At 43.3% G+C, this 72,089-nt stretch overlaps 3 protein-coding genes across 4 annotated transcripts in view; all 3 read right to left on the minus strand.

Moving 5' to 3' along the window:
- LOC120022045 (sorting nexin-10B-like) overlaps nucleotides 1–3,284 on the minus strand; it is a 5,050-nt gene extending 1,766 nt beyond the window's left edge. Inside the window, exons 1-4 of the mRNA XM_038965840.1 lie at nucleotides 3,258–3,284; nucleotides 2,436–2,522; nucleotides 2,157–2,257; nucleotides 1,001–1,099 (exon numbers count right to left, since the gene is read on the minus strand). Of these exons, the coding sequence (XP_038821768.1) occupies nucleotides 1,001–1,099; nucleotides 2,157–2,257; nucleotides 2,436–2,522; nucleotides 3,258–3,284 (314 nt within the window). The remainder of the gene's footprint in view (nucleotides 1–1,000; nucleotides 1,100–2,156; nucleotides 2,258–2,435; nucleotides 2,523–3,257) is intronic.
- A 16,529-nt stretch (nucleotides 3,285–19,813) lies between these two features.
- On the minus strand, nucleotides 19,814–24,202 carry LOC120022655 (chromobox protein homolog 3-like). 2 transcript variants are annotated; one of them, XM_038966640.1, is made up of 5 exons: nucleotides 24,095–24,202; nucleotides 22,011–22,159; nucleotides 21,606–21,774; nucleotides 21,337–21,431; nucleotides 19,814–21,082 (listed from the first exon to the last, which is right to left on the minus strand). In XM_038966640.1, the coding sequence occupies exons 2-5, from the start codon at nucleotides 22,151–22,153 to the stop codon at nucleotides 20,956–20,958; spliced, it is 534 nt and encodes a 177-aa protein (XP_038822568.1). In that variant the 5' UTR covers nucleotides 22,154–22,159; nucleotides 24,095–24,202; the 3' UTR covers nucleotides 19,814–20,955. The 2 variants fall into 2 exon arrangements, with proteins under 2 accessions (XP_038822568.1, XP_038822567.1); XM_038966639.1 differs by having other exon boundaries at nucleotides 22,011–22,189; nucleotides 24,095–24,198.
- A 9,148-nt stretch (nucleotides 24,203–33,350) lies between these two features.
- LOC120022666 (endoplasmic reticulum membrane sensor NFE2L1-like) lies at nucleotides 33,351–45,367 on the minus strand. Its single transcript, XM_038966650.1, has 5 exons — nucleotides 44,522–45,367; nucleotides 41,575–41,679; nucleotides 41,230–41,337; nucleotides 40,552–41,032; nucleotides 33,351–35,626 (listed from the first exon to the last, which is right to left on the minus strand). Exons 1-5 carry the CDS (start codon nucleotides 45,032–45,034, stop codon nucleotides 34,854–34,856), a joined length of 1,980 nt encoding a protein of 659 aa, XP_038822578.1. The 5' UTR covers nucleotides 45,035–45,367; the 3' UTR covers nucleotides 33,351–34,853.
- Between the last annotated feature and the right edge of the window lie 26,722 nt (nucleotides 45,368–72,089).

Below are 72,089 nucleotides of genomic sequence, written 5' to 3' on the forward strand. Positions count from 1 at the left end.
GAGAGAGAGAGAGAGAGAGAGAGAGAGAGAGAGAGAGATATCAAGTCAGGGGCTATGTGGGACGCACGCCTGAAGGGAGTTGTAGTTTTCATTAAGGAAATATTCAACCTAATTCAGCGTAGAAACATGGTAATTAACTACAATGACCATAATCCATTTGAACCTGATCTAACATCTCTGGAGACCTGAAAATAGCTGTGCAGCGACACTCCCCATCCAAGCTGAAAGCTTGAGGGGATCTGCAGAATAGAATGGGAGAAACTCACCAAACACAGGTGTGCCAAACTTGTAGCGTCATACCCAAGAAGATGAGGCTGTAGTCGCTGCCAAAGATGCGTCATCAAAGTACTGATTAAAGGGTTTGAATACTTATGCAAATGTGATTTCCATTTATTTTTAATACATTTGCAAAAGTTTTAAAACCTGTTTTTGCTTTGTCATTATGGGGTATTGTGTGTAGATTGATGAGGGAAAACATTTAATTAATTTTAGAGTAAGGCTGTAAAGTAACAAAATCTGGATAAAGTCAAGGCTCTGAATACTTTCAGAATGCACTGTATAGATGTTATCTTGTCTGGCTGGCTGCTACTGCCTGAGATGGATGGTGACTTTAAGGAATGAAAAGTAATAAAGAATTCAAATAAAAACTAAGTCATAATATTTTATGTCATATAAGTTAATGTTCACCATTTTTGGCTCCATTTCCATTAGAAAGCTCAAATCATTGTAATGTCATAATGCATTTTTTTTATTTTTTAATCGAACCTTAAATCAAAAGCCGTGACTTTTTCAAATCTAACCCAAACGACTTCCAAAAGCACTCATTGTTCATCACTATTGACCGGACAACCACTTGAGGTAGGAAAACATCTGACAAACTGACTTTGGTTGCATCAGACCCATAGATGGGCTGTCTGGATCATCCCTTCAAGCCTTTTGAACATGCAAAACCTGGCAGCCATTCATAAGGCTGAGGAAAGGAATAAACAAGGACACTCACATCTCTAGAAACTCCCGCAGGCCATTCATCCTCTGGTTGACCTTGTAGGGGTTTTTCAGACTGAAGAAAGGGTTCCAGGGAGGCAGTTTGGGCAACTCTCTGGAAAGGGACAACAGTGGCTTTCAATGTGGCAGTGTCATATGATGCCACCTTTCCAACAAGTCTGCCCTGCTAGAGCTGCACCTGTCAACATTAAGTGCTGTTATTGTGAAGCGGAAACGTCTAGGAGCAACAACAGCTCAGCTGCAAAGTGGTAGGCCACAAACTCACAGAACAGGAATGCCGAGTGCTGAAGAGCATCTATCCTCGGTTGCAACACTCACTACAGAGTTTCAAACTGCCTCTGGACGCAACGTCAGCACAATAACTGTTCGCTGGGAGCTTCATGAAATGGGTTTCCATGGCCGAGCAGCAGCACACAAGCCTAAGATCACCATGCATAATACCGAGCGTCGGTTGGAGTGGTGTAAAGCTTGCCATCATTGGATTTTGGAAATGCGTTCTCTGGAGTGATGAATCAGGAGAATGCTACCTGCCCCAATGCAGTGCAAACTAAGGTTTGGTGGAGGAATAATGTTCTGGGGCTGTTTTTCATGGTTGGGGCAAGGCCCCTTAGTTCCATTGAAGGGAAATCTTAACGCTACAGCATACAATGACATTCTAGACAATTCTGTGCCTCCAACTTTGTGGCAGCATGACAATGCCCCCGTGCACAAAGCGAGGTCCATTCAGAAATCGTTTGTCAAGATCAGTGTGGAAGAACTTCACTGGCCTGCACAGAGCCCTGACATCAACCCCATTGAACACCTTTCGAATGAATTGGAACACCGACTGCGAGCCAGGCCTAATCACTCAACATCAGTGACAGACCTCACTAACGCTTGTGGCCGAATGGAAGCAAGTCCCGCAGCAATGTTTCTACACTAATGAAAAGCCTTCCCAGAAGAGTGGAGTATGTTATAGCAGCGACCAACTGCATATTCATGCTCATGATTTTGGAAAGAGATGTTCGACGAGCAGGTATCCACATACACCACATGACCAAAAGTATGAATAGTCCACCCCTGGAAAGACAAGTGCATACATCATTGCAGGAGTGATCAAATGATGCAGTGAAGAGGGCCTACAGTGAACTATCACTATGGATTATACGTACATGAACATAGTGTTGTCCTGCAGACGCTGCCGGAGCCAAACAAACTCACTGTATCGCCTCCGCACACAGGAAGTCTTCTTCCTAAAACACATGCTATTGGTCTTAACACAGGAAGAAGGTAAATCATATTAGCAGAGGTTTTATAGCCAATATTACCCCACTTCAGATTGTCATGAAGTTAGAGGTTGCCAATAAATACACAGCTTCCTCAATCTCTCAGAAGCTGAAGATGTTCATGTTTAATGATGTTCATCAAGTGAAGCGTGCAGTAGTACTCACATGTAAACAGATCTCATAGTCAACGTGCGTGTGCCAGAAGTCATCTTTGTGGAATTGTGGCTCCTGGACCCAGACACTGACAAACTCCTGCAAAAGAAAGAACAGTGTTCAGAGGGGAAGTGTGTGGCTTGAGTGTGGTAATTTTTTGGCTCAAGAGCAATGAAGCCACAGGAGAAGAAACATTTCAGCAGAAATGTTACCCAACCTCTGTCATCCAAGTGTGATTATTTTAATTTTATTTGTGCTTTTCTATAAACCCATTTCTGTGTTCATGCAAGTGACTGAACGAATCGTCACTATCAGTATCTGCAATATGGCAGTACGCCCAGAACCTCGTTTAGAGAAAGGAATCTGTTTCAACGTCCCAGCTTAAAGAAACCTTGAGGTATTGGTCGGTCACATGAGTATAGCAAACGAATGATAAGCTAAATCATGCAAATATAACTTGTCAGTATTTAAGGGAACTAACGGGACTGCCATGTTAGAGCTCACTTCAGACCGGTACTTTATACATTGAAGTTTGACTGACCTCCAGCTTGCTGACAAAGAGACTTTAAGACTGACTTAGTGTGCGGTGTAATAATTCACAACAAGGGAAAAACTACACAGTATAGGCAAAAATACACAAAATTAGATTGAGGTTTAATAGAGAATTAATGTTCACCAGCTCTGCCTTCGTCCTTGACAACTACAGCGTGTGCAGGCTTTCCAGACCAGCACTAAAACCCAATAAGGTGTATTAGCTCTGGGCCAACAAAAGGCAGCACATCCTATAGCTCTCCATGAGCAGGATTAGGGAGTCATGACAGGTCTATCACTCGCCTGTTTCATTAGACTGTCAATCTCCATCGTAGACTGGAATCTGGGGGAGATGGGACAGAACCTCATTCAGTCAATTGGCAAACTGAGGCAAGAATGAGGTTAGATGCTTCTCTAGTAACAGTTTTTCTACAGTTATTTTACTGACAGTCAGTTATATTACGTAAAATCATCAGAAAAATTGGCAATGTTTAGTCAAACACCTTCTCTGGCACACAGAAAGCCTACCCGACCCATTCAAGTTCTCCTCTAAACTAGGGCTGGGAATTGCCAGGTATCTCGTGATACAATATCGGGACACTTAGGTGGCGATTCAATTGCAATTTGAAGTACCAAACATATAGCTCAATACATGTCTACTGCAGAGAGACAATAGAAATGAGTTGATCAGTCAGGGAAATAAAAAGCTGAATTATTGGCTCACTATTTTAAAAAGATTGAGAACAAGCTACAGGATGAAAAATACCAGAGTTTTAGAGCAGGTACAGCCCACTAGCACTAGCTAACACTAACAGAAAATATATTGTTACTTGTTGTCAAAGTATCGATATACTGTCCAAAATAATATCGCAATATGCAAGAGATTTTTCACCCATCCCTACTATAAAGCAGGCCACAGAGTCAGCGACTGTTGATTCTCCTTAAAATCTACATGCACCTGGATAAACCACATTCATTTGTCAACTTTCTGTATTCAACAAAATACATCCTGATATTCTGTTGCAAACTTGCAACCATGGACACCAATGTGCGTCTCAAGTGAGTGGGTTCAGAAGAGTGCTGTTCAATGCGAACACATCAGACCCACAAACCAGCAATACAGGTGTACCCCATGGCAGTGTCCTTTTGCCAGTTCTGTTCACCCTCTACACCAACAATTGTACCCCTATAAGAATCAGGATGTGCACAGTAAAATATACTGATGATACAGCAATCGTTGATTTAATAGGTGACAATAAGGGATCATAGCTTTCACCTGATCAGTCTACGGCACAGTTTCCCAAAGTCTGTCCTTGGGCCAGCCCTGGGTGCACGTTTTGGTTTTTGCTGTAGCACTACACAGCTATTCAAATAACCAACTCATTGTCAAGCTTTGATAATGTGAATCAGCTGTGTAGTGCTAGGGCAAAAAACTAAAACGTTCACCAATGGAGGCCCCAGGACCGAGTTTGGGAAACCTTGGTCTATGGCACAGAAAGAGCATGTTTTGCAAAAATGTAATGTTCAGTCAATTGAGTTATATTCGCAGGCTACAGTCAAATGTTTAACGTGTGCAATGATGTGCCAAAGGAATCTGTGATTGTAGTGCCTTATAGGGTAAATCAGAATAAGCAAAATTATGTGGATATATTGAAGCAACATCTCAAGGCATCAGTCAGGAAATTTAAGCTTGGTCGCAAATAGGTCTTCCAAATGGACAATGAGCCCAAGCATACTTCCAAAGTTGTGGCAAAATGGCTTAAGGACAACAAAGTCAAGGTATTGGAGTGGCCATCACAAAGCCCTGACCTCAATCCTATAGAAAATTTGTGGGCAGAACTGAAAAAGCGTGTGCAAGCAAGGAGGCCTGCAAACCTGACTCAGTTAAACCAGCTCTGTCAGGAGGAATGTGCCAGAATTCACCTAACTTATTGTGGGAAGCTTGTGGAAGGCTACCCGAAACATTTGACCCAAGTTAAATGTAAAGGCAATGCTACCAAATATTAATTGAGTGCATGTAAACTTCTGACCCACTGGGGATGTGATGAAATAAATAAATCATTCTCTACTATTATTCAGACATTTCACATTCTTAAAATAAAGTGGTGATCCTAACTGACCCAAGACAGGGCATTTTTACTGGGATTAAATGTCAGGAATGGTGAAAAACTGAGTTACTGCATTTGTAAACTTCCGACTTCAACTGTACATATTCTCATTCACCCCTTTAGATGCATGTATTAGGTAGTTGGGGAATTGTTAAATATTACTGCACTGTCAGAACTAGAAGAACAAGCATTTAGCTACACTCACATTAACATCTGCTAACCATGTGTGTGACAAGTTTTGATTTGAAGGGTTTCTTTATTTGTACTGTTAACATAAGAGTCAACAGACAAACTGAACAAGTTCCACAGACATGTGACTAACAGAAATGGAATAACATGTCCCTGGACAAAAGGGGGGGGGGGGGGGGGGGGTTTAAAAATAACAGTCAACGCAGCTGATGGCCACACCAGATACTAAGAACTGCAGTGCATCTCCTCATGGACTGCACCAGATTTGCCAGTTCTTGCTGTGAGATGTTAGCCCAATCTTCCACCAAGGCACCTGCAAGTTCTTGGACATTTCTGGGGGCCCTAGCCCTCACCCTCCGATCCAACTGGTCCCAGACGTGCTCAATGGGATTGAGATCCGGGCTCGTCGCTGGACATTGCAGAACACTGACATTCCTGTCTTGCAGGAAATCAGCCATACTGCTCGTTCTGTGCGTGGTGGCATTATCATGCTGGAGGGTTATGTCAGGATGAGCCTGCAGGAAGGGTACCACATGAGGATGTCTTCCCTGTAACGCATAGCATTGGGATTGCCTGCAATGACATTAAGCTCAGTCCGATGATGCTGTGACACCGCCCCAGACCATGACGGACCCTCCACCTCGATCCTGCGCCAGAGTACAGGCCTCGGTGTAAGGCTCATTCCGTCGACAAGCGCGAATCCGACCATCACCCCTGGTGAGACAAAACCGCGACTCGTCAGTGACAAGCACTTTTTGCCAGTCCTGTCTGGTCCAGCGACGGTGGGTTTGTGCCCATAGGAGACGTTGTTACCGGTGATGTCAGGTGAGGACCTGCCTTACAAGCCCTCAGTCCAGCCTCTCTCAGCCTATTGCGGACAGTCTGAGCACTGATGGAGAGATTGTGCGTTCCTGGTGTAACTCGGGCAGTTGTTGCCATCCTGTACCTGTCCCGCAGGTGTGATGTTCAGATGTTACACGTGGTCTGCCACTGCGAGGACGATCAGCTGTCCGTCCTGTCTCCCTGTAGCGCCGTCTTAGTTTATATTGTAGAATAGTGAAGACATCAAAACTAAGAAATAACATCTGGAATCATGTAGTAACCAAAAATTTGACTAATCAAAATATTTTCGATTCTTAGCCACCCTTTGCGAACTCTTGGCACTCTCAACCAGCTGAGTTCCCACATACGCTTAGCACTTGTTGGCTGCTTTCCCTTCAGTCTGTGGTCCAACTCATCCCAAACCATGTCAATTTGGTTGAGGTCGGGTGATTGTGGAGGCCAGATCGGATACAGCACTCCATCACTCTCCTTGGTCAAATAGCCCTTAAACAGCCTGGAGGTGTGTTTCAGGTCATTATCCTTTTGAAAAACAAAATGATAGTCCCACTAAGTTGAAACAAGACGGGATGGTGTATCGCTGCAGAATGCTGTGGTGTGCCTTGAATTCAATTTTTTTTTTTTTTATAAAATCACTGACAGTGTCACCAGCAAAGCACCATCACACCATGGTGGGAACCACACATGCGGAGCGCCGTTCACCTACTCTGCATCACAAAGACACGGCGGTTGGAACCAAAAATCGCAAATTTGGACAATAGACAGGAAAACAATGGGGTGAGCTCAGCGGTCCAAGGGTATTTCAGGGCTAGCGTTTGACAACGGAGTACACTGCCCAGCCTTACATAATTAGGAGATTGTCATGATTAAAATGGTGTCCAATTTAAAAAATATATATACACACTGCGAGATTTGGCAAAATACAGACATACTTATATTTTCCTATAGGAAACAATGGGACAACCTCAGCGTTCCATGAGTAATTGTTGTTTACATTTCAACTACCAGCAACGTGGGCAGGTCTCGTTTCCAACAATAGCAAAGCAGGCATTGCGACGTATTACAATAGGCTGGGAATAGAACGTTCAGAAGGCGAGATGGTGCCACGGTGATCAATAGCACTAATAGCTGGCAGGGGGGAAAATTCCCTAAGGCCTGTTTTTTCATGATTTCTTAAACTACATCAAGCAGCTGGGACATAATATAATATTATGAAACTGGGCTACATGCCAGATGAAATGAACTAGCTTTTATCATGAAATAAACATAGTTAAAAATGTCATGTGTTCAGCCTAGCTTAGGTTGACCCCAAAAGGCTAGGGCCAGCTCTGACTACATGTGTGGGTATGGATGTGAAGATCCTTGAGCCACTGCAGCCCCTCATGAGTTCCTTTTGAGGCCCATCCCTAGGCTGAAACGAAATTGAGGAAGCCGAGAGGTTAGACCGCCTGCAATAAACACATTTTGCAAACAGACAAAATGGTCACGCTCTTGAAATACAGAACAATACTGAGAAATTGTGATTGCAATTCCACAGGTTTGTTTGGCATTTGAACCGTTGCAAACGCACCAGAGTCAATACATAACTTTACTTTTCCACAACATTAAAAACATGTTTATCTCTAATAAAAGGCATAGTAAGCCTACGTATTTTACCTTTTGTATCGGATTATTTATCCTTTCAGCTGGCAATTCGTTAGTGCCGCAATAGCAGGCTATTCTTCGCTGAGTGCTCTGTTTCGCGGGTCTGCCGACTGCAGTTCGATTGAATATGATAATGAGGCGCGCGCTCTGTTTCCTTTGGTAAGTGCATGCCCCTGGTCTGAAATTGTGTGATTATTTTGGACCTGTTAAAACGGTGTACAACCACAATATGGGATGCATCTCAATAGTCACGCTTGCTTCCTCCCCTTGTATTATTTTCCATCATTAAGGACAACTTTTCTGTTAAAATAACGATTTATCAACGACCATATGCAGACAAAAATAAGAAAATGGATGAGAGCAAATCCCCCTCATATGCTTCTGTCATATCGCTTCAATCTATCTGTCCTGTATTTTCAGATCAGTGCAGCTGAAGAAAAAACATTAAAGGAAAGGAGCCAGGAAGAGGAAGCCATTTAGACTATTGAGGCCTCTTATGACAACCACAAGACTTGGATGTAGGCTATAGAAGAACATGTTGACTCTTATCCGTATAACTTAATCTATGGCTGTCCCATGGAGATCCTATTCAATTACTAGAGGGGCTACTCTCTTGCCGGACAGTCTTTATTTTACCGGAGGGCGGTGCCATACGTCGTAGTGGGCGTGGGATTCAAAGTGGAACTACTGTCCAATGCGCGTTCACGTTCAACCAAGAATCTCCGCCTGGGACATTTTCATAACTTCTTCGTCGATATCACTATGGTGGGTTTATACTTTATAGTTTACAATTTCAGCTTCATATTATTACATACATTTTCTTTAGGCTATTTGAACTAAGGATAGCTAGCTGGCAAGTGTCTGGAGCAGTTTTCCCAAAAGTAAACGATGTGTAACGTCAAGTTTTGCTTGCTAGCCAATCAACAAAGTCAATGCCGCTGTCAATCCAATCTACTAAATTTACATGATTAAAATATATGAAACTGATCATGACTATATTTAATCTAATTTCACTGCGATTGGTTAGTCAACATGCAATAATAGCTGTATACTTTGAATCACAGAGATACATTATTTGGGTTTAGATGAACAAAATCAAATTAACTGAGTTTACCCTTTCCCCGTGACTGTGATGCAAACCAACACTAAAGGTCAGTATGATCAGTGATTATGCCTATATACATTGATATTCATGTTATGTGTGTGAGTTGTACAGTAGTAGAAGTAGCTGCATAAGCTGTATGTGAGTGAGCATCTCTCTCAATCACACAGTCCTCTCAATTCAAGGGGCTTTATTGGCATGGGAAACATATGTTAACATTGCCAAAGCAAGTGAGGTAGATAATATACAAAAGTGAAATAGACAATAAATATGAACAGTAAACATTCCACTCACAGAAGTTCCAAAATAATAAAGACATTACAAATGTCATATTATGTATATATACAGTATTGTAATGATGTACAAATGGTTAAAGTACAAAAGGGAAAATAAATAAGCATAAATATGGGTTGTATTTACAATGGTGTTTGTTCTACACTGGTTGACCTTTTCATGTGGCAACAGGTCACAAATTTTGCTGCTGTGATGGCACACTGTGGTATTTCACCCAGTAGATATGGGAGTTTATCAAAATCGGGTTTCCTCTCTTTCTCTTTCACACGTCTCTCTCCCTCTCTCTTTCACACAGTCGCTCTCCCTCTCTCTCTTTAACACAGTCTCTCGCTCCCAATGTGCTAACATGACATTTTTTATGAATTTGGTATCAGCTTTAATTCAGCTTTATTCAGGTTTAATTAAAAATGGTTTATCTGATGGATTTTGGATGACCTTGGACTTATTTATTTGTTTGAGGGCTTATACTATCTTGTTGATAAACAAGGACAACTTTACCATATTATCCTGGAGGCATACTTACACACCCAGTCTCATTTCTTTGGGTAGATATCTCTCAACTTAAAAAAAAAAAAATGCAAAATTAGAATACGTTTATATTTGTTTAGCGAATAATTCAGCAGTGACATGTGTTTACTTAATCTTTGTGGCTCCCTGATGAAACATTAGGCCTAACATCCATTACTGTAGTTAAGCATAACCCGTCATTCAGGACACCTGTTTTGAGCCCTACATTTTTAGCAAAAATTGTTTTTTGAGGGAGGCTTGCCTGTTTTGCCTGTTTTGCATGTTATTTTGGCATTAATATGTGTCACATATCAGTTTGTAAACAATGTAAAAATATATACACTACCGGTCAAAAGTTTTAGAACACCTACTCATTCAAGGGTTTTTCTTTATTTTTACTATTTTCTACATTGTAGTATAATAGTGAATACATCAAAACTATGAAATAACACCTATGGAATCATGTAGTAACCAAAAAAGTGTTAAACAAATCAAAATATATTTTAGATTTGAGATTCTTCAAATAGCCACCCTTTGCCTTGATGACAGCTTTGCACACTCTAGGTGTTCTAAAACTTTTGACCGGTAGTGTATATCATTGAGTTAATAAAGCCACATATAAACATGGTCTCTTTTTTTGTTTTCTTGAGTAAGGCAGCTCCAAAATGCAGGTGTTTCTGCATAGCTCAGTGCTTTCTGTGGTGGTGGAGCAAGCCAGCAGAAAATACCGAGCGTTGCACCATGATTGGCTCAGTGTTCTGTCACTCATGGGGATTCTAGCTGCCATATATTTACATTAGAAGTGCACATCCAAGAAGGCTCAAGGTCATTGGCCACAGATAAAGTGATGTCAAATCACATTGTATGTACAGTAGCTTTGATTGGACTGATCATTTCAACATCATACTTTAACAAATTTAGCTAGCAGTCATCATCATGAATCAAGTCGACAATCTACTAGCAAATCCTTTTTAATCATTGTAGTATGAAGAGAAATTATAGATAAAACGTATCGGTGCTCATCAGCCATTGGACATAAACATTACAGAACAAGTTGGAAATCGCAAATTCAACAATGAGTGGTTTGGAAGGAATCAGTGACAGTGGCTGAGTGGTCCCAAATCTGCGATTAAGGGGCTCTTTTCCAAATGATAAACATTCAACATTGGCCATGTTGTCAATGAAGCATGATTTGTGCTGCGCTCAAAACAACTGTTAACTCGGAACTACGAAAACTTGACTTCAGTGAGTTCAAGGAAACTGGGAAGTCGTGAATAAACGAGCTCAGACTGGGAAAATACGTTTTGAACGGTCATCCAACTTGGAATTGTAAATCCGTCCTCTTTCTAGAGCTACGACCTGAAGATCAATGACGTCATCATGATTCAACCTTTTTTTTCTCCGAGCTCCCAGTTGTTTTGAAAGCACCATAAATCCAGAGAATGCCAGACTGATGACAAAATTTGCCCGCGAAGGACCGCCGCGCCACCTTCCTGTTCAAGTGAGCACAGCACAACAAGGTGAGTCCCAAAAAATTATTGTATGCTGCTGCATAAATCATACAATATGCCAGGGAGATATGTATACTGTAGCTAAGAAAGTAATACTAAGTGTATGTTGTGTCGTAAGATGTTAGTTGCCCATGTGCCTCAACCTAATAATTTGGTCTATTTATCCCTCTTAATTTCGCCTAAAGTTCTGGCTGTTCTACTGTAACGTTAGCCTATAACCTGTTTTAGAGAAATATAATCATCGAATATTGTAAGTGCTTTCATTGTTTCCTTATATGCCCCTTTATTTATCCTATGGTTCTGACTTGGTGTACAGGGAGAACACTGTAAGAACAGCCCATGTTCTGAATTCTGTCGCTGTACATTTCAAAAGTGCTAAACAAATAGTTATAATTACTACGTCCATCCTAGCTCGCTCATTAATGTCTTAATCGAAATTACGGATTGCCTCTTATCCGCTTGTCGTCCCCTTATGCCATAGTTTGTTCATCTCAATTGCCATTAGATACTACATTTGTTTAAGCAAGTCAGCCATATCAGCTTTTTTTTTTAAAGTAAATTAGTCCGAATGAACTGTTTCGCTACCAGACAAGGCTCCGTAGATAGCCAGGTGTAGCAGTGGTGATATGTTGGGACTGCTGTCGGGACAGCTTTATGTAGGCCCTAACAGTTTGTGCACCGTTTGTCATGTTATAGTGCAATTAATGTATTATTTCATGTTGTGTTGTGCAGTGGCTTTGCTGGCATGCATCCCACTTTTTATTTTCTTTTATTCGCACCAAGATTTACATGTTGAAATCGCCACTGGGTATACTAGATTTGCTCTAGGTAACCTATAGCAGGATCATCAACTAGATTCCATGATCTGGATTTGAGCAAGTGCTCGCTCGGCTCGTTCTCGACACTGTTGCCGCATTCAAAACAACTGGGAACTTGGAAATGGGAACTCGTAAATATACAACTTCCGACTTACAGTTGAAGTAGAAAGTTTACATACACTTAGGTTGGAGTCATTAACACTCGTTTTTCAACCACTCCACAAATTTCTTGTTAAGAAACTATAGTTTTGGCAAGTCGGTTAGGACATCTACTTTGTGCATGACACAAGTCATTTTTCCAACAATTGTTTACAGACAGATTATTTCACTTATAATTCACTGTATCACAATTCCAATGGGTCAGAATTTACATACACAAGTTGACTGTGCCTTTAAACAGCTTGGAAAATTCCAGAAAATGATGTCATGGCTTTAGAAGCTTCTGATAGGCTAATTGACACAATTTGAGTCAATTGGAGGTGTACCTGTGGATGTATTTCAAGGCCTACCTTCAAACCCAGTGCCTCTTTGCTTGACATCATGGGAAAATTAAAAGAAATCAGCCAAGACCTCAGAAAGACAATTGTAGACCTGGTTCATCCTTGGGAGCAATTTCCAAATGCCTGAAGGTATCACGTTCATCTGTACAAACAATAGTACGCAAGTATAAACACCATGGGACCACGCAGCCGTCATACCGCTCAGGAAGGAGATGCCTTCTGTCTCCTAGAGATGAATATACTTTGGTGCGAAGAGTGCAAATAAACCCCAGAACAACAGCAAAAGACCTTGTGAAGGTGCTGGAGGAAACAGGTACAAAGTATCTATATCCACAATAAAACGAGTCCTATATCAACATAACCTGAAAGGCCATTCAGCAAGGAAGAAGCCACTGCTCCAAAACCGCCATAAAAAGCCAGACTACGGTTTGCAACGGCACATGGGAACAAAGATCGTACCTTTTGGAGAAATGTCCTCTGGTCTGATGAAACAAAAATAGAACTGTTTGGGCATAATGACCATCGTTATGTTTGGAGGAAAAAGGGGGAGGCTTGCAAGCCGAAGAACACCATCCCAGCCGTGAAGCACGGGGGTGGCAGCATCATGTTGTGGGGAAGCTTTGCTGCAGGAGGGACTGATGCGCTTCACAAAATAGATGGCTTCATGAGGGAGGAAAATTATGTGGATATATTGAAGCAACATCTCAAGGCATCAGTCAGGAAGTTAAAGCTTGGTTGCAAATGGGTCTTCCAAATGGACAATGACCCCAAGCATACTTCCCAAGTTGTGGCAAAATGGCTTAAGGACAACAAAGTCAAGGTATTGGAGTGGCCATCACAAAGCCCTGACCTGAATCCTATTGAAAATCTGTGGGCAGAACTGAAAAAGCGTGTGCGAGCAAAGGAGGCCTGCAATCCTGACTCAGTTACATCAGTTCTGTCAGGAGGAATGTGCCAGAATTCACCCAACTTATTGTGGGAAGCTTGTGGAAGGCCACCCGAAACGTTTGACCCAAGTTAAACAATATAAAGGCAATGCTACCAAATACTAATTGAGTGTATGTAAACTTCTGACCCACTGGGAATGTGATGAAAGAAATAAAAGCTGAAATAAATTATTCTTTCTACTATTATTCTGACATTTCACATTCTTAAAATAAAGTGGTGATACTAAGTGACCTAAGACAAGGAATTCTTACTAGGATTAAATGTCAGGAATTGTGAAAAACTGAGTTTAAATGTATTTGGCTAAGGTGTATGTAAACTTCCGACTTCAACTGTAAGTGCGTTCAAAACAACTGGGAACTTTGGGGGGAAAAACGAATTCCGACTGGGAAAAATTGATTTGAACATTCATCCAACTCAATTTTCCAACTCGGGAACTCTGGCCTCTTTCTGGAGCTCCGACATTCTGAACGGAAGATCACTGACGTCATGATTTTACCTCGTTTTTCTGAATTCCCAGTTGTTTTGAACGCAGCATAAGTGCACCAGTATGTGCGCTTAAATCTAAACACACTGTGACGTATAGCATTGCCCACCAGGAAAAATGGAGTGAAAAGTGTCGGTTCCTTTTGTGTCATTAACCCTCAAATTTTCAGAATGGTTTAAATGGCATCCATATTGGTCAGGGAGAAATCCAAACCAGTCTAATTAAAATCAATGGCAGTGGAAGAAATAATCCTGATTTTAAATGTCTACATTTTTGTTTTCTTGGAAAGCTGTGAGTGCTATTATATGATACAATAGCAGCACTGGTTGCATTTACAACTTGTTTAAGTCCTATCATTAACTGATTTGAGCCAGTGAATGGCTGTGGATTGACTGTATTGCTTAAATGGAATATTGGCAAATTGGCAGTTAATTTTACAGTCAATTTCTGGAATCATTCCTCTAAAACTGTCTGGCTAGCTAGCTAACAAACATACAGTGCTGATAAATTCTCAGAAGTATTAATATTTGTCTAATAATGGGGGTCTTAAGGAAAAATTGGCCAGTGTGAGGTCCTCTATAAAAAAATATGGGCCGCTAGCTAACTAAACTATATTGGACTTATTGAGCATAGGACTGTCTGACCCCGAGCTGCAACCTGGAAGCCTGGATGCCATTGTGATGCTGCAACACAACATCAACATTCTACGTATAGCCCAGACAGAATGCACTTGCCTATCCTAAATAATCATCTGTCTCTCGTAACATATAGAAAGTATGTTGTGGACGTAGAGATAACTTGTTGACATTAACAAAAGTGTCCATATGGAATGTTATCAATGCTTCTAGAAAAAAAGGTCCATAGGTCTATGCAATATGTCTTGGGAGTAAAAAAGTTTTCCGCCTATCTCTCAATTGATTTTGAGATAGTTCTTTCAGGGATAGGTTAAAGGTTGTTTTTGTAATAGACTGCATTGGTATATTGAATTGAGTGAGACAGTGTGCTAATACTTGTTTCTCTGCCTCAATTTAATGTCCACTCATGTTGCCATGGCATGAAAAGATTTCAAGTATGTACCCATCCACACTGTCTAGTCCAGTCACCTATACCCAGTGTGTTTGTCGTAATCTCTTTCTATTCATTCAATTCAAAGAGCTTTATTGGCATGGGAAACGCATGATTACATTACCAAAGCAAGTGAAATACATAAGCAAAAAATGAACAGTTGACATTACACTTACAAAGGTTTCAAAGGAATAGAGACATTTCAAATGCCACATACAGTGTTGTAGTGATGTGCAAATAGTTAAAGTACGAAAGAGAAAATAAATAAACATGGGTTGTATTTACAATGGCGTTTGTTCTTCACCGGTTGCCCTTTTCTTGTGGCAACAGTTTACAGATATTGCTGCTGTGATGGCACACTGGTATTTCACCCAATAGACATGGGAGTTTATCAAAATTGGATTTGTTTTCAAATTCTTTGTGGGTTTGTGTAATCTGAGGGAAATATGTGTCTAATATGGTCATATATTTGGCAGGAGATTAGGAATTGCAGCTCAGTTTCCACCTCAAGAGCCTGTCTTCTCTTGAGAGCCAGGTCTGCCACTGTGTTCTCTCTGTTTAGTGCCAAATAGCATTCTAGTTTGCTCAGTGTTTTTGATAATTACTTGACACATTGGAAATAATTATATTTTTGTTTTCTCTTGATTTGGTTGGGTCTAATTGTGTTGCTGTCCTGGGGCTCTGTGGGGTCTGTTTGTGTTTGTAAACAGAGCTCCAGGACCAGCTTGCCTAGGGGACTCTTCTCCTTGTTCATCTCTCTGTAGGTGATGGCTTTGTTAAGGAAGGTATGGGAATCGCTTCCTTTTAGGTGGTTGTAGAATTTAACGTCTCTTTTCAAAATTTGGATCATTAGCAGGTATCGGCCTAATTCTGCTCTGCATGCATTATTTGTTGTTTTACGTTGTACACAGAGAATATTTTTGTAGAATTCTGCATGCACAGTTTCAATTTGGTGTTTGTCCCATTTTGTGAATTATTGGATGGTGGGCGGACCCCAGACCTCAAAACCATAAAGGGCAATTAGCCAGATCCTAGTTGGTATGTCAAATTTTATGTTCCTTTTGATGGCGTAGAAGGCCCTTCTTGCCTTGTCTCTCAGATCGTTCACAGCTTTGTGGAAGTTACCTGGGGGTTGATGTTTAGGCCGAGGTATGTATCGTTTTTTTGTGTGCTCTAGGGCAACCGTGTCTAGACGGATTTTCTATTTGTGGTCCTGGCAACTGGACCTTTTTTGGAACACCATTATTTTTGTCTTATTGAGATTCACTGTCAGGGCCCAGGTCTGACAGAATCTGTGTAGAAGATCTAGATTCTGCTGTAGGCCCCCTTGGTTGTCGATAGAAGCACCAGATCATCAGCAAACAGTAGACATTTGACTTCAGATTCTAGTAGGGTGAGGCCGGATGCTGCAGACTGTTCTAGTGCCCTCGCCAATTCGTTGATATACAGTGCATTCGGGAAGTATTCAGACACCTTGACTTTTTACACATTTTGTTACGTCACAGCCTTATTCTAAAATTGATTAAATAGTTTTTTTCCCTCATCACACAATACCCCATCATTTTAGCTAATTTATTACAAATACAATTTACGTAATTATTCAGACCCTTTACTCAGTGCTTTGCTTAAGCACCTTCGGCAACGATTTACAGCCTCGAGTCTTCTTGGGTTTGACGCTACAAGCTTGGCACACCTGCATTTGGGGAGTTTCTCCCATTCTTCTGTGCAGATCCTCTCAAGCTCTGTCAGATTGGATGGGGAGCGTCACTGCACAGCTTTTTTTAGGTCTCTCCAGAGATGTTCGATCGGGTTCAAGTCCGGGCTCTGGCTGGGCCACTCAAGGACATTCAGAGACTTGTCCCGAAGCCACTCCTGCGTTGTCTTGGCTGTGTGCTTACGGTCATTGTCCTGTTGGAAGGTGAACCTTCGCCCCAGTTTGAGGTCCTTAGAGCTCTGGAGCAGGTCAAGGATCTCACTGTACTTTATTCCATTCATCTTTGCCTCGATCCTGACTAGTGGAGTGCTGCAGAGATGGTTGTCCTTCTGAAATGTTCTCCCATCTCCACAGAGGAACTCTAGAGCTCTGTCAGGGAGACCATCGGGTTCTTGGTCACCTCCCTGACCAAGGCCTTTCTCCCCTTAATGCTCAGTTTGGCCGGTCGGCCAGCTCTGGGAAGAGTCTTAGTGGTTCTAAACTTCTTCCATTGAAGAATAATGGAGGCCACTGTGTTCTTGGGGACCTTCACTGCTGCAGAAATTGTTTGGTACCCTTCCCCAGATCTGTGCCTCGACACAATCCTGTCTCGGAGCTCTACGGACAATTCCTTCGACCTCATGGCTTGGTTTTTGCTCTGACATGCACTGTCAACTGTGGTACCTTATATAGACAGGTGTGTGCCTTTCCAAATAATGTCCAATCAATTGAATTTACCACAGATGGACTCCAATCAAGTTGTAGAAACATCTCATGGATGATCAATGGGAACAGGATGCACCTGAGCTCAATTTTGAGTCTCATAGCAAAGGGTCTGAATACTAATGTAAATAAGGTATTTCTGTTTTTTATTTTTAATACATTTGCACAAATGTATAAAAAACGTTTTTTTCCTTCACTTTGTCATTATGGGGTATTGTGTGTAGATTGCTGAGGATTATATATCTTTTTTTATACATTTTAGAATAAGGCTGTAACGTAACAAAATTTGGAAAAAGTCAAGGGGTCTGAATACTTTCCGAAGGCACGGTAGATAATATACAATATATTACACACACATATAGATAATATACAATGTATTAGTCACATAGATAATATACAATATATTAGTCACATAGATAATATACAATATATTAGTCACATAGATAATATACAATATATTACACACACACATAGATAATATACAGTATATTACACACACATATAGATAATATACAATATATTACACACACAGATTTACAGTTTATTGACATCTACATTTGTCGTGTGGTCCTGTGTAGCTCAGCTGCTAAAATAGTGGCGCTAGCAATGGCAGTATAATGGGTTTGATTCCTGCTGGGGTCACACATACTACAATGTATGTACTCAATGTATTTGTAAGTCGCTGTGTTTAAAAGTGTCTGCTAAATGACATATCCATATCTGTCTAACTCTGTGGTCTTGTGGTTAGTGTCCACCCTGAGATTGGTAGGGAAACAAAATTGTTGGATAGAATACCCTTCGGTCTCATGACAGAATGGAATAGAAGGCTTGAGAATCTCGACTAGAAGAGATTCCAGGAATCCCATTGATAAAGCGTTCCTATTGAGTTACTGTCTCAACATGTCTTCAATGACCTTCACTCTCAATCAGCTGATCTTTGATCATCTGACAGTCCCCAGTGAGTAGGAATCAATGGTATTCTTCGTAAACTGGTCAGAGTGCAGTGTGAGAGAACTGATAGATATGGTACAATGAGCTGTACCTAGAACCTACCCAACACAATCTGTTACCAACATGTTCTACGATGTGTATGTGTTATATCTCAACACAAGTCTTGTGTGGTTGAGTTACTTCCCTGTGAAATTAACACCTGATAAAGGTCGAGATGCAATCAGAAGCTCCAACATTCTGAATGAAAAGCTTAAATAGTGGAAAATGTGTGGAAACTATTTTTCTCTTGCTTTGTCACTTTGTCTCGCCTTCACCTTGTTTGTGACCATAGCTGATCACAAATCAGGTTCTCCATCTAGCCTTCCATTCCATTATTTGCCCGTCACTCTTCCAACAGCCTCTGTCACCAAGGTCCCATTGACACTGTGACTGTGTTGCATCCCAAATGGAACCCTATTCTAAAAGTAGTACTCTATGTAGGGAATTGTGTGCCATTTAGAACGCAACCTGTGAGATTCCACAACCGGTTGAATGGGGTAAGATATGAGGAACTTTGTGTTATATATTTCACACTGGGCACAGACAATTAAACGTCGGTTCAACGTAATTTAATTGAAATGGCATGGAAAGAACGTTGATTCAACTAGTTTGCCCAGTGGGTGTTGTCCCTCCCTCTGCGTGATAAATTGTCTATGAGTATGACTCTGACCTATGACCCCTTAGGTAAGAGTAATGATCAAAGAGCAGTGTCACAGCAAATATGCTGGAAACACACACAGAGACACTCGCACACACCTGCCCACCAGAGGGGTTTTCTACAAAGCAGAATCAATGAGTTAGCCAGCTAACTTTGATAAGCAACCAAGAATTATTGATTTTGTGGTTGATTTAAAAAGTTAAACTTAGATGTGTTTTTTTTCTTCATTTAAATCAATTAGACCATGCCCATTTTAAACTTATTTTTACAAAATATTTAGGCAAGTTAGCTGGTGAACACCTTGATCCTGTTTTGTAGTCTTTCCTGAGGGGTATACTAAGTCTATACCCTGATATACTGACAAACTCTGACACTTGAAATGTCAAGAGCAATTACAACTCAAGCTGCCTGTACTTGTCCTTATCACCTCAGGCAGTGACATCAGCGGGGTCTGTCTTTCAGCTAGGGTGTCATTTTTGAAAAAAAATGCAACATGAAGGAAGCCCCAGTGTTAATGTTGCTATGGAAACTCACTGTATTGTATCATTGATGTCTAAAGTCCTGGGACCCCTAACCACAGAAAATACATCAGAACAGCACTGGCATGTGTCTGTCTGTGGGATTCTATCAATCTTTCGTGCGGGACATTCCCTAATTTGGCTTTGAGAACATGTGACTGTCACTTCAAGACTATTGAGGTCCAAAGAGAAGGCCAACTTCCAAGTCAGTGTATTCTAGAATGTTCAATTACTCCAATCCAATAAGAACCAAGAATTACAGCGGGCCCAGGTTCACATTTTTATTTTAGTATTCATAGGTCAAAGAATGAGGTTCAAAGCATGATTCTAAATAGTAAATCATAACACCATCACCAGTGTAACTGACAAGCGCAGTGAGAAATGTGCCTCGTTTAACTCTGGCACAGTTCTATCTGGAAACAACGTCAAAGTTGGGTGTCAAGTTCAGATGCTTAAAAAAAACCAGTATGAGAACTTTGGCCAAGCTAAGAAATGCGATTTAAAATGTTGGTTTTCCCAATGGAGCAAGCTGCATGTAACAGCAATTAAAATAGTTAAACCTTCTACTGTAGGGTCCAGTGTGTATGGGTCATGTCAGAGTAGGCCAACAGTCTACCCACAAATCACCTCTAAGTCATATTTTCATGTCTTCTGTAATATTGCTTTTCGGACTTGTGTATTTCCAATGGGAACACCAACAGTAAACACGTGATCACATTTTTCAAAATCAGCTTCCCTAGTATCAATCAACTACTTGGTATAATTTCACCGCGCACATGTTGAGTCAGTAGGTCGAACAATGAATCTGGCAGAGTCTATGGTTACAATTGGTTGAAGTCAGGGTGCATAAGTTACAACCAGTGTTGTCAGCGCTATGTAACAAACCTCAGCACAGGCAGAGGGGGTGGTAAAATGAAGCATATAAACCTTTATTGAACAGCTTTTTGAAAAAATATTTACAAAGTGAATATACAGCAAAAGACATACTGTTCAAAGGATTCAAGTATGCAACATGGGGAGATGAAAAAAATAAACTAGCTGAATGTGAGGGAGAAGATGCCAAACTACATGGATTATACATGGTGTACATTCCAACAGTAACTACATATCAGTTGAGGAACCCGTCCCTACCAGTACTGGATGAGGAATAGGTTCATTAAAAAGCGACAAATCACCCATCCATTTCTCCTCACCGGTCTTATTCCCAGTAAATATCATCCTATCACTAAAAATGTGTACAAAAGCACAGACTTTCACCTGACTGCTCTGCACTAATACTATGGCTAAACATGCTGTAAATGACAACAAAAAAGTGGAGACATGAACAGTCCTGAGAGGCAGGAACAGGGACATGGTCGAAGGTCAGGGGGGGAGGCCACAAGGGATGTCAGTTGGCTGAGGAAGGGGTGCTATTGGGCCTCGTCCTCGGGACAGGAGTGCCAGGTCAGCCTCTCCTCGTAGAAGGAGATGACCACCTGAGGGCAGCGGGTGTTGGCCTCGCGGGCCGGGACCAGGTCCGCCTCATCTGAGTCTTTCCTGTAGAGCGGAGGGACAGTGGTTGGTGTTTATTAGTGGCTATTGAGCAAAATAATAAGACTCACCTAGATGTTCAGGTGCACATCTAGAAAACTAAAATGTGGCAGTAACGAAGGCACACGTACAGTAATCTTAGGAGGTGAACGTTATACCAGGGAAGATAAATTATGAGGAATGGCTCTTGCAACCCTGAAAAGGGGTGATATGAGAGCAACAGCACAGGTGAAGAGTTCATTTCGCAATTTGAGACTCACCACTTCATCAAGAACATAAGTTCTCCACTGCTGTCTGTAGCACCGATTATCCTCTCTGGATCCAGGCTCCTGGCAAAGCCCCGCGGCTTGTCACTCTGAAACACACGGTACAGTCAACAAAGCTCCCATGCAACCAGTCTGGAAACCACAACAAACTGAAAAAATAACTATTGCACTTGCATACTAGCCCATACACAAAAAAGGACTAGAAAAACAAAATCCTACAACGTTGATTTGAAACAAAAATCCAGGTGTATTTGGACACTCACCACATCCTTCTTCTTCTTGGCTTTGTTTCCCTCAGTCTCTGGCTCATCTGTTGAAGACTTCCTCTTGTTGGAGTCAGGATTCTCCACCACGGTCTTCTGTGCTTCCAAGAAAGCTGAGATCAGCTCTGGACAATCCAGGTTATCCTCTGGCTCCCAAGTGTTATCCGCTCTGAAAGGAAAGATACAGTGACTATTTCTTCTCCTGCGTATTTCAAAAGACTATCAGCATACTGTTAAGAGTAAAACATGCTCTAGAAATGCAGCAAGTTAAGACATTTCACAAGAGGTATATCTGTAACTAAAATGTCAGTCTTTGAAATTCAATTCAAATGCAGATTTCAACTAGCTAGGTTCTCCAGGATAAGTATGCCACACAGGCAGAGGCCCCCGGAACTGTGCACTCACTCTGTAAATCCCTTCCACTTGAGGAAGAATTCCACCTTCCCGTTGACAATGCGCTGGTCCATCACCTTCTCCACAACATACTCCTCTGGCGGCTCTGCCTCCAGCACCTCCTTCTTCCCTTTGCCATTCTGCTTTTTACCCATGTTAGGCTGCGAAACAAGAGGGGAGGAGGTTTTCATCTTTTTAAAGAGACGAATTTGGGTTTTAATAACATGACAATGCTTACACAGACTAGCAATACAATATTAATATCAGATTATTTTTCAAGTGATACTTTGACACCCAACGTGCCATTCCCTTATAGGGTGTCAAATGTGTACCGTCTTAATAAAATAATTTCAACCACCATATAGTGCAGATGCAGCGCCCACTATAGGCTGCCTAGGCTGTATGGAGCTCGTGCGTTTTGCACTTCAATCATGCCTACCCTCACAGATAATGCTAACAAAATAACTTTTTTAGCTAAATAAAACGCACATGGGTTGCAATTTTATTTTCTGTAACAACGGTGGGCCAATTGTGCGCCACCCTATGGGACTCCCAATCACAGTTGGTTGTGATACAGCCCGGGATCGAACCCAGGTCTGTAGTAACACCTATCGAAATAGAACTACAACATTAGTAGTAAAATTTCTCATGGCACTACATCGACCACGCATCTAGTCCGCCAAAAATCTAGTTAGCTTTCTGCTTACCAGCGTGAGCGAAAACGCAAGGATGGTATATTGTTTTGCTCCAGGCTGCAAACAACTCTTCAGTGGGAAGGTGCTTGTTTTATTGGTTACCAAAAGATGTCTAGGAAACTTTGGGTCCGTCTGATAATGTAAGCTAAGCCTGTTAGGTAGAAGCCAAAAGGTATACACCCCAAGGTGGTTTTATTTTCCATATCAGGTGGTATGATATGTATAGTGTTACCATCGTTTTCTGTAATTAACCTTAACTAGCTAGCTATGATGAACATGTTTCTTTGCTGATAGGTGTTTGTTGCCAAGCAACAGATCATGCTCACATGCTAAAAGTGGAGGGGAATCGCTTATGGAAATAGACTAGGCAGCCGATAGTGCAGATCTAGCGCCCTCTATAGTCTAGGATTGATGTGCATTCCCGGTAATACACTCGCATCCCCGGTGAACCGGCTCGTGCATAAAGAACCATCCATTCAAGCTGCAAGGCATTATTTCCCTCCTTAACCATTTAAAGGCGTGCCGTCGGAAAAAAATTACGTGAAAATGTGTACCGTCTTAATAAAATAGTTTCAACCACCATATAGTGCAGATCCAGCGCCCACTATAGGCTGCATGGAGCTCGTGCGTTTTGCACTTCAATCATGCCTATCCTCACACAGACAATGCTAACAAAATAACTTTTAGCTAAATAAAACGGGCGCATAGGTTGTAATTCTATTTTCTGTAACGTTATTGTTAGCTATGTTGGCTTCTAGCCAACGTTAGATTCTGTAGATGTAACTAAACAGCTAACGTTTTAGTTAGATTCAGCTAGGCCCCTTCGTTTCTCCCCCATATCTAGAACCTATTTTCCAGGCCTAGGGGCTAGTCTAATGCTTACATTGATTGTACATACAAGCGAAGTAGTTCCTCAAAGCTAACTACTCAATTGAACACAACTAAACTGTGTTAACGTTAGTTAACTATACATTGTGTGTTAGTTTGCTAGCGAAGTAGAATTTGCCATCTTAGTTAGCAAACTTCCAAGGCTTAGCTAGCTACCAGACATTAAGGTTGGCACAATGGCCGGTCAAATTGTGATTGCAAGGCCCAAAAGCTGCAAATTGAGTATCCCATTAGCACTTGTTATTTGACTAGGCAGTGAGAATCAGATATTCCTTTGATAAAAGGGCAACTAGCTGACTATCAAGCGAAGTTATAGTTAAGCGTGCTAGCTAGTTAACTAGCTAGCGCAAAGAAATCCCTTTGTCAGCATAGCTTTGGTAACATTAGCTAGCAAAGCTGTAACGTTAGTACCTAAATTGGCTACCGTGGCTAGGCACAAATATGCATAACATCAATTATCAGTCTACACTACACCTTGCATAATAATTCGAAGTTGGATCTTGAGGGACTCACCTTGCAAATCAATAAAAAGCTGATGTAGAATGAACGACGGAAAGGGAGCAAGCAACTTCGTTCTCTTCTCACCCGCGTGTGGTGCAGAATGTTGCTGCTGCGCGAGCGCCAAAAAAAACCTCAGCCTTTTTCTACGGGTGCCGCTAGGGTAACTATTAACTTAACTTCGTACTCTGGATGTTTCCAAAGAAATCGTTGAATCCAGTCCCAAACAAGGAACTTTAAATACACATTCTGTAAGATTTCCAGTAATGAGAATTAATGGCATAGGCTTAGCTACCCCCCCTTTGAAGAATATATACGAAGTGGTGAAATGATCAGAATTCAGAATAAACTTTATTCGCCAAGTAGGCTACATTTGCACATACTCCGAATTTTACTTTGTGGTAATATGGTGCTGCTAGTGATAGACAACATTTAGATACAGAAGACAGACAAAGGAGTTTGCATACATTGGTAGAGTGAGCATAGAACTATAATAGAATGAGCAGTTGATATACAAATATACAGTGGATGACACAGTTGATATAGGGTGCATTATTAAAAAGTGGGCCATTATATCAACTGGGACAGTTTAATCCTGAAGCGTTTATTTCAATCATGACCTCGGTGATCTTCAGGTCTGATAATCAAAGCTCTAAAAATAGTCCCAGTTTCCGCGTTGAAATTTCTAGTTGGATGACTGTTCAAATCAATTTTTTCCCAATAGGAGCTCGTTTTTCCCCCACGAGTTCCCAGTTGTTTTGAACTCGCTGAAGTCCAAGTCGGAAATTTCCGAGATTCCAGTTGTTTTGAACGCAGCATAAGCCCTTGCAGAGAAACCACATGATCAAAATGATTTAATTGGTGTGACATCATAGAGGGGGGGAAGAGAAAGCTTCAAACAGGGAGCTCACACCGCCAGGCACTGTGGTAAATTGTGATGTAAATGTGTGCTACTATGTACTGGTTCATCAAAATAAATAAACAAGTTGCTAATATTATGTTACAATTTTGTAATTCAGTCAGTTGTCCCGCTTTTACCAACCATAGCTAGCTAAAGTAGGACAGCATGGAGTAGCTAAACTGGGACAATCTTGTAGGCTTTCCCAATGGAGGAAAGATATCCAGTTTACATTAGGGACCCCTGTACTTAGGTTAGGCAGGGCTCTGGTTCTTGTAATGCTGTTATTTTGTTATTTTTTTGGCACCAAGTGGAGGCTCCTCAGTGGAGGAAGGGGAGGACCATCCTCCCCAGTGAAATATAAAAATAAAATAGTGAAACTAGTTATTTTTTAATCCTTTTTAGATAAAACTATACTAAATATATTAACATCACCAAATAATTGATTGAAACACAATGTTTTGAAATGAAGGTCTACAGAAGCCTCCTCTGGGTACATTGACTTCAATACAAAACCTAGAAGGCTCATGGTTCTCACCCCCTTCCGTAGACATTACTGCATGATTGTAGCAGGTTTACTAACGCGTTAGTTCTAGTACCTACACTATCGTTCAAAAGTTTGGGGTCACTTAGAAATGTCCTTGTTTTTGAAAGAAAAGCAAATTTTTTGTCCATTAAAATAACATCAAACTGATCGGAAATACAGTGTAGACATTGTTAATGTTGTAAATTACTATTGTAGCTGGAAACACGTTTTGTTAGCTATTCCAAGTTTATAATTTTAAAAGGCTAATTGATCATTAGAAAACCCTTTTGCAATTATGTTAGCACAGCTGAAAACTGTTGTTCTAATTAAAGAAGCAATAAAACTGGCCTTCTTTAGACTAGTTGAGTATCTGGAGCATTAGCATTTGTGGGTTCGATTACAGGCTCAAAATGGCCAGAAACAAAGAACTTTCTTCTGAAACTCGTCAGTCTATTCTTGTTCTGAGAAATTAAGACTATTCCATGTGAGAAATTGCCAAGAAACTGAATATCTTGTAAACACTGTGTACTACTCCTTTACAGAACAGCGCAAACTGTCTCTCACCAGAATAGAAAGAGGAGTGGGAGGCCCCGGTGCACAGCTGAGCAAGAGGACAAGTACATTAGAGTGTCTAATTTGAGAAACAGACGCCTCACAAGTCCTCAACTGGTAGCTTCATTAAATAGTACCCGCAAAACACCAGTCTCAAAGTCAACAGTGAAGAGGCAACTCCGGGATGCTGGCCTTCTAGGCAGAGTTGCAAAGAAAAATACATATCTCAGACTGGCCAAGAAAAATAAAGATTAAGATGGGCAAAATAACACAGATACTGAACAGAGGAAGATTGGAAAAAGTGTTATGGACAGACGAATCTCAGTTTAAGGTGTTCGGATCACAAAGAATAACATTCGTGAGATGCAGAAAAAACGAAAAGATGCTTGAGGAGTGCTTGATGCCATCTGTCAAGCATAGTGGAGGCAATGTGATGGTTTGGGGGTACTTTGATGGTGGTAAAGTGGGAGATTTGTTCAGGGTAAACAGGATCTTGAAGAAGGAAGGCTATCACTCCATTTTGCAACGCCATGCCATACCCTGTTGACGGCACTTAATTGGAGCCAATTTCCTCCTACAACAGGGCAATGACCCAAAGCACAGCTCCAAACTATGCAAGAACTATTTAGGGAAGAAGCAGTCAGCTGGTATTCTGTCTATAATGGAGTGGCCTCACGGTCACCGGATCTCAACCCTATTGAGCTGTTGTGGGAGCAGCTTGGCCGTATGTTACGTAAGAAGTGCCCATCAAGCCAATCCAAATTGTGGGAGGTGCTTCAGGAAGCATGGGGTGAAATCTCTTCAGATTACCTCAACAAATTGACAACTAGAATGCCAAAGGTCTGCAAAACTGTAATTGCTGCAAATGGAGGATTATTTGAAGAGAGCAAAGTTTTAAGGACACAATTATTATTTCAATTAAAAATCATTATTTATAACCTTGTCAACATCTTGATTATGTTTCCTATTCATTTTGCAACTAATTTCATGTATGTTTTCATGGAAAACAAGGACATTTCTAAGTGACCCCACACTTTTGAACGGTAGTGTATGTTGACTATGATGTTACTAACGTCAATGGCTAATATGGTGACAACAATGTAAGCTGTGTGTAGCGGTTAGCGGTAATGATGTGAAGGTTTGGCTGGGAAAGTTTTTTTTGCTTGGCCACAGAGAGCTCATGTGTTGTGCACTGAAGTCCATAAGCGAAGGGAAAAGGTGAGAAAAGGACAGTGCGTAGATGCGACAAATGTTCACGCTGTTGTTTGTATGTGGCTGCTATGAAAGTAAACCATGTTTGCATGCGATCAGGGGTACATTCATTCCACTGATTCTGTTGAAAAACATTTCTTAAACAAAAGCAAACTGATCGAAACGGGGATAAACATACCTGAATTTGTCCAAAAGAAACTCTCGTTTGCAACTGTTGGACTAATGATTACACCCTAGATCAGCTAGATGCAGGCAAGTGTGTTCATGGCGGTATTGAATGTGTCACTGTCTGTCTGTCACTTTGATTACAAAATTCTCTCGACTTGTGCACCTACGCTGTACATTTTCATTCATAGGCTAGGTTGTAGCAACCCCAGCTGAGTGAATGGAATATAAATAACAGTCATCCAATATGCTGTAATAAAAATAAGGCCATGTTCATAATTGTTTTTATCTTAAAGGTCACCGACTGCCACTGGTATCAAGAATGGTCCACCACCTAAAGGACATCCAGCCAACTTGACACAACTGTGGGAAGCATTGCAGTCAACATGGGCCAGCATCCCTGTGGAACGCTTTCGACACCTTGTAGAGTCCTTGCCCCAACGAATTGAGGCTGTTCTGAGGGCAAAAGCAGGGGGTGCAATTCAATATTAGGAAGGTGTTCCTAATGTTTGGTATACTCAGTGTATAACTAAATGCTGAGAGATGATCAGAGTGCAAATGCAGGATAGTGCAATGATTTTTTTGTACAGTTCAGTTGTCTTGATGTGGTGTGCAGCATAGAGTGCATGGTCCTTTAGTCTCTATTGGCTAGATGGCTGCTAGGTGAGGGCCACAGCACAGGGAAAGAAACTGTTCAGTTGGTGGATGGTTTTGGCTATGATTTACCTGAGCCGCCTGCCACGAGAGTTTTTGTAAAAGGGAGTGATTGGGGTAGGGTTTGGCGATAATTTTTTCTGCACACTTCCTTGCTCTGGAGTCGTGCAGGACCTCAGTGGATGGCAGCCGATGTCCCTTCTTGCAGACCGAACAATGCATTGCAGCATGCCCTCGGAACGTGGGCAGACCCAAACCAGACAGTGATTCGTTTTGGAAACCCTGATGGGGGTCCGAGGGCATGCATCCCTGGAAAAATCATGAGATTTGAACAATGTAACTGTCTTACCTTATCGTAAATCAAATAATCTATGAATTACTACATTGTTTGTTTTTATCATATAAGTCACAGCCGCACCGAAGGATGCTAAAACAAATGTGCCTTTATAGTGATGTGTTGGCTAAGGTTTCAGAAAGTATCTCAATTACTAAGCAAAACCTTGAAGTCATAGTTCTTCTAACAGAGATGTAGAAAATGTCATTTGATTTGTCATTCTGTTTTTACAACAAACTCCTATCACTCAGTTTCTCTTACCACGCAGTTTAATTCTACCGATTTAATATGGACCTGCTCCAGTAGAGAAGCCGGTGTGGATATTCAGTTTGGATTCAAGGTTATTCTTGAGAGGTGGGATAAGTCTTGAGAAGTGGGATAAATGTACAGTAGATAGGATTCCACATAGAAGTGTTCAACCTAAAGACCTAACAGAGACCAAACACAGGCAACTTTATAATTTTTTTCATTTGATTTATTTTCTTAGGAAAGAATCATGTCACCAAGAACATCATTAGTGCTCTTAGAAAAAAGAAATTTAAGTCGCATCAGTTTCATATCCTTCCCCATACAGCTTTAACACAATCAATCCCAGTTGTGCAACAACTAAACTCAGCAAAAAAAAAGAAACGTCCCTTTTTCAGCACCCTGTCTTTCAAAGATAATTTGTAAAAATCCAAATAACTTCACAGATCTTCATTGTAAAGGGTTTAAACACTGTTTCCCATGCTTGTTCAATGAACTATAAACAATTAATGAACATGCACCTGTGGAACGGTCGTTTAGACACTAACAGCTTACAGATGGTAGGCAATTAAGGTCATAGTTATGAAAACTTAGGACACCAAAGAGGCCTTTCTACTGACTCTGAAAAACACCAAAAGAAAGATGCCCAGGGTCCCTGCTCATCTGCGTGAACGTGCCTTAGGCATGCTGCAAGGAGGCATGAGGACTGCAGATGTGGCCAGGGAAATAAATTGCAATGTCCGTACTGTGAGACGCCTAAGACAGCGCTACAGGGAGACAGGACGGACAGCTGATTGTCCTCGCAGTGGCAGACCACATGTAACAACACCTGCACAGGATCGGTATATCCGAACATCACACCTGCGTGACAGGTACAGCATGGCAACAACAACTGCCCGAGTTACACCAGAAACGCACAATCCCTCCATCACTGCTCAGACTGTCCACAATAAGCTGAGAGAGGCTGGACTGAGGGCTTGTAGGCCTGTTGTAAGGCAGGTCCTCACCAGACATCACCGGCAACAACGTCACCTATGGGCACAAACCCACAGTTGCTGGACCAGACAGGACTGGCAAAAAGTGCTCTTCACTGACGAGTTGCGGTTTTGTCTCACCAGGGGTGATGGTCGGATTCGCGTTTATCGTCGAAGGAATGAGCGTTACACCGAGGCCTGTACTTTGGAGCGGGATTGATTTGGAGGTGGAGGGTCCGTCATGGTCTGGGGCGGTGTGTCACAGCATCATCGGACTGAGCTTGTTGTCATTACAGGGAAGACATCCTCCTCCCTCATGTGGTATTCTTCCTGCAGGCTCATCCTGACATGACCCTCCAGCATGACAATGCCAACAGCCATACTGCTCGTTCTGTGCGTGATTTCCTGCAAGACAGGAATGTCAGTGTTCTGCCATGGCCAGCGAAGAACCCGGATCTAAATCCCATTGAGCACGTCTGGGACCTGTTAGATTGGAGAGTGAGGGCTAGGGCCATTCCCCCCAGAAATGTCCGGGAACTTGCAGGTACCTTGGTGGAATAGGGAGGTAACATCTCCCAGCAAGAACTGGCAAATCTGGTGCAGTCCATGAGATGCACTGCAGTATTTAATGACTGTTTACTGACCCCCCCCCCCCCCCCTTTGATCAGGGACACATTATTCAATTTCTGTTAGTCACATGTCTGTGGAACTTGTTCAGTTTATGTCTGTTGTTGAATCTTGTTATGCTCATACAAATATTTACATGTTAAGTTTGCTGAAAATAAATACAGTTGACAGTGAGAGGACGTTTCTTTTTTTGCTGAGTTTATATATTTTTTATATACACACACACTGTCATTTTTTTTTTTTACAACATCTACTCATTCAAGGGTTTTTCTTTATTGTTAATACTATTTTCTACATTGTAGAATAATAGTGGAAACAAACTATGAAATAACACCTATGGAATCACGTAGTAACCAAAAAAGTGTTAAACAAATCAAAATATATGTTATATTTAAGATTCTTCAAATAGCCACCCTTTGCCTTGATGACAGCTTTGCAGACTCTTGGCATTCTCTCAACCAGCTTCACCTGGAATGCTTTTCCAACAGTCTTGGATTTCCCACATATATGCTGAGCACTTGTTGGCTGCTTTTCTTTCACTCTGCGGCCCGACTCATCCCACATTTACATTTAAGTCATTTAGCAGACGCTCTTATCCAGAGCGACTTACAAATTGGAAAGTTCATACATATTCATCCTGGTCCCCCCGTGGGAATTGAACCCTGGTCCCCCCGTGGGAATTGAACCCACAACCCTGGCGTTGCAAGCGCCATGCTCTACCAACTGAGCCACACGGGACCACGGGATCCCAAACTCTCAATCTCAATTTAGTTGAGGTCGGGGGATTTTGGAGGCCATGTCATCTGATGCAGCACTCCATCACACTCCTTCTTGGTAAAATAGCCCTTACAAAACCTGGTGGTGTGTTTAGTCATTGTCCTGTTGAAAAACAAATGATAGTCTTACTATGCCCAAACCAGATGGGATGGTGTATCGCTGAATAATGCTGTGGTAGCCATGTTGGTTAAGTGTGCCTTGAATTCTAAATAAAACACTGACTGTGTCACCAGCAAAGCACCCCCACACCATCACACCTCCTCCTCCATGCTTTACGGTGGGAAATAAACATGCAGGGATCATCCGTTCACCCACACCGCATCTCACAAAGACAAGGCGGTTGTAACCAAAAATCTCCAAAGGACAAATTTCCACCGGTCTAATGTCCATTGCTGGTGTTTCTTGGCCCAAGCAAGTCTCTTCTTTTTATTGGTGCCATTTAGTAGTGGTTTCTTTGCAGCAATTTGACCATGATTCACACATTCTCCTCTGAACAGTTGATGTCGAGATGTGTCTGTTACTTGAACTCTGTGAAGGATTTATTTGGGCTGCAATTTCTGAGGCTGGTATCTCTAATGAACTTATCCTCTGCAGCAGAGTTAACTCTGGGTCTTCCATTCCTGTGGCGGTCCTCATGAGAGCCAGTTTAACTATAGCGCTTGATGGTTCTTGAAATGTTATGTATTGACTGACCTTCATGTCTTAAAGTAATGATGGACTGCCGTTTCTCTTTGCTTATTTGAGCTGTTCTTTCCATAACATGGACTTGGTCTTTTCCCAAATAGGGTTAGCTTCTGTATACCCCTCCTACCTTGTCACAATACAATTGATTGGCTCAAACGCATTAAGGAAAGAAATTCCACAAATGAACTTTTAACAAGGCATACCTCATGAAGCTGGTTGAGAGAATACCAAGTGTACACAGCTGTCATCAAGTCAAAGGGTGGCTGTTTGAAGAATCTCAAATATATTTTTATTTCTTTAACACTTTTGGTTACTACATGATTCCATATGCTTTTATTCATAGTTTGTCTTCACTATTATTCTACAATGTAGAAAATAGTAAAAATAAATGAAATCCCTTGAATGAGTAGGTGTTCTAAAACTTTTGACCGGTAGTGTGTGTGTGTGTGTATATATATATATATATATATGCACCTGCTCGTTGAACATCTCATTCCAACACCATGGGCATTAATATGGCTTTGGTCCCCCCTTGACTGCTATAACAGCCTCCACTCTTCTGGGAAGGACTTGCACTAGACGCTGGAACATTGCTGCAGGGACTTACTTCCATTCAGCCACAAGAGCATTAGTGAGGTTGAGAAATGATGTTGAGCGATTAGGCCTGGCACGCAGTCGGCATTCCAATTCATCCCAAAGGTGTTCAAAGGGGTTGCGATCAGGGCTCTGCGCAGGCCAGTCAAGTTCTTCCACACCAATTTCAACAAACCATTTCTGTATGGAACTCACTTTGTGCACGAGGGCATTGTCATGCTGAAACAGGAAAGGGCCCTTCCCCAAACTGTTGCCACAAAGTTTGAAGCACAGAATCGTCTAGAATTATTACTCCTCCTCCACCAAACTTTACAGTTGGCACTATGCATTTGGGAAGGTAGCATTCGACTGGCATCCACCAAAACCAGATTCGTCCGTTGGACTGCCAGATGGTGAAGCATGATTCATCACTCCAGAGAACATGTTTCCATTGCTCCAATGGCAGCAAGCTTTACACCACTCCAGCCAACTCTTGGCATTGCGCATGGTGATTTTAGGCTTGGGTGCAGGTTTACACGATTCACCGGTCCTGTTCTGTGAGCTTGTGAGGCCTACCACTTCCCAGCTGAGCCGTTGTTACTCCTAGACGTTTCCACTTCACAATAACAGCACTTACAGTTGACCGGGGCAGTTCTAGCAGGGCAGATAGGTGACATCCTATGACAGTGCCATGTTGAAATTCACTGAGCTCTTTAGTAAGGCCATTCTACTGTCAATGTTTGGCTATGGAGATTGCATGGCTGTGTGCTCAATTTTATCCACCTGTCAGCAACGGGTACAGCTGAAAAAGCCGAATCCACTCATTTGAAGGGGTGTCCACATACTGTTGTATATATAGCGTATATTTTATGGTCAAACAAATTAAGGATTTGTAAAAATTCATTCAGCCTCATTTACTCCCACACAGCAAAAAATATATATTAGTGACTAAGAAAAAAAAAATTAGAAAATGAAAAATATAACTGTTCAGTGTATCTTGGAATCTGATTGGTTTTGTCCAAGGCAAAACTAACTTCTGAGGTGTAAAGAACATTTTCAATATTTATCTAAATAAAAGGACAACTGAATAGGTGCTTTCAATTGCTTGAAGTAGGTACTATAGCCTACCTCTGTCTGTTTCTTGTAGAACTCTGTACAGTGTTTTTCCTGTTTCATCTTCCACTACACTTTTCTTCAATCTCTCAAAGTAATTCTCAAATAATATAAACATACATACAATCATACTATATTTCTGAACACAAAAGCAGGTGAATGTATTGCTTCACTAAGTGGATGAGGGTTACATCAGTTTTATCATCAACATTGACCTACTACAGTGAAGCATTTGCAGGGTGCACTTATGTTCCTCAACCAACCCTCTCCCCATGCAATAAAAAAATGGTCTCTCCTACAATCTGCCCAAACCCTCCATATAAATTTGCTGTAGTTGAGGTAGAATGAAAACCATCAGAGTCAAAGCCCTGCTACATAATATCAGAGGAGAAAGGCATACAGCGCTTCAAAAAATGTTTTTTTGATTATTTTTTTTAAACATACAAAAATGTATCATACATAAAGCAATAGCCATGTACATCTGTGTATCACCAATACACAACTATAAAAACATGATTCAAAATTAAATTAAGGCCTTTCAAATGACATGTCTAACATATCGCCAGTTAGATTGAGTTTTGAAACATTTCAACTTAAACTCCAGAACTAAGGTCTGAGGGAACATAGGTCAGAATTTTTGAAATCTTTATCAATAGATACCAAGTTGAAGTTAAAGGGGTACTTCAGGATTTTGGCAATGAAGCCTTTTATCTTCTTCCCCAGAGTCGGATGAACTCGTGGATACCATTTCTATGTCTTTGCGTGCAGTTTGAAGTTAGTTGCTAACTAGCTCTAGCGTAATTGCAAACTAGTCTATGGGTATCTGTTAGTATAGACTTCCAGTCATTGAGCTAACACTAGTAAGCATTGGCTTGTGAAACTACCTCTAACTTCCTTCATACAGGACACAGACATACACATGGTATCCACGAGCTGGTCTGACTATGGGGAAGTAGATCTATTTTAATTTCTCAGGTAGATATATGGCCTCATTGCCAAAATCCCGAAGGGTCCCTTTAAAATATAGAATTGGCGTTCTGTTTTTCATTTTAACTGGCCTACAATTTATTTTTGTAGGAACTATACAAATGATACTGCAGCCTGACATCCTCAGGACAACAATATATCCTCCTGGTAAGAAATGCTTTAATGATAATACAATCCTTTCCTTTACATAGTGAGGAAAACGTTAAGAGTCCAGTGTTTGAGGTACGTTTCTTTTTCTAGAAATAAACCCCTCCATTCACACGTTCTGTAATATTTGTATTTACATGTACGTTTTTGGGTGTATTTATTTAACATAAGTTTCTGCCCTTTCAGGCTCCCAAGGTCGGAGAGTCCAGACAAGGAGGAAGAGAAAGATCCGGAAACAGTCACAAGACCAGAAAAAAACAATAACACCCCTTAAAAACTATCAAGTACCAGCAGCCCTTGCTGCATCAAGGCTTCTTCTCCTTCTTCCTTTTGTCCGGTTTACCTCCAGCTGTCGTCGTGGCAACACTAGGCCGCCTGATATTCTGCACCACGACCCTCCCGTTGGCCTCGCACTGCAAGGTGTATCTCTCTGGGGTCAGGGGTCGTCCTGAGCCGTCCCTCAGCCTGGAGAAGATGTCCCTGGAGAGGTGCTCCATGCGTTGGCCCGCGGCACCAAGAGCCTTGGCCGTGTGCTGCCTCTCCCTGAGCAGCCGGTTCCTCTGGGCCTGCAGCCTCTCCACCTCCTCCTGGAGCCCCGTGATGGCATCCAGCTTGCGCTTGCGACAGTTCTGCGCCGCCAGCTTGTTCTTCCCTCGCCGCCGGATGTCCCTCAGGAAGGCAACCTGGGCGGGCGAGAGGCCATGCCCCTCCAGGAGCTCCAGAAACTCCTCCACGGGCATGATGACAATCTCCGCCGCCGAGAACGGGACATGCAGGGCCCGGGTGCGGAGTTCATCGCGGCTAAGCTCCCGGTCTTCGTCATCTTCCCCGTCTTCGTCGCTGAAAGGCCCCTCTTTGATGGCTTTGTGGGGGAACGTGGTGGCTGACGGTTGGGAGAAGGCTGCGGAGGAGTAGCTGTGGTCGTGCCACACGCTCTCGCTGAAATCCACAGGCGACCATGTGTCGTAGTTGGCGATGCTCTTGGAGGGGAGGGAGTCCACCTCACTGCTGTAGCCCGTAGCCCCACCCTCGTCCTCAAAAAACGAACTGGAAGACGATGATGACACCTCAGACGCACCTGGGGAGTCAAGTGTACATACGAATATGTAAACTTATTTACAATGTTTAGAATGTTGCAGATGTGATATACAGTGCCTTTGGAAAGTATTCAGACCTCTTGACTTTTTCCACATTGTTACGTTACAGCTTTCTTTTAAAAATGAAAATCCTCAGCAATCTACACACAATACCCCATAATGACAAAACAAAAACAGGTTTTGAAATTTGTGCAAATGTATAAAAAATAAAAACCTAATTTACATAAGTATTCAGACCTTGGGTTGCAAAGCGTTGGAAAATTTCCGGTAAGATTCCGTAATTTTCCATGGGAAGTTAAGCCAGAGAATTTTGCTTAAATTCATAAAAATTTTTTTTTGCTTACAACAGTGAAACTTTTTTGTGGGATACACATAAAGGCAATTCTAGGTCTTGTGGCATATTTTGATTAAACTATCCCCAATTCAATGGAATTGCAACCCTCTGCATGCACAGTGCATTCTTCCATCACATGTGATGGAAGAGCGCACTGCACATGTACAGCTGATTCTCAAGATCTTGCACACTCATAAGATGCTATTGAGCCCACACTACTACACTGTCTGAGCCAAGGACTACATGCGTTCTGGTAAGTTTTGATTACAATACTGGGTGGGGTGAATATATTTTATATGACATGATTTTTTTGTTAACTAATAAATAGTAGCCTGCATCAAAGTGTTTAAATAATTTCTAACTTGTTAACAATTTCTGCTAGTTAGTTTTTGCTACCATGTGGGTTTTAGCTTGCTTGAGCCTGCTAACTGAGGAGTGTTAATTCAACTGTTTCCATACATGTTTCATTTTAAAACATTTCTCACAAAGGAGTTGTTTAATCTAACTGCTTAACTATTTATCTGTACTTTTTTTTTTGTTGACTAATTTGCCACAGGCACTATCTGATGTGTGGAGACATTTCACTGCAGCTAATGAAGAAGGAAAAGCTGTGTACATTTGCAAATACTGTGCCAAATCATATGTGAAGAATGCAACGAATATGCAGAATCATCTGGCCAAGTGCATACAGTTCCCTCAGCGCTCACACCAAGCAACCTCTGACAAAAGTCCCTCTACTTCTATTCGAGGTGAAAATGATGAATCAGACACCTTATCGATAGCAACAGCTCATGGTCCTCCTGGAATCAGATTTTTTTTTTGACTCAATGGAGGAACGTAGTCAGAGAAATGCCGATGAATGTCTTGCTCGAGCTGTGTATGCAACTGGCTCACGTCTGATGCTCAAAGGCAATGTGTATTGGAAGAGATTTCTGAATGTTCTTCGTCCAGGATACATCCCTCGAACCAGACATGCTTTATCTACTCATTTGCTGGATGCAGAGTTCAACAGAGTTCAAGTGAAGGTCAAGCAAATCATAGAGAAAGCAGACTGTATTGCAATCATCACTGATGGGTGGTCGAATGTTCGTGGGCAAGGAATAATTAACTACATCATCTCCACCCCTCAACCAGCATTCTACAAGAGCACAGACACAAGGGACAACAGACACACCGGTCTCTACATTGTAGATGAGCTGAAGGCAGTCATCAATGACCTTGGACCACAGAAGGTATTTGCACTGGTGACAAACAATGCTGCGAACATGAAGGCTGCTTGGTCTAAAGTGGAGGAGTTCTACCCTCACATCACACCCATTGGCTGTGCTTCTCATGCATTGAATCTGCTCCTCAAGGACATCATGGAACTGAAAACAATGGATACACTCTACAAGAGAGCCAAGGAAATGGTTAGGTATGTGAAGGGTCATCAAGTTATAGCAGCAATCTACCTCACCAAGAAGAGTGAGAAGAATAAGAGCACCACATTGAATGCCATCCTGACTGATGTTCAGACACTGCTTGCAGATGTAAGGAAAGAATTCCGTACTGCCCTGCCCACTTCACTGTTGCTCCAAGCAGAGGAAACTGCAGTTCTGAATTACACCAAAAAGCGTGAAGACTTCTGCCTGAAGCCCATACACGCAGCAGCGTACATGTTGGACCCCAAGCACGCTGGCAAGAGCATCCTGTCTGGTGCAGAGATCAACAAGGCCTATGGTGTCATCACTACCGTGTCTCGCCACCTTGGCCTGGATGAGGGCAAGGTTCTTGGCAGTCTGGCGAAGTACACTTCCAAGCAAGGGCTTTGGGATGGAGATGCAATATGGCAGTCGTGCCAATATATTTCATCAGCCACCTGGTGGAAGGGACTTTGTGGATCTGAGGCTCTTTCCCCTGTTGCCTCCATCATCCTCCAAATCCCACCAACATCAACCGCCTCAGAGTGCAACTGGTCCTTGTTTGGGAACACACACCCCAAAGCACGCAACAGTCTGACCAATACAAGGGTTGAAAAATTGATGGCCATCCGGGCAAATTTGAGGCTTTTTGAGCCTGACAACGAGCCATCCTCAACAAGGTTAGAAAGTGACAGTGAAGATGAGGCCTCAGAGTCTGATGTTCAAGAGGTGGACACTGAGGAGGTCCAGGGAGAAGACATGGAAGCCTGAGAAGAAGAGAACCAAAGCTTTAGTTTCTAGACTATCAATGAAAACGTTTTTGGGAGATGTGATGGATCATTGGGGATCATTCAATATTCCCTTTCTTTTGTTGTTCAGTGAAATCATCCCATGTGAAGAGTCAACTCATTTAATTTAAGTTCAAGTTGTAACAAAATGTTTTTTTTACATTTCTATTGGAAGGATTTAATAATTTGCAATTATGTCTACTTATGATAAGGTAAAAGGTTTATGTTTCTGTCTCCATAGGATATGGTAAATATATCCAATGCAAAAAACATCTACATCTAAATGGTATTACTATTAATTTGCATATATTCCCATTAATTACCACAGAAAGTTTCCACCTCTGAATATTCCCCAAAATGTGCAACCCTATTCAGACCGTTTGCTATGAGACTGGAAATTGAGCTCAGATGAATCCTTTTTACATTGATCATCTTTGAGATGTTTCTACAACTTGGGAGTCCACCTGTGGTAAATTCAATTGATTGGACATGATTTGGAAAGGCACACACTTGTCTACATAAGGTCCCTCAATTGACAGTGCATGTCAGAGCAAAAACCAAGCCATGAGGTCAAAGGAAATGTCCGTAGAGCTCTGAGACAGGATTGTGCCAAGGCACAGATCTGGGGAATGGTACCAAAAAATGTACTCAGCATTGAAGGTCCAAGAACACAGTGGCCTCCATCAACCTTAAAAGGAAGAAGTTTGGAACCACCAAGACTCTTCCTAGAACTGAAAAATCAGGGGAGAAGGGCCTTGGTCAGGGAAGTGACCAAGAACCTGATGGTCACGCTGACAGAGCACCAGAGTTCCTCTGTGGAGATGGGATAACCTTCCAGAAGGACAACCATCTCTGCAACACTCCACCAATCAGGCCTTTATGGTAGAGTGGCCAGACGGAGGCCACACCTCATTAAAAAGGCACATGACAGCCCGCTTAGAGTTTGCCAATAGGCACCTAAACACTCTCAGACCATGAGAAACAAGATTCTCTGGTCTGATGAAACCAAGATTGAATTCTTTGGCCTGAATGCCAAGCATCACATCTGGAAGAAACCTGGCACCATCCCTATGGTGAAGCATGGTGGTGGTAGCATCATGCTGTGGAGATGTTTTTCAGCGTCAGGGACTGGGAGACTAGCCAGGATCGAGGCAAAGATGAACAGAGCAAAGTATAGAGAGATCCTTCATGAAAACCTGCTCCAGAGCACTCAGGACTTCAGACTGAGGCAAAGGTTCACCTTTCAACAGGACAACGACCTTAAGCACACAGCCAAGACAACACAGGAGTGGCTTCGGGACGAGTCTCAATGTCCTTGAGTGGCCCAGCCAGAGCCCGGACTTGAACCCGATCGAACATCTCTGAAAATTGCTGTGCAGCGACGCTCCCCATCCAACCTGACAAGAGCTTGAGAGGATCTGCAGAGAAGAATAGAAGAAACTCCCCAAATACAGGTGTGCCAAGCTTGTAGTGTCATACCCAGGAAGAATCGAGGCTGTAATCGCTGCCAAAGGCGCTTCCAACAAATACTAAGTGTAAAGAGTCTGAATACTTATGTAAACGTGATCTTTTTTTTTTTTTTAATATACATTTGCAAAAATGTCTAAACCTGTTTTTGCTTTGTCATTATGGGGTATTGTGTGTCGATTGATGAGGAAAAAATACAATTGTATACATTTTAGAATAAGGCTGTAACGTAACAAAATGTGGAAAAATGTAAGGGGTCTGAATCCTTTCCTTAGGCACTGTATATAGCACAACAGAGGATCATCATGTCCCCTCTCCGCAATGCATTACTATCTCCACCAGTGTATACCCTATTATTTTTAAGCAGTGGTTGCAACGGTCGTGGAAGGCAGGGTTTGTGGGTGTGGCTTAAATCAGTCTGGAATTGGCGGAAGAGAGAAGTGTGCTGTTTTTCAGCTAATTTCCTGCAATTCTATCATTTATTTCCATGGAACTTTGAAAATTTTGCAGTTTGAATGCTAATTTCCTACAATTGTACACCACTTTCCATGGCTATTTCTGTGTTCTTATGCTCAAACATTATAACAAAACCAATGGGGACCCCAAACAGGGCCCCTGGGATGTACCCTGTGTGGCCAGTCAGTAATCCAGCCATGGCACAAATACTCCTAAATTCATTGATTTTAAAATTTTAAATTCACCCCTACAGTGTAGTTTTAATTTAGGTGATTTCTAGTTCAAGGATTATATTACTTAGAAATATGTAGGTCAATTATCTTCTCTACATACTTTGTCTGGGTTTAGTCATTTAAGTATTTCTGTTTTTGGTGTGGCGGAAACAATTTAGCAGCGGCGGTACAGGGGAAACACTGAACATTGCACCTCCCTGAAGCAGACCCACAAGTCTTACAACTCACTTGGGGAGTCTGGGCCTCGAGAGCTGCTCTCCAGAGAAAGACCGGAGTCTGAGTCGAGGTCCTCCAGGACACGAGGGTCGATGCTCTGTAGAATCCCCAGCAGCTGGACGTCCATGGTTTCCAAGCAGCCATCCAGCCCCAGGAGGTTGATCTGGTCAAACACTGCCTCATCCAAACAGCCTTCCAGTGCACCATGGGACGATGACCCATTTCGTGTTCCGTTGACCACCACAGCGTTCGGTAGTGCAGCCAGCCCTGTGGTCGTACCAGGCGACGAGTTGGAGGAGTTTGTGGACTCGAGTCGGAAGAGGGGCCCTCTTGGTTGCCGTGCCACCAGGGTCCTGACTCCACCCCTCTGGGGGATCATGTCGTAGACGGAGCCTGTTACCATGGCATCGCGGAGACTGACATCCTGGCTGATGGCGCTGGAGATGTTGGCGTCGAGGTCAGACAGCTGCTGAGGAACCAGTGGGTCTAAATCCTGAAGAACACACACACACACACACATTATAAAAGGCACGGACATAGACACACCCTGACATACACAGTAGCTCACAGGTAAATCCTAAAACCCTTGGAGTTCGAAACCAATATTCGATAACTGACATTTTCAAATCGCCTTCTCTTTTCACAAATATTACCAAGACATCATAATCATTATCAAGGGATACCACTTACGTCAAATTCATAGATGGGTAGGGACAGGAATTGGCTCCAGTGCTGGTCGATGTCAGGGGGATGGGGGTCCTCAGAGCTGGAGAGAGGGGCTCCGCTACTTAACAAACCCTGGAATCAACAACACACAGTCAATTCGTCACACACTGTGGAAAATCTGTGATGAAAAACATGACAAGGCAAGCACAGCGCCTATTACAAACACACAAAACATGAGGGCCATCAAACACTGAGCAAATAGTATGTTAAACAAAGGCACGCCTACAGAGCTGAACGTTTAATCTGGCTAGCTTATTCCAAGACAGATTTTTTTTTAAATTACTTGTTCTATGTCATCGCTGTATGTACCTCATGTTCTAGTGTGGAACTGAGAGCCAGCTGGGTCAGGGAAACAGGTTCCTCTCTGCCTTCATCACCATACTCTTGGATCCGCCCCTTCAGTTCCTCAACCTCCTGATAACAGGAAAGACCGATAGAAAGAAGGGTGGACCAGAATACATTTAGGTACGGACCACGTTTCCATACAGTTTTTATACCGTATACAAAATAATTACGACAGCTGTGATGGAAACAGGAAGTTTCGGCACAATTTTTTAAATGCAGACAGATAATACTTTTTTACGACATGGTGGGATATTTTTGTGTCTAAAATTGAGGAAGAAATGGGAGGTGGAAATGTCTTTATGCAGAGAAATATTGATAAAATATAAAACGCAACATGTAAAGTGTTGGTCCCATGTTCCTGGAGTGAAAATAAAATATCCCAGAAATGTTCCATATGCACAAAAAGCTTATTTCTCTCAAATTTTGGGCACAAATTTGTTTACATCCCTGTTAGTGAGCATTTCTCCTTTGCCAAGATAATCCACCTGACAGGTGTGTCATATCAAGAAGCTGATTAAACAGCATAATCATTACACGGGTGCACCTTGTGCTGGGGAAAAAGGCCACATGTGCAGTTTTGTCACACAATGTCTAAAGTTAAGGGAGCGTGCAATTGGCATGCTGACTGAAGGAATGTCTAACAGAGCTGTTGCCAGAGAATGTAATGTTTATTTCTCTACCATAAGCTGCCTCCAGTGTCGTTTTTGAGAATTTGGCAGTATGTTCAACCGGCCTCAAAACCGAAAACCACGTGTAACCACGCCAGCCGAGAACCTCCACATCCGGCATCTTCATCTGTGGGATCGTCTGAGACCAGCCACCCAGACAGCTGATGAAACTGAGGAGTATTTCTGTCTGTAATAAAGCCCTTTTGTGATTGGCTGGGCCTGTCTCCCAAGTGACTATGCCCCTGCAGGCCCACCCATGGCTGCTCCCCTGCCCAGTCTTGTGAAATCCATAGATTAGTGCCTAATAAATGTATTTCAAGTGACAGAAGGATATCAATGAACTGTAACTCAGTAAAATCTTAGATATTGTTGCATGTTGCATTTATATTTTTGTTCAGTATAATAACCATCATATTGAAGTAAACTTGGAGTCATGCGATGATACGTTGTGTGTTCCTCCAACTTTGACTCAGGAAAACATGCAGTTTATTAAGCTACAGATGAAATAAATTCTGAACTTCAAAGGGTGGTGAAAGTGCACAGTGATCTTGATGTTCCTTTCCAAAACATATCAGGGGTCTTATTCTGGTGACATGATCAATGTTTGACTGCCTTACTCATAATAATCTCATCATGTAGACTAGCCTACCCACACTATCTGTACGCTGTTGGCTAGAGCGCATGTGCTAAGACCCAAGTATTTAATGCAACAGTTTGTGACAAAACTACTGCTGGAGTTGAAAATGCGATGGAAACTTAAGCAAAAAAGTACATTTTGTGCACTACGTCATCACCCACAACAAGTCAATTTGGTGGCAACACACCACTGGTGGGAAAATGAGCATATTTTATTTATGTGGATTCTAGAATTTGAGTGAATATATGTCACCAATTGAATGCAAAACTAGCTATTGAGAGGTAGAGAGAAATAAAAATGTGTGAAGATAATGAGGGAGTCCAGAGAAAAGGGGTAAAAGATGGAGAGAAAGAGAGAATGGGACAAAGACAGCTTTGTAAGCAGCTTTGTAAGCTTTGTCAGTCATTGTGATTAAACCAACTGTTACAGGCCTATTCAAGGCTGAGTGAGTCCAGCAGCCTAGCAATCTTCTCCTAAGAAGAATGTCTGTAACATTGCAACAATGCCCCTTATATTGTAGCTTTATTGGAGGAAAGGCATCTGCTTTCTGCTACAATGAACCAATTGTGACCGTTAAATGACTGAGGCTCCACTGAACTGTTACTGCACTGCTGTTAACCACAACGGTTATCAATCTGTTGACAACTGTGGTTGTCCAACAGGTTGATGCATGAACTTGTGTTTCAACTGTGTCTAAAGCCACAAGATGATTTAGACCCAGGAACGTGTATGAGCAGGTGTGTGTGTGTGAGTGTAGCCTATATAAATGGGGTGTTACACAATACAAGTCTCACAACAGCAGCAAGTGAATTCGTGGGAGATAAGATAACACAGCCTTCGCCATCAGACACTCCTGAACTATAAGGAGCCTTTGCCCCACAAAAACTCACCAAAGGACCAAAAGAGAAAATTATTAAATTCCCCCACTTATCAGGGTTTCCAAAATTCCATGACGGTCACAGCCCTACAAACATGCAGCTGAAACCTACATTAGGCTAATGGTAAGTAGTATATTACGTTTCTGGGATTGACACACCTACAAAGTCCCTGACAAGTGCAATTTCGGGAATTGGAGAGTGCATTATCAGCTCTTCTTGTCATGTTAGGTCATTGCATACCTTAGAGAGCTATTTATAAGTTGTCAGAAATGTCCAGATCAACTAGCCCATGTAAGTTAACGATTTCCCCCCCGGGTTTTTCAGACCAAAGACATTTTTGTAATTATTTAGTCACTCATATCACGACTAACAGACATAGCAAAACGTATAGAACTGCAAAAAATATGCTTTAAAAATGTTACATTCTCTCCACCAAGAAGAGGGTAGTGAACAGTTTGTCATGAACAGTGCTTATGCCCCTAGCAATAAACGTGGCGCGTCCGCTGGATGTTCCCCAATGCTTGAAGGGGGCCCCGATTGAAACAGTTTGGGAACCCCTGAGTTAGCCAAATAGTATAGGCCTATCAGAATACACTTATCATTCCCACCGTCAGTTAGCTACACTTGTTGAGTAGCTAAAGGCCTGGGGGTTAGCATTTCGTCACAATAACTTCACATTAGGTAGCTTTTAGCAAAATTAGCTAATGCCATCTCGCTGCAGCACTCGCCTCATTGGGTATCTCGCAGACTCCAGTGCTGGGATAAGGCCCCGGCTCACTTAGCTGGGCGGCAGTATGGCTTTCGTCGACGGCGAGAAGTTCAGTGTCGTTGGCCTCTTCCCCGGTACTCTCTAACGGCCCCGCGCTAACATTACTGTTACTCGTGCTGTTTGGTGGCTCTCGGAACTCTGAGCTGTCAGGTACTTGGTGTACGAGCCACGCGTTCAACTGCGTAGGGAACCGGATGGGCGACCCAAGCGCCCTCACCTCATCCAGGAGCCGACGGCAGGCGAAGAAATAATCCAACTCGGGACATTTGGGGTGCACGCTGTACCCGTCCCAATTGTCCCTCAAACTGTGAAACGGTGTCTGGATGTAGGCTGAGCTAGGACCGTCGTTAATCTCTAGCGGTGAGTAGGAGCCGTTCAAGTAACTGTCGACATCCACGCGAACTCCGATCAAACTGAGTAAGATCGTAAATTGGATCAGTCCTTCTGTGAAGTATTTCTTCACGTTTTGCATCTTTTTCACACTTTTGGAAGAACGTCTGTGGAGAAACGCTGGTCCCAGAGTTCACTTTAGACTACTAAACAAAGAAAATGCCAAACAAAAGAAAACGCTTTCCCAGTCAGACAAAGAGGTCCGCCTGACTGTACGCGGCCGGCGAAAGCTTTAGATAGCTAGCTACTGCACTACCGGTTTCTGATAACTTCCTGACAGAGACATGTCCTCAAACGAAGAACTATACCACAATCGAATACAATAAATAATTTAAAACTATGATCTATGGGAATCTCACGTTTATGTATGGTGTTACAAACGAATTATAATACAAAGTAAATATCCCGAACCTGTTCTTTCACTCCCTATCAGCTGCAAGGAGACTTGGGGAGGGATTTGCATAATTCACATAAAATAGGCCCAAAGCTTCCATCGCAACAGGGTCCGATTGGTTGAAAATGTATTATGTTATGGAGGGAGCCAATCGTAGCGTCCCACCGGCTGTTAGTTGGATGCAAAATGTCACCCCGTTCATTGGATTTCCGCCACAAACAAGACACACAGTACATACATTTATACTTAGAAATGATGCTTAAAACACATTTTATTCAATCTTACACTGTTTCAGATAATGCATCACAAGAACACTACCGTTATTTTAAAACGGAACCTTGTTGTCAGGGTCGGGACCGGGACGGTACTTCCGGTGACTTAAAAAAAATATGTTTGGCCCACTGACCTACTTCGAGTCCAGTAGGCCAGACCTACCATATTAATGAATAAACCATTTTTGAATGAATGGAGAAGTTAAAAGCTACCCAACTACAAGATATCAAAATACCTTTAGGCCTTTTAAACTCAACATTACACAATATGTACTGGACAATGTGTTCCCATCCATGTACCAAAAGTAGTGATGGAGAAATAGATCGTTACGTATTGTGAAATTATTTTTGACTATATCAAATTATAATGTATTGACAATATTGCACTATTATTTTTGCACTGGTTGGCTATACCTGCACCAAATCTCCAGTATTTTTCCTTCATAGCTTGTTCTCCATTTAAAAAAAATGGGGAGCCAATTTGTTTTAAGCACTTTTAGTTCCAATACTGATCAAAACTCGTTTTCTCATGGCTCTCTCTTGTCCCTCTGCAGTAGACATATGGTGAAGCAATATGTTGTGAACATTGAATCGCAATAAAATTACAGTATTGAATCGCAATACATATAGAATCACAATACATATCGTATTGGCAACAAAGTATCGTGATAACATTGTATTGTGAGGTCCCTGGCAATTCCCAGCCCTAACCAACAGGTCCTGTTGATGTTGGGAACTCATCTTATGCAAATCATTCAAACATGCTTCAATAAAGTCTTAGTTATGAATGATAAATACTTAATCCTCTTCATACCTATGTGGAACATAAGGCTTCCACGAGAGAGTGCCCCTGTTGACAATATTTTGTCTGTCTAAAATATTGATTACGAGAAAAGGAAAAGAACAAAGACAAAATTCGCTAGGCCTGTATAAAATGTTGAATAAGTGCATGACACGTTCTTCTTTAAAGGCAGAGACAGGGTAATAGTAGGCCTAACTACTGCAAGTAGAATAGTCAAAAGTTTGGTTTGAAAGTACCACACTGCCTAGTGCCATCCTCTCTTGCTTGGTCATCCCTAGTAACCACCAATGATTTATATATACACTAGATGACTGATAGAGGGCGTCGTGTTGAAACCACAGTGCCTCCTTCTTGGCGCCCCCCCCCCCCCCACAATGTCTACATTCGTTTTTGCCACATTTATTCTGTTAGACACAATAGCGCATACTTGTATATTATATTATGTGAGCTAAACATAGGGACCGAATGGCACAGAGTTCTAAGGCACTGCAGTGCTAGCGGCGTCACTACAGACCCGGGTTCAATCCCGATCTGTATCACAACCGGCCGTGATCTGAAGTCCCATACGGCAGCTCACAATTGGCCCAGCGTCGTCCGGGTTAGGGGAGGGTTTGCCCGTCCATGTAAATAAGAATTTGTTCTTAACTGATTTTCCTAGTTAAATAAAATAAAATAAACATTAAAGTATAATTTTCAGAGATTACTAATGTTACTGTTCTCACTACAACAACAAAAATATATGTAATTTTGTCCTTTAAAATGTATTAAAATACTGTAGAATTCCATTAGTTCCAATGGAGGACTGCTCCTACAGGAGAGTGTCAATATGGCCGACCAATGGCTTCCAGGCCTCTTAATGGCCCATACATAGCATCAGCAATTAAGGTTTTATATGGTGAGCCGATGGCGATGAATGTTGATATGTAGCTTCATCGAGAACCAGGATTACTTGATTTGGAGGCATGGCTACACAAGACTTAGTTGATTAAACTCAACTCCACTATCTACGATGGAGTTGAGCGGCAACTCGTGTTTGTAAACCGGAGGTCCGACATCACCAAAAACAACATTGTTATGTGTAATTGCGGGCTATTCTTTGGATGCTGAAATCAGTAGTTTTTGATAAACTTAATTTTATGTAATATTGGATCTCCGGTCTGCCCACAGTCATCACCGCTCAACTCCATCGATAAATCTTGGAGTTGAGTTTAGTCGGCTATGCTAGACTACTTGTTCTGTAGTCTTTTGGAAAACCATAAACATAGGATGTTTTCCCTTATTATTTTACTAGGTAAATTGACATTCGCTTTTACAGCACAGACCTGGGGAATAGTTACAGGGGGATGAATGAGCCAATTGGAAGCTGGGGAAGGTTGCCATGATGGCATGAGGGCAAGATTTGGAATTTAGCCAGGACACCGGGGTTAACACCAATAATCATACAATAAGTGCCTTGGGCTCTTTAGTGACCACAGAGAGACAGCACATCCGTTTAACGTCGCATCCAAAAGAAGGCACTCTATCCAGGGCAATGTCTCCATTCACTGCTCTGGGGCATTGATATCTCCTTAGACCAGAGGGAAGAGTGCCCCCTACTGGCCCTCTAACACCACTTTCAGCAGCATCTGGTCTCCAATCCAGGGACAGACCAGGACCAACCCTGCTTAGCTTCATGAAAGTGGTGTAGAACAAAACAAAACATTACTTTTGGTCGTATGGCTCATACACACCCCCTGCTGGTAGTTAAAGGGATACTGCGCGATTCGGGCATTTACAATTTTTATGTTTCTGCGTGCAGTATGGAAGAAGTTAGTGGTAGTTTCGCGAGTCAATTCTAACTAGCGTTAGCGAAATTACTGGGAGTCTACAGGTACGTTAACATTGCTTTAAATGCTAGAATCTTCTATCCCTGGAACGTCATATTCTATGGAACACAAGGGGTTTTGCATGGGGGTTTGCCATCACTTTCGGGGAGGACCATCCACGTCCTAGGTATAGACCTAGGGTGAAAAACAAAACACTTCGGTATAGATGAACAATATTTTACTTATTACAGCATATTATCATATTTCCTCAACATAAGATCCCATCTTTCCATTCCATAGCCTATACAGCAAGTGTGTCTACAGGCCCACTCTGTTAATCACCTCTTTTGATCCCATTGATTTAATTTTGTGCCATTGATAAATCTTGCTGTTTTCTAATTGCTCCAATGTTTTAAAATGCTCCCCCCCCCCAAAAAGGCCTGTAGTTGTATTAATTTCCTAAATGTGAACAACTGTCTATTTCTCCCTTTAGTCATTAGGAAGAGCTCCCCCGTTTTTACCTTTCTTTAACTAGGCAAGTCAGTTAAGAGCAAATTCTTATTTACAATGACGGCCTAGCGGGGAACAGTGAGTTAACTGCCCTGTTCAGTGGCAGAACGACATCTGTTTACTTTGTCAGCTCGGGGATTCGAGCCAGCAACCTTTCGGTTACTGGCCCAACGCTCTAACCACTAGGCTACCTGCCGCCCCTTTTAAGGGCTCAATAATACTTATTTTTTTCCAAGCATTTCATAATCATTTTTCAAGCATGTAGGGAAATTTGATTGGCTATTGATTTGGACTATTTTACTTTTGAAACAGCCACTTTGTTGAAGACTTTTCAACATTTATTTCTGAAGTGATGATTATGAATTGGTGTCTCTAGAATAATCCCTATTTATATTAAGTAATTTGTCAATATAAATATATACAATATGATAAAAATAAATAACGTTAGGCTATTATTTTGTCAATAATTGCCTGTATATGTTGTTTGCTTAAAACCATAGGATCATAAAGTTTCCCTGAAATTCCTTCACATCACTGACGTTCTTTTCTGTTGAAAATTTGGTATTTGAAGCAGAGATTACAAAATAGGGCAGGAGAACATCTCAATCGCGCCCACTGACTGCTTCTTCGATTTTTCATTGGTTAAATTTAGTTCTGACCTCGCCCAGGGGTTGGGAAATATTATTAAGACCACTCCCACATCACCCTCTGATTGGTTTAACTGTATACTAGGAATGCCCAACTGTTGAATATTATGTGACCTACTTAACCACTTCGATGCTGGCGTCATCCTGTCCAGGAATTCATAAAGCATACAAATGCACATATTTCCGTTAGTTTTGCTCAATAATAAATACGTGTATTTGCATGTAAAATGTTAATTGTCTTTCCTGAAAATGTCTCCAATACATTCCTCATGTTTCTGTGACCTAAATAGGTTTACTAAACAGGCCTATATTGTTATAGCTTTTGTGGTGCAGAACTATTTACCCAAAAATGTTTAGGCAAAAATGAATGCATAAAAATACCTGCAAACTCAGCTAGGCCTTAATGTGGAATACAAAACATTATTACAAATATTATTACACATTAATTACTACACAATAGACTACAAGTGTGTAAAATGACATATTTTAGTCCATGACTTTTGCTAAAACATTTTCATAATGTAAAATTGATGACTGACAAAATAATATAAGCCTGCAATTTTAATAGGAACGCAGCACATAATACATAGGCCTAATTTACCTTATCTTACATGAATGACCTGGAATTAAATTACACTTAGGCCTAAGGTTATTAATCACATCGAAAAAAAACAATAACAATAATAACTTTGTTATTAACACTTTAATTTGATTAGTCTATTATTTTTACTTCAGGGCCGATGCATGACAAACACAAAGAAAACAAGTATGAATTAAGTATTTAAAGTAAAGAAAACTAATTGTTTAGACTCAAACAGCTTCAATGAGTTGCCCTGCTAGGCTATAACAACTCAAGCGCAACAGATTGGCAAAGAAGAGTGACATTTAAGATAGCCTATGTCAATAGAGAACATGCCAGTTTTACAAATCGACCAGGTGCGACATGTCAGAAATGCGTAGAGGCACGATCAAGTTGTGGAGCATAGCTTTGAAATCCACTGAAGAATGATACGAGCTAGTTGATCTAACGCCAACATCCAGGGCTTGATTAATCCACAAGTATTTTCATAACGACGCAAAATACATTTAAATCACTTCTGAGACATTCTGGACAGATTTATTGGGTAAATCTCTTAAATCACAACCGGAGCTGCTCGTAGAGAGAAGGTGATTGGCCGGCAAGCAAGTGACGTCTTGAAGACTGACATGAACCATAGAGCATGCGCAGAAGTTGGACATTGCCGCAAGGCATCGTGGGATCTCAAGAATAACAAATTGTAGAGAGGAAGTAGAATTCAGTGCGCGTTAGGACTTCATTTCGGCTTCGGCTAACTCCCAAAATGTTTTCATACCAAGTTGTGGGGCCACTGAGATGTGAAAAGACACATTTTGTAAAATTATGGATGAAAGGCCTACATTGCAGAAAAATACACTGCGTCTGTCTTGATTTGCTCATATGCTATGTATAATAGAGTAATAGGCCTATAATAAACAGTATGCCAGTTGGGGGGAAGAATGAATGCATACATGTCCGTAACTTTTGACTGAGAGAAACAGAAATCATAGGCTATAATATAAACAATCGATGAAAGCATGTGAAAATAACAGCAAATGTTCAGTATTTTATCATTTTCTATTATTGATTATTTAGGCTAATTGCCCAAATAAAAAACTTACTTCCAATGCTGATTGTGATGACAATGTGGTGATTCTATGATAAAATTTAAACAATGGATGTAATAAATTGCATATAGATTGTATTAATTTCATTAAATATTAATACATATTCTGATTTATTTAATATGTTTTCAAAATCTATTTCAGAATGTATTTTATCTCAAGATGTAAAAACATTGCATTTTAGCCTATAGCCTAGTTTCCCCTAAGCATGATTCTACTTATTGTGACAATTTTAGTTCAAATAGATCAGTATCCAATATTTGTGTTGTTATCTGGAATACGCATTTTATTTTCAAATTAATCAATCTATTAATCAAGATTAGATTAATTTTAAAACAATAATAAATAGCAACCCTCTCATTCTCATCTGTTAATTGTGTATGCATTGTTTATGCATGCAGATTCAAATATGGTGCATAAACAACAATGAAAAAAAGAAGCTATTTATAGCTAATGTAGGCTATTCTTGACATAATGTTTTATCGCATACAACATATCTTTCCAGTCCTCGGAGCTCCGTCGCCCAAAGCTCCAAACATCGAACTGGCGGCTCTCCCCCTCGATAACCACAGCTGCAACTTGATTGACAGCAAGCGCCATCCAATAAAACAAGTGTGATTCAGATAAAAACATTTCATTGGAAAAGTATTACCTTCGTCAGAGGTGAACTAAACCAATCACATATGGTATATTACCATAGTTTCAAGGCCACATTTCTGGCAAGCTCCGTGGCGCCCCGCCGTGGACACATGGAGACAATTTTGAAGCGGTGTTCTTTTCTCCGAAATGAGTAATAACAGTTCAAAATGTTGAGCAGTTTTCATTCCTTTATTTATTTCCCTTTCAATACTGGTCTTTGTTTTATGTTGATGGAAGAAGCAGCCCTCTTAACTTAATGTTTCCCAACGGTCTCTAGGAAATTGATTGAACATGCTTTAGGTTTCTTTCAATATGATAGAATGTAGAGAACTACAGCGCTTTTGCTATAATATATTTTTCCCCCAACAGTTTATCCCAGGGTAATTTAATAATTGACACAAACAGACGTTTGTCATCATCAGCCTATCTGTCATGCTGTTTGATAAATGCTTGCGATGTACTGACTAATTCAAATATCTAACATGGTTTTATGCTTATAGGCTACTGTAAAACATCATCATTTTTTCCGACAACTGCATTATTTTTGTTACCACTAGAGAGCGGTAGGCTACTAATCAATACCAAAACCAAAACCAACCAAGGCCCCGAAAATAAGAATGATCACACTTTCGCAAACCCTATTCAGATAATTAATTAATTAAACTATGCACCAATGCCCTATATTTGTAGTGTTTCTATGGAGTTAAAATACAAAGAATGACAACCACTACACAATTAATGATAGTCCTATGAGAGCAATGAATAAAAATGCTAAACTGGTTGAGTCCAGCATTAAGTCTCTCTCTCTCTCTCTCTCTCTCTCTCTCTCTCTCTCTCTCTCTCTCTCTCTCTCTCTCTCTCTCTCTCTCTCTCTCTCTCTCTCTCTCTCTCTCTCTCTCTCTCTCTCTCTCTCTCTCTCTCTCTCTCTCTCTCTCTCTCTCCTCTTTTTCCTCATCCCTCCCTCCCTCCTGTGGGCCTCTAGAGGTCGTGGACGCCAGCACTCGCACCAGGCGTTGAAAGAAGTTTTTTCAGCCTGGGCAGCGGCTGTGGATTTGATGTGGGACCGTGAGATGGCTTCCTTGATAAAGCTTGTCTGGCTCACAGAGATTGGCAGCTTTCTCCCTGGAAAATAAAATAAAAACCTCTTATGTAAATAGCAGAAAATGTCCCGACCCCGCAGGAAAACAGCCCTATGTGCTGTGATCTGTGGGGCTGTGGAGTTATATCAACTATATATACTATATATACACATCACACACACACACACACGCACACGCACACGCACACGCACACACACACACACACATCACACACACACACACACGCACACGCACACGCACACGCACACGCACACGCACACACACACACACACACACACACAGTTCATGAAGGGTAATGCCATTTCAGTGCTGACCAGGGTCAGTGAAGCAGATGCCAGCTGTATCACTATCATAAGCTTCTAGAATACAGAACATCACACACCTCAGTGTGTTCTAGAATACAGAACATCAGACACCTCAGTGTGTTCTAGAATTCAGAACATCAGACACCTCAGTGTGTTCTAGAATACAGAACAGCAGACACCTCAGTGTGTTCTAGAATACAGAACATCAGACACCTCAGTGTGTTCTAGAATACAGAACATCAGACACCTCAGTGTGTTCTAGAATACAGAACATCAGACACCTCAGTGTGTTCTAGAATACAGAACATCAGACACCTGTGTGTTCTAGAATACAGAACATCAGACACCTCAGTGTTCTAGGATACAGAACATCAGACATCTGGGTGTTCTAGGATACAGAACATCAGACACCTCAGTGTGTTCTAGGATACAGAACATCAGACACCTCAGAGTGTTCTAGGATACAGAACATCAGACATCTGGGTGTTCTAGGATACAGAACATCAGACATCCCGGTGTTCTAGGATACAGAACATCAGACATCTGGGTGTTCTAGGATACAGAACATCAGACATCTGGGTGTTCTAGGATACAGGACATCAAACAACCTCAGTGTGTTCTAGGATACAGAACATCAGACATCTGGGTGTTCTAGGATACAGAACACCAGACATCTCGGTGTTCTAGAATACAGAACATCAGACATCTCAGAATGTTCTAGGATACAGAACATCCATGCTATATATACACATCACACACACACACACACACACACACACACACACACACACACACACACACACACACACACACACACACACACACACACACACACACACACACACACACACACAGTTCATGAAGGGTAATGCCATTTCAGTGAAGCAGATGCCAGCTGTATCACTATCATAAGCTTCTAGAATACAGAACATCACACACCTCAGTGTGTTCTAGAATACAGAGCATCAGACACCTCAGTGTGTTCTAGAATACAGAACATCAGACACCTCAGTGTGTTCTAGAATACAGAACATCAGACACCTCAGTGTGTTCTAGAATACAGAACATCAGACACCTCAGTGTGTTCTAGAATACAGAACATCAGACACCTGTGTGTTCTAGAATACAGAACATCAGACACCTCAGTGTTCTAGGATACAGAACATCAGACATCTGGGTGTTCTAGGATACAGAACATCAGACACCTCAGTGTGTTCTAGGATACAGAACATCAGACACCTCAGAGTGTTCTAGGATACAGAACATCAGACATCTGGGTGTTCTAGGATACAGAACATCAGACATCCCGGTGTTCTAGGATACAGAACATCAGACATCTGGGTGTTCTAGGATACAGAACATCAGACATCCCGGTGTTCTAGGATACAGAACATCAGACATCTGGGTGTTCTAGGATACAGAACATCAGATATCTGGGTGTTCTAGGATACAGAACATCAGACACCTCAGTGTGTTCTAGGATACAGAACATCAGACATCTGGGTGTTCTAGGATACAGAACATCAGACATCTCGGTGTTCTAGAATACAGAACATCAGACATCTCAGAATGTTCTAGGATACAGAACATCCATGCTATATATACACATCACACACACACACACACACACACACACACACACACACACACACACACACACACACACACACACACACACACACACACACACACACACACACACACACACACACACACACACACACACACACACACACACAGTTCATGAAGGGTAATGCCATTTCAGTGTAGCAGATGCCAGCTGTATCACTATCATAAGCTTCTAGAATACAGGACATCACACACCTCAGTGTGTTCTAGAATACAGAGCATCAGACACCTCAGTGTGTTCTAGAATACAGAACATCAGACACCTCAGTGTGTTCTAGAATACAGAACATCAGACACCTCAGTGTGTTCTAGGATACAGAACATCAGACACCTGTGTGTTCTAGAATACAGAACATCAGACACCTCAGTGTTCTAGGATACAGAACAGCAGACATCTTAGAATGTTCTAGAATACAGAACATCAGACACCTCAGAATGTTCTAGAATACAGAACATCAGACACCTCAGAGTGTTCTAGGATACAGAACATCAGACACCTCGGAATGTTCTAGAAGCACAAGGAGCCTTTCTTCCCCAGGACCTGAATGATGTGTAATGCATGTCTGTTATAAAATGTGTGTTTATTGATGTAACGGTGCCTATATGGAATCGCTGTATATGTCTGTGGCTACCGTGTCTGTTCCACTAATGGACCCTCCTAAACCCCCCTCCCTCCCCCTCACCCCATATCATATGCATGTACTCCCATGGGATCTGATTAAAAGGGTTTCCAGTCAGAGAGAGGAGGGGAGGAAGGGGTAGGGGACAGTGTGAGAGTGGTCCTCATGACCCCCTCTGTGTCCTAAATGGCAGCCTATTCCTTATATAGTGCACTACTTTTTTACCAGAGCCCTACAAAAGGGAATAGGTTGCTATTTGGGATGCACGCCTATGTCGGGATTGAGGGTAGAAGGGGTGGGGTGGGTACTCTCCTTCTTGCTAATCAATACAGATACCCCACCCCCAGGTCTGCTCTCTTTCCCTTCCACACTAGACTAATGTGTCTGGTACTGAGGCTACAGTATTACACAGGGATTCTATATCAGTGCAAACAGAATGGGAAACATTCCCAGATACAGATGACTCCTAGTCCTGAACTAAAAACACCATCTCTGGTCTAAAGGGGTGCACTATAAAGATAATAGGGGGCCTTGTAAACATTGCTATGGTGCTTTCCATTGCATTCTAGCCTCAGTCAGTATTATTCCATTGTTGACCTGGAGGAAGGGGTTACCACCATCTCCCCTGCCCGAGGGTTGCCTGGGTGTCACCCTACAGGACCTAAAGGACCCAAGACCAAGAGCCGGAAACTTCTGAGGGATGCCTAGGGTGTCTTTGTAGGATGACCTTTAATCTCTGTGACCTCCTGACCTGGGGTCAGAGAGGGTGGGGTGTTGGGGGAGGTGGGGTGGGAGTAGAGGAGAGGGAGTAATTGATGGGGTGATGGAGGGAGGCCTGGGGGTATGGGGAGGAGGGGAGAGCTAGGACACAGACACCAGGGATGGGAGTGGTGTGTGTGTGTGTGTATGACCCAATCTGAGGAAGGTCCAGTTCGATGGCCAGTGTCTGGTCTGTGTGTACATATGCACGTATCTCCCAGGATAAAATATATATTCGGTACGAATCAATGAATATTTCTATTGTTCTTGAGTTATAAGTTAGAATCATATAAGCCACTCAGTATAACTCAGAGCTGCATTCTTTTTGGTTTGAGGTCAAAGGGCAGGCTGAATTGCTGGAGTCATGGAGGGGGGAGAGAGAAAGTGGGGGAGAGAAAAAGACATCGGGGGAGGGACAAGGGGGGAGTCTGTAATGGCTGACAGATGTTTACAGGGGCCTGACTGCACCTCTGATTAGGGGGAGGGGTGAGGTAGTGTGTGTGTGTGTGTGTCTGTGTGTATGCAAGTGTGTGTCTGTGAGTGAGGGGTAGTCACAACCCCCCAAAATTACATCCCCACCCCTGTCAGCCATGGAGACACCATGAATGCCCCTCTTTTCTGCAGCTCAAACACCCGAACACTAGCCTCCCCTGTCAGTCTCTTCAGCCCAACTTTGTCTAAATGGCTCAGGTCTAGCTAGCTCGGGGCCCAGGGCCCGGTGGTACTGGGTGGGCCTCCTATCCCCCACGCTCTGCTCAGAACCACCACTCTGACTGGACCCTTTCACACAGATGGGATTCCAGGATTCCTCTGCGCTCTGTATTCTACCCTGGCGTTCTCGGGTTACCAGCGGCCCAGTGTGGGTCGTGCCAAAGCTGTTATTTTAGAGAGTTGGACCTGGAGAGAGTGGTGTGTGTGTGTGTATGTGTGTGTGTGTGTGTGTGTATGTGTGTGTGTGTGTGTGTGTGTGTGTGTGTGTGTGTGTGTGTGTGTGTGTGTGTGTGTGTGTGTGTGTGTGTGTGTGTGTGTGTGTGTGTGTGTGTGTGTGTTTGTGTGTGTGTGTGTGTGTGTGTGTGTGTGTGTGTGGTTGACCATAATAAGTGCCTTTCCGTCTAGTCTGTCTACATCACAGTAATCCACAATGTTCTGGCAACCACATAGAGAATCTGTCACACTGTGAAACATCTACATGCTCTCCACAAATAATCAAAACAAGGCAGAAGAAGATGTTTTTTCAATGTTCAAAATCGCTGATTCACTGTTCAGTGAAGTGTTATGATTCTATCCATAATGCAAAGCTTCCCTATGTGGTTCTTTTAAAGAAAACTAACCTGGAATGGTAATAAATGTATTTATAGTCAGCGTTAACAGTGAAATACTTGCTTGTGAATGGAGAGCTTTCCCATCTGATTCCCCTCTACATCAACCATACAATAGGCTTATGGGTCTCAGTTGGTCCATCTGTCAGCCCTGAAGAAGGCACTTTCCACAGAAACATTTATTTAACCTTAATTTAACTAGGCAAGTCAGTTAAGAACGACAGATTTTTAACCTTGTCAGCTCAGGGATTCAATCTTGCAACCTTTCAGTTACTAGTCCAACGCTCTAACCACTAGGCTACCTGCCGCATTAGTCCTTTCTTCATGTTAACATTGGGAGCTTGTACTGAGTGCGCTACATTTTTTCATCTGTCAAACTGAAAATGAATACATTCCTCCTCACCTCAATGTTTTCCCATGGTGGACTTTTTACAATTCCCAATCATCGCTGCGGCTGTTTCCTATTTACCCAAAACAACCAGTGGATTGACATAATGACATACCAGAATTAAAATAAAAAATGTTTAAATAAAAAAAATCAAAGTATTGCCATTTTACATAAACTCCTAATATGCATAATTGAATAAATGTGTTTAGAAGGTTGTTGTGAATGATAACATTCATTAAGGTGTCATAACTGCTTTCATCAAGGTGTTATGAATGCCGTACGTATACCCCCTTCAAGTAAAGTGTTCCCTAGAAAGAAATCATCACAATATCAAGCTGAGACTTCTGGGTATTTCCATGTCATCGAGGGGGAATGGGATTTAGCAAACACACATACTAATGCTGATGACCCTTGATTTGCAACGCTTGGCTGAGAGAAAACAGACAGTGTTATGAGAGAAATGGTCTGGCGTGTAGATCTGTTCCCTCCTCCAGGACTAACAGGAAGTCAACCCACAGAGAGAGAGAGGGGATTCAGTTTACACACATTTTAATCCATGTACTCCTGTCTGAATCATAAACACTTACAAACAAGCAAAAGCTAATTGAGGAACAGGGGTAGCATCCCAAATGGCAGCTTATTCCCTATATAGTGCACTACTTTAGACCAGGGCCCCATAGGGATATGGTCAAATGTAGTGCACTGTAAAAGGAATAGGGTGCCATCTGGGACATAAGCAGGGTTTCCTGACCAGCGTTCCCATTTACTGAAATATTAATGCAATGTTGTGTAACTTCTCCCAACAATGTTTTTTTTTAAATTTCCCTAGAAGACTACAGAGACACAAGCTACCCAAAACCCAAATTCTAAGATGTATGGAACACTCATTTAAATAATAGAGCAATTAATTGTTCCCTTATTTCAATTATCATTTTAAAGGTCATATATTTATATACAGTATATACACTGTAAATATATATATATATTTACACTACCTGTGAAAAGTTTTAGAACACCTACTCATTCAAAGGTTTTTCTTTATTTTGATTATTTTCTACATTGTAGAATAATAGTGAAGACGTCAAAACTATGAAATAACACATCTGGAATCATGTAGTAACCAAAAAAGTGTTATGCAATTCAAAATATATTTTATATTTGAGATTCTTCAAATAGCCACCCTTTGCCTTGATGACAGCTTTGCACACTCTTGGCATTCTCTCAACCGCTTAATCTGGATTGCTTTTCCACCAGTCTTGAAGGAGTTCCCACATATGCTGAGCACTTGTTGGCTGCTTTTCCTTCACTCTGCGGTCCGACTCATCTCAATTTGGTTGAGGTTTGGGGATTGTGGAGGCCAGGTCATCTGATGCAGCACTCCATCACTCTCCTTCTTGGTCAAATAGTCCTTACACAGCCTGGAGGTGTGTTGGGTCATTGTCCTGTTGAAAAACAAATGATAGTCCCACTAAGCCCAAACCAGATGGGATGGCGTATCGCTGCAGAATGCAGTGGTAGCCATGCTGGATAAGTGTGCCTTGAATTCTAAATAAATAACCGACAGTGTCACCAGCAAAGCACCCCTACACCACACACCTCCTCCTCCATGTTTCACGGTGGGAAATACACATGCGGAGATCATCCGTTCACACACATCGCATCTCACAAAGACACGGCAGTTGGAACCAAAAATCTCCAATTTGGACTCCAGACCAAAGGACAAATTTCCACCGGTCTAATGTCCATTGCTCATGTTTCTTGGCCCAAGCAAGTCTCTTCTTCTTATTGGTGTCCTTTAGTAGTGGTTCTTTACAGCAATTCGACCATGAAGGCCTGATTCACGCAGTCTCCTCTGAACAGTTGATGTTGAGATGTGTCTGTTACTTGAACTCTGTGAAGCATTTATCTGGGCTGCCATTTCTGAGGCTGGTAACTAATGAACTTATCCTCTGCAGCAGAGGTAACTCTGGGTCTTCCATTCCTGTGGCGGTCCTCATGAGAGCCAGTTTCATCATAGCGCTTGATGGTTTTTACGACTGCACTTGAAGAAACTTTCAAAGTTCTTGACATTTTCCATATTAACTGACCTTCATGTCTTAAAGTAATGATGGACTGTTGTTTCTCTTTGCTTATTTGAGCTGTTCTTGCCATAATATGGACTTGGTCTTTTACCAAATAGGGCTATCTTCCCCCCTACCTTATCACAACACAACTGATTGGCTCAAACGCATTAAGAAGGAAAGAAATTCCGCAAATGAACTTTTAAGAAGGCACACCTGTTAATTGAAATGTGTTCCAGGTGACTACTTCATTAAGCTGGTTTAGAGAATGCCAGGAGTGTGCAAACCTTTCATCAAGGCAAAGGGTGGCTATTTGAAGAATCTGAAATATAAAATATATTTTGATTTGTTTAACCTTTTTTGGTTACTACATGATTCCATATGTGTTGTTTCATAGTTTTGATGTCTTCACTATTATTCTACAACCTAGAAAATAGTCAAAATGAAGAAAAACCTCTTGAATGAGTTGGTGTTTTAAAACTTTTGACCGGTAGTGTGTGTATATATATATCTTTTTGCTTGTTGAAAGAGTGTGTTACAATAAGGTAAGGATGTCTTTCCATGCAGTAGAAGTGATTCAACATAGTCATCATCGTAGTCATATACTCTAAATATCCATCTGTTGCTACATGATGAGCCACAAAGGCCCTCCTCCACCCCTATCTCTCTTTGGAGTGGACCGGTCCATATAGCAAATATCCATGTTAGACCAATCAATGTGTCCGGCCGTCTGAGTGAGAGATACCACTGTTGGGGGGAGGAGTGGGGTTTGGGCATGCTGTTGTATTCACAGGGGTGTGGATTGCAACACTGATGAAGACGTAATCAACTCTGACATGAGAGACTGACCCCATCCTCTCTCTCAAAATTCAATTCAAGAGGCTTTATTGGCATGGGAAACATATGTTAACATTGCCAAAGCAAGTGAAGTAGATAATAAACAAAAGTGAAATAAACAATAAAAATGAACATTATACATCTCTCTCTCTCTCTCTCTCTCTCTCTCTCTCTCTCTCTCACACACACACACACACACACACACACACACACACACACACACACACACACACACACACACACACACACACACACACACACACACACACACACACACACACACACACACACACACACACACACACTGTGTTGGGTTTGTGTGAGGGATGCTACCCCTGTAGCTTAGCCAACCCCAGCCTAATAACACACAGTGGAGTCTGTGTTGGTTTCCAACTCCCTGCTGTTTTTATGTTTTTGAATACTACTTGGTTATACCCACTTCTTGTACATGTTTAACTAAGAGGCATAGAAGAGGTAAAGTCAAGCTGCCTCTCTATGACACGAGAGAGAGAGAGAGAGAGAGAGAGAGAGAGAGAGAGAGAGAGAGAGAGAGAGAGAGAGAGAGAGAGAGAGAGAGAGAGAGAGAGAGAGAGAGAGAGAGAGAGAGAGAGAGAGAGAGAGAGAGAGAGAGAGAGAGAAAACTCCAGGAGAGAAAGAAGTGAGAGATGCTTGAAAAGGGAGAGGAAAGCAGAATGAGCGATCGAGTGAGTTAAAGAGATTACTTTAAGGTTCAGAGAAGCTTGTAATGATGCAGGTAACCCCAACCATACACCTCTGTGGAAAGGGTTCTACATGGAACCCAAAAGGGTTTTTCAAAGGGTTCTCCTAAGGGGACAGCCGAAGAACCCTTTTAGGTTCTAGATAGCACCTTTTTTTCAAAGAGTGTAGGAGCCGTTGCTTCAGTCCATTGGTCTTTGACTGATGCTGAACAGACTCCTTGACAATGATGCTGTGTGTTTGTGTGTGTGTATGTGTGTATGTGTATGCGTGCTTGTGTGTGGCACACAGAGAGCTCTCAGACACAGCCTGACCTGACCTGCCTGTAAACGTAAGCAACCGTATCCTGGAAACCACCTACAACCTTCTAAGAGCCTGTCTTGCATTCTAAGAATGTCCTCTTGGCTGTTTCCGCCATTGGGCAAAGCTGTCAACATGAAAACATATTGAGAGCTATAGCAGATACTGTCAGACGGACGGACGGACGGACGGACGGACGGACGGACGGACGGACGGACGGACGGACCGACGGACCGACCGACCGACCGACCGACCGACCGACCGACCGACCGACCGACCGACCGACCGACCGACCGACCGACCGACCGACCGACCGACCGACCGACCGACCGACAGACAGACAGACAGACAGACAGACAGACAGACAGACAGACAGACAGACAGACAGACAGACAGACAGACAGACAGACAGACAGACAGACAGACAGACAGAGAGCAATAGCAGAAACAGACACAGACATACAACAGACAGTCCACTCCTTCCAAAAAGCTCCAGACTGCAGTAGTGGTGGGTATTCTTACTTCCTTTGCCTGCTGATTTTTGGTTGGTGGTTAGGGTTGCTAACTTCCTGAATGTAGAGTAACTGCACATCGTGCAGCTATGAGTTGTATTCACCCCTTCTGTGTGTACCAGCCAAGACTTTAACTCCATTGTCATGGAGTTGGGCTCCCGAGTGGCGCACGCTCCACATCTCAGTGCAAGAGGCGTCACTACAGTCCATGGTTCGAATCCAGGCTGAATCACATCCAACTGTGATTGGGAGTCCCATAGGGTGGCGCACAATTGGCCCAGCTTCGCCCGGGTTTGGCTGGGGTAGGCCGTTGTTGTAAATAAGAATTTGTTCTTAAATGACTTGCCAAGTTAAATAAAGGTTAAATGTATAAATATTTTTAAATGGTATGTGTGTGTGTGCACGTGCGGGTGTGTAGTCAAAGCTCTCTCTACCAAAAAACCCTTCTAAACTTCCCTTATGACCCTAGCTAATGCAGTTGAACACTGGTGAGGATATGGCCAGGTGGGGGGTGAGGGGTGAGGAGGGAGACAGAGCGGCTCGGCTCAGGGAGAGGAGGTGAGGAGGGAGACGGCGTGACTCTGTTTAGGGAGGGGTGAGGAGGGAGACAGGGCGGCTCGGCTCAGGGAGAGGAGGTGAGGAGGGAGACGGCGTGACTCTGTTTAGGGAGGGGTGAGGAGGGAGACAGGGCGGCTCGGCTCAGGGAGAGGAGGTGAGGAGGGAGACGGCGTGACTCTGTTTAGGGAGGGGTGAGGAGGGAGACAGGGCGGCTCGGCTCAGGGAGAGGAGGTGAGGAGGGAGACGGCGTGACTCTGTTTAGGGAGGGGTGAGGAGGGAGACAGGGCGGCTCGGCTCAGGGAGAGGAGGTGAGGAGGGAGACGGCGTGACTCTGTTTAGGGAGGGGTGAGGAGGGAAACAGGGCGGCTCGGCTCAGGGAGAGGAGGTGAGGAGGGAGACGGCGTGACTCTGTTTAGGGAGGGGTGAGGAGGGAAACAGGGCGGCTCGGCTCAGGGAGAGGAGGTGAGGAGGGAGACGGCGTGACTCTGTTTAGGGAGGGGTGAGGAGGGAGACAGGGCGGCTCGGCTCAGGGAGAGGAGGTAAGGAGGGAGACGGCGTGACTCTGTTTAGGGAGGGGTGAGGAGGGAGACAGGGCGGCTCGGCTCAGGGAGAGGAGGTGAGGAGGGAGACGGCGTGACTCTGTTTAGGGAGGGGTGAGGAGGGAGACAGGGCGGCTCGGCTCAGGGAGAGGAGGTGAGGAGGGAGACGGCGTGACTCTGTTTAGGGAGGGGTGAGGAGGGAGACAGAGCGGCTCGGCTCAGGGAGAGGAGGTGAGGAGGGAGACGGCGTGACTCTGTTTAGGGAGGGGTGAGGAGGGAGACAGGGCGGCTCGGCTCAGGGAGAGGAGGTGAGGAGGGAGACGGCGTGACTCTGTTTAGGGAGGGGTGAGGAGGGAGACAGGGCGGCTCGGCTCAGGGAGAGGAGGTGAGGAGGGAGACGGCGTGACTCTGTTTAGGGAGGGGTGAGGAGGGAGACAGGGCGGCTCGGCTCAGGGAGAGGAGGTGAGGAGGGAGACGGCGTGACTCTGTTTAGGGAGGGGTGAGGAGGGAAACAGGGCGGCTCGGCTCAGGGAGAGGAGGTGAGGAGGGAGACGGCGTGACTCTGTTTAGGGAGGGGTGAGGAGGGAAACAGGGCGGCTCGGCTCAGGGAGAGGAGGTGAGGAGGGAGACGGCGTGACTCTGTTTAGGGAGGGGTGAGGAGGGAGACAGGGCGGCTCGGCTCAGGGAGAGGAGGTGAGGAGGGAGACGGCGTGACTCTGTTTAGGGAGGGGTGAAGAGGGAGACAGGGCGGCTCGGCTCAGGGAGAGGAGGTGAGGAGGGAGACGGCGTGACTCTGTTTAGGGAGGGGTGAGGAGGGAGACAGGGCGGCTCGGCTCAGGGAGAGGAGGTGAGGAGGGAGACGGCGTGACTCTGTTTAGGGAGGGGTGAGGAGGGAGACAGGGCGGCTCGGCTCAGGGAGAGGAGGTGAGGAGGGAGACGGCGTGACTCTGTTTAGGGAGGGGTGAGGAGGGAGACAGGGCGGCTCGGCTCAGGGAGAGGAGGTGAGGAGGGAGACGGCGTGACTCTGTTTAGGGAGGGGTGAGGAGGGAGACAGGGCGGCTCGGCTCAGGGAGAGGAGGTGAGGAGGGAGACGGCGTGACTCTGTTTAGGGAGGGGTGAAGAGGGAGACAGGGCGGCTCGGCTCAGGGAGAGGAGGTGAGGAGGGAGACGGCGTGACTCTGTTTAGGGAGGGGTGAGGAGGGAGACAGGGCGGCTCGGCTCAGGGAGAGGAGGTGAGGAGGGAGACGGCGTGACTCTGTTTAGGGAGGGGTGAAGAGGGAGACAGGGCGGCTCGGCTCAGGGAGAGGAGGTGAGGAGGGAGACGGCGTGACTCTGTTTAGGGAGGGGTGAGGAGGGAGACAGGGCGGCTCGGCTCAGGGAGAGGAGGTGAGGAGGGAGACGGCGTGACTCTGTTTAGGGAGGGGTGAGGAGGGAGACAGGGCGGCTCGGCTCAGGGAGAGGAGGTGAGGAGGGAGACGGCGTGACTCTGTTTAGGGAGGGGTGAGGAGGGAGACAGAGCGGCTCGGCTCAGGGAGAGGAGGTGAGGAGGGAGACGGCGTGACTCTGTTTAGGGAGGGGTGAGGAGGGAGACAGGGCGGCTCGGCTCAGGGAGAGGAGGTGAGGAGGGAGACGGCGTGACTCTGTTTAGGGAGGGGTGAGGAGGGAGACAGGGCGGCTCGGCTCAGGGAGAGGAGGTGAGGAGGGAGACGGCGTGACTCTGTTTAGGGAGGGGTGAGGAGGGAGACAGGGCGGCTCGGCTCAGGGAGAGGAGGTGAGGAGGGAGACGGCGTGACTCTGTTTAGGGAGGGGTGAGGAGGGAAACAGGGCGGCTCGGCTCAGGGAGAGGAGGTGAGGAGGGAGACGGCGTGACTCTGTTTAGGGAGGGGTGAGGAGGGAAACAGGGCGGCTCGGCTCAGGGAGAGGAGGTGAGGAGGGAGACGGCGTGACTCTGTTTAGGGAGGGGTGAGGAGGGAGACAGGGCGGCTCGGCTCAGGGAGAGGAGGTGAGGAGGGAGACGGCGTGACTCTGTTTAGGGAGGGGTGAAGAGGGAGACAGGGCGGCTCGGCTCAGGGAGAGGAGGTGAGGAGGGAGACGGCGTGACTCTGTTTAGGGAGGGGTGAGGAGGGAGACAGGGCGGCTCGGCTCAGGGAGAGGAGGTGAGGAGGGAGACGGCGTGACTCTGTTTAGGGAGGGGTGAGGAGGGAGACAGGGCGGCTCGGCTCAGGGAGAGGAGGTGAGGAGGGAGACGGCGTGACTCTGTTTAGGGAGGGGTGAGGAGGGAGACAGGGCGGCTCGGCTCAGGGAGAGGAGGTGAGGAGGGAGACGGCGTGACTCTGTTTAGGGAGGGGTGAGGAGGGAGACAGGGCGGCTCGGCTCAGGGAGAGGAGGTGAGGAGGGAGACGGCGTGACTCTGTTTAGGGAGGGGTGAAGAGGGAGACAGGGCGGCTCGGCTCAGGGAGAGGAGGTGAGGAGGGAGACGGCGTGACTCTGTTTAGGGAGGGGTGAGGAGGGAGACAGGGCGGCTCGGCTCAGGGAGAGGAGGTGAGGAGGGAGACGGCGTGACTCTGTTTAGGGAGGGGTGAAGAGGGAGACAGGGCGGCTCGGCTCAGGGAGAGGAGGTGAGGAGGGAGACGGCGTGACTCTGTTTAGGGAGGGGTGAGGAGGGAGACAGGGCGGCTCGGCTCAGGGAGAGGAGGTGAGGAGGGAGACGGCGTGACTCTGTTTAGGGAGGGGTGAGGAGGGAGACAGGGCGGCTCGGCTCAGGGAGAGGAGGTGAGGAGGGAGACGGCGTGACTCTGTTTAGGGAGGGGTGAGGAGGGAGACAGGGCGGCTCGGCTCAGGGAGAGGAGGTGAGGAGGGAGACGGCGTGACTCTGTTTAGGGAGGGGTGAGGAGGGAGACAGGGCGGCTTGGCTCAGGGAGAGGAGGACGAGAGGAGGGGAAGAGAGTGATCTGATGAAGTGAGGGGGCCCTCTCTCTCTCTAAGATGATACAGTCATTTGTCATCCCAGCTGTCAAAACGATATGGATCAATGGCTCCCATTTCCCCACTTTGGTGTGTGACTATGTTTGTGTGCTTGTGACTGTGTGCATGCGTGCAGCTGTGTATGTGTGTATGCCAGAGGAGGTTGGTGGGAGGAGCTATAGGAGGACGGGCTCATAGTAACGGCTGGAATGGAATATTGGAAAAGTATAAAATACATCAAATATGTGTAAACTACGTTTGATTCCATTCCATTTATTCCATTCTAGCCATTACAATGAGCCTGTCCTCATGTTGCTTCTCCCACCAGCCTCCCCTGGTGTTTGCATGTCTGTGTGTGTCATTTTATGTATGCATATGTGCACGTCTCTGAACCGAGACATTCACACCAACACTACTGTGGCACCAAGCTGTCTAACGATGATTATGATCGTTAATGGCTTTATGATGAGAAAACCAACAAACAAACTTGTTTCCCTTTTGCAGTTATTTCAATTGTCTAATCAAAATTAAGCCACATAAACAGATGACTCTAGCAACATTCAGGAGATGTAAATGGCCTCCAGTTGACAGTGTCTTGCTTCATCATTATTATTCACCCAGGGTTTTCTCCTATTTGTTTCACAGAATGTGTTAAATTAGCTCCGACCAGATGGAGCCTATCTCCCTGCCAAGCATGTTAAAGAAGCCATGTGTGGGTTATTTTCTCTCTCTCTCTCTCTCTCTCTCTCTCTCTCTCTCTCTCTCTCTCTCTCTCTCTCTCTCTCTCTCTCTCTCTCTTTGTGTGTGGGAGAGTGAGAGGGAGAGAGAGTGAGGGTGTTACATATACATATTTTACAACCTATGTGTTGTGATAATTGTGTTGTTTGCTCTACAACCTGTTAGGTCATATGCCTTGACACTGTGATATATAGGGTTAAGGCCAAGGCAATAAGAAGACACAGTGGCAGAATAAATTCAGCTACACCTTTGTTTCGTCACAAAACCGGAGAGCAACATCTGTCCGGTGGAGTCCACAAAGCATATTGCATGTAACAAACAGTTACGTGACCTACAGCATGGTCAAGCAAGTTCATGTTAACAACATTTTGGGACTACTAAACAACTATTGATTTAGAACACCGGAGAAAGTCACAAAGACAACAGGAGCTGTTTCCACTATTCCAGCACCATTTCAACTTCAACATCATCAAATCACCTCTGCTTAGTCGAATACAGTGGCAACTAAAACATTCCAAAAACAATTTAGTCCAATTAATGTAAGCTAAATATCATATGACTGTCCATGGTACTGATTTCTGTATGTGTGTGTGTGTGTGTAAGTAAGTATGAAACACATGTTGACTCACCATACTAGCAGAGAAATGCCAATGCCATTCTCCTCTCTTTCATGTTGCCGAAATGGTCTATGACTCTGTCATACAGTACACACTGTTGTTGTCCTAGGCTACCTGGCTAAAATGCTTGTTCGTTAGCCTAACTTCCTTTCATGGGCAATGATTAGCCAGCTAGTTAACATTAGCCTACATCTAGCTACATATTGAACTTCCATCCTCTCAGACAAGAGGCACAATGTATGAATTTATTGTTGGATCAGTGGCCAGTAGAGAGAATTAAGTAAAACCACAAGTCAAAATCCCTATCTCCATTCAAGGCAAATTTAGGAAAGGGTCAATTTTAGCACACTAGCTAACCACAGGAGAACAACACAACGAGATGCAACAATTCAAGTTTATTTTTCTGTCAGTGACCTTTGGCTTCTGATGTGATGTGATTGGTGTGAAGCCAAATCCAAGCTGGCTTCCCTTGACACTTTGTTTTGGTGCACCAGGACCATTCACAGTTGAGCTCACTCAGTTAAGCTCAATGCTGATTGGCTATTATTGTATCATTTTCTATCAAGGGAGGCCAACTTTTCACTGGCTTCTCTTACATTCAATGCTACAATATCATACTCTTTTTGATCAGACAGCATCAGATAGATGGGCTACACATACTGAGACAAAGGGGTGCTATTTCGCTTGCTCAGATGCTTTCTCAGATGCTTTCTCTCTTTGTCAATTTTTTGGGGAAGCTTGGCTTCCCTGGGCATCCATGAATACACGATGTGTGCATGCAGGTGTGTGTGTGTGAGTTAGTGTGTGCGTGATTAAACATACATTAGTGTACTATATACATTAGTGTACTATATATGAAACATACTATACATTAGTTTACTATATATGAAACATACATTAGTGTACTATATATGAAATATACAATAGTCTACTATATATGAAACATACATTAGTGTACTATATATGAAACATACATTAGTGTACTATATATAAAACATACATTAGTGAACTATATATGAAACATACATTTGTCTACTATATATGAAACATACATTAGTGTACTATATATGAAACATACATTAGTCTACTATATATGAAGCTGACTTCACTCTTTGTCTTTCTATATTGTCCAGCTGCTGTGTCGCATCGTGGTTTGATCTCTCTGCTGCACACATGTCCTGTCTGACCTGCCAGCAAAAAGGGTTTTGGTGTGTTTGTCTCTGTGTGTGTGTCATGCCAGAGACGAGGGCTTTTGGACAGGCTCAGAGAGCAGTGGGGAGGGGAGGACATTCAGGGGGTAGGCAGGGACATGGGGTGCTGTCCATGGTGTGTGTGTGTGACTGTGTGAGCAGTACCAGACGATGTGTTGACAGGATCTATAGGAGAGCCATGGCGGTCCATGGGTTAGCCGGCTGAGTTCCAAACTCAATGTTCCCCTGTGTGTTTTCCTGTGTGTGTGTGTGTGTGTGTTCCTGTATGTGTGTGTGTGAGTTTGTGTGTTCCAAACCCTATTACTGGGTGATGTCATCACAGCTGCCAGGCGGCTAACAGACAGTTTCCGTGCCGCAACATGGGGCCCTATGGTTCACCTGTCAGCCTGATTGACAGGTGAATGACACCAATGAGGGTCCGTCGTCCCTCCTCCTGGGAGACTGGGACTGAGTGACAACCAGAAAGAGCTTCTCTGAACCTTAAAGTAATCTCTTTAACTCACTCGATCGCTCATTCTGCTTTCCTCTCCCTTTTCAAGCATCTCTCACTTCTTTCTCTCCTGGAGTTTTCTGTCCCTTTCTATCATCTCTCTCTCTCTCTCTCTCTCTCTCTCTCTCTCTCTCTCTCTCTCTCTCTCTCTCTCTCTCTCTCTCTCTCTCTCTCTCTCTCTCTCTCTCATTGTGTCATAGAGAGGCAGCTTGACTTTACCTCTTCTATGCCTCTTAGTTAAACATGTACAAGAAGTGGGTATAACCAAGTAGTATTCAAAAACATAAAAACAGCAGGGAGTTGGAAACCAACACAGACTCCACTGTGTGTTATTAGGCTGGGGTTGGCTAAGCTACAGGGGTAGCATCCCTCACACAAACCCAACACAGACGTGTGTGTGTGTGTGTGTGTGTGTGTGTGTGTGTGTGTGTGTGTGTGTGTGTGTGTGTGTGTGTGTGTGTGTGTGTGTGTGTGTGTGTGTGTGTGTGTGTGTGTGTGTGTGTGTGTGTGTGTGTGTGTGTGTGTGTGTGTGTGTGTGTGTGTGTGTGAGAGAGAGAGAGTATGTGTTTGTGTGTCTCTCTCTTTTTTACTCCACTCTGTCAGTCTCTTCCACTCTCTCTCCCCCCTTGAATATTGAATATCTGTCTCTCCTCCACACCTCTACACTGGAAAACTGACTATCTGTTACACCGTCTCATTTGTTCATCACTCTCTTTCAATCTGTCTTCGTCTCACTCTCTAACTTACTCTATATCTCTCCTTAAATGTACGTCTCTGCATTTGTCTCTCTCCCTGTGTATCCCTCTTTCTCCTCTTTCTCTCTCTGTCCCTATCTATTAGGAACTCTTAATGGCCTTTGTCAGAACCACAGTCACTCCCATGCCAACTAGTTGTGATTGATGTCTCTTCATCTGGTGGCCGGGACAAGTGTATGTGCATGCGTGTGTGCATAATATGCATGCATACGCCTACTTGCATGTGTGTGTGTGTGTTCTCCAGTGGATTCATTTGTCTTGTGGAGGGGTACTGTGATGTTTATCTCAGTGACATATACAAATAAAGCAGAGCCAGCCCAATCTAAACAGGGCAATCACTAACCAGCCTTCTACGGTCCTGTTGGTGTGTTTATACTGGGGTTTCCTTTTAATCTCTCCATGTGTAACCACAGAGAGAGAGAGAGAGCGGGAAGGAGGGGAGAGAGAGAGAGAGAGAGAGCGGTGAAGAGAGAGAGAGAGAGAGAGAGAGAGAGAGAGAGAGAGAGAGAGAGAGAGAGAAGTGGTGGAGGGGGAAGAGCGAGGTGGATGTTGGAATAGAGAGAGAGAGAGAGAGAGAGAGAGAGAGAGAGAGAGAGAGAAGTGGTGGAGGGGGAAGAGCGAGGTGGATGTTGGAAGAGAGAGAGCGAGAGAGAGAGGTAGAGAGAGAGAGGTGGCGGTAGAAGGGAGGGGAGAGGTTGCTTTTCATGATGTCAGGGTCCTCTCACTCCCTCCTACAGTATGTGAAAACAATGGCCATAATAAATCATCTCACTTTAGAAAAATATTGCATTCTAAACTACTGTAACTCCAGATGACAAATGAGGTGGTTTTAGCACAGTTAGATAACCATTAGCTTTTAGCTTTTGTGGCTGAGGATCCTGCTATTTTAGCAGTGGTCAGCCCCATCACCCTCCTGCCAAAATAGAAAATCGGCATGTGAGTTCTTGGAAATTTGAAGTTCGAAGTGAAACAGAAGGAAGCTTTTATGCAAGTATTTTGTTGTAATTAATTCAATCTTATATCTCGAAATACTCAAAAAGACTGCACTCTGCTCTTTATTTTGGCTCGACTTCTTGAACATAGAGCAAATTTTTCTCTGTCAGCCATGAAAAAACGGACTTTCTGAGCGCTGATTCCAATCGAAACGATAACAAGCTTATATCTCACACTGGAATGGAAAATATAATTGCTGTAATAAGAGGTTAAGCTAACAACCTATCATGGAAGGTTGAATGGCGACAGGAGGGTGGGACAGAAGGTGACCTTTTGATTGACAGGACTCATGCTGTTTGACAGACAACCAGACAACCAGCCAGGCTCTGTGGAACTCGAGAATGTCGGTTTGAATTTAAACTAAAAACCTGTTTAGTTTAAAGCCCTCCCTTTTCTCTCGATCTCGGTGTGTCTGTGTATTGTCTCGACAATGGAAATATGTGTCTGTAAACTCCAAATAAACCCAACACAAACATCCACTCACTGGCAGGCAGAAACACTAGCCCATACAATAACACTAGCCGGAGAGTCAATGTCACAGTACAAGAGGGCCTGAACTGCTGCATAAACATGAACCATACAGACAACGCATGGATAGGGCAATTGAAATTATAGAGTACATTTCAGTGTCAATGATTGATTCAAATTCAATAATGAAATGTAGGAAGTAAATGTGGGTAGTTATTTGTCTACCTCATATTTGACACTGCTGTTGTGGTCAGTTCATGTTCTGAAGCTGAAAACAGCAGGGAGAAAGAGAAAATGAAAGAGAGAGAGAGAGAAAAAGAACATTATGGGGTCAAAGTAATAACCCTTGACCTTCATTCCAGCTGCATTCTGGGCGAGTGTGCCAGACCGCACTAAGGGCAAAGGTCACAGTTCATCGAGGCCATTATGTGCTACTATACCTCTATCCCTCCATCCCTCTATACCTACAGTGCATTCGGTAAGTATACAGACCCCTTGACTTTTTCCAC

The sequence above is a fragment of the Salvelinus namaycush genome, chromosome 27 (genome assembly GCF_016432855.1).
Source record: "Salvelinus namaycush isolate Seneca chromosome 27, SaNama_1.0, whole genome shotgun sequence".
NCBI classification, from domain to species: domain Eukaryota; kingdom Metazoa; phylum Chordata; class Actinopteri; order Salmoniformes; family Salmonidae; genus Salvelinus; species Salvelinus namaycush.

What these genes read in the sequence shown, in the direction of transcription:
- LOC120022655 (XM_038966639.1), bottom strand. Translation starts at nt 22,189, where the DNA reads ATGAAAACCTCCTCCCCTCTTGTTTCGCAGCCTAACATGGGTAAAAAG. An exon ending in AAGTGGAAGGGATTTACAGA is followed by an intron (nt 21,775 to 22,010) that starts GTGAGTGCACAG and finishes CTTTCCTTTCAG; the next exon opens with AGCGGATAACACTTGGGAGC. An exon ending in CCAAGAAGAAGAAGGATGTG is followed by an intron (nt 21,432 to 21,605) that starts GTGAGTGTCCAA and finishes CGTGTGTTTCAG; the next exon opens with AGTGACAAGCCGCGGGGCTT.
- LOC120022666 (XM_038966650.1), bottom strand. Translation starts at nt 45,034, where the DNA reads ATGCAAAACGTGAAGAAATACTTCACAGAAGGACTGATCCAATTTACG. An exon ending in TCTGCGAGATACCCAATGAG is followed by an intron (nt 41,680 to 44,521) that starts GCGAGTGCTGCA and finishes TCCTGTTATCAG; the next exon opens with GAGGTTGAGGAACTGAAGGG. An exon ending in GTTCCACACTAGAACATGAG is followed by an intron (nt 41,338 to 41,574) that starts GTACATACAGCG and finishes TGTTGATTCCAG; the next exon opens with GGTTTGTTAAGTAGCGGAGC.